Source organism: Acipenser ruthenus, chromosome 25 (genome assembly GCF_902713425.1).
Source record: "Acipenser ruthenus chromosome 25, fAciRut3.2 maternal haplotype, whole genome shotgun sequence".
Lineage (NCBI taxonomy): Eukaryota > Metazoa > Chordata > Actinopteri > Acipenseriformes > Acipenseridae > Acipenser > Acipenser ruthenus.
The window spans coordinates 6,297,991-6,363,714 of NC_081213.1; the positions used below are offsets into that span (position 1 = coordinate 6,297,991).

The 65,724-nt window shown below is 39.2% G+C and overlaps 1 protein-coding gene across 6 annotated transcripts; it reads left to right on the forward strand.

The window, feature by feature from the left end:
- Window positions 1–5,224: 5,224 nt before the first annotated feature.
- Window positions 5,225–59,840, forward strand: LOC117414015 (leucine zipper protein 1-like). 6 transcript variants are annotated; one of them, XM_059000465.1, is made up of 6 exons: window positions 5,226–5,393; window positions 5,682–5,809; window positions 19,821–19,904; window positions 38,762–42,011; window positions 51,654–51,878; window positions 52,388–59,840. In XM_059000465.1, the coding sequence occupies exons 4-5, from the start codon at window positions 39,051–39,053 to the stop codon at window positions 51,855–51,857; spliced, it is 3,165 nt and encodes a 1,054-aa protein (XP_058856448.1). In that variant the 5' UTR covers window positions 5,226–5,393; window positions 5,682–5,809; window positions 19,821–19,904; window positions 38,762–39,050; the 3' UTR covers window positions 51,858–51,878; window positions 52,388–59,840. The 6 variants fall into 6 exon arrangements, with proteins under 6 accessions (XP_058856452.1, XP_058856448.1, XP_058856447.1 ...); XM_059000464.1 differs by lacking the exon at window positions 5,682–5,809 and having other exon boundaries at window positions 5,226–5,652; XM_059000466.1 differs by lacking the exon at window positions 5,682–5,809.
- Window positions 59,841–65,724: the final 5,884 nt, after the last annotated feature.

Here is a 65,724-nt window from a genome sequence, read left to right on the forward strand (position 1 = left end):
ACAGTCAGATTAATTAGCTTAATATTGACATGAGAGTGCAAGAAAATCAAGCTGTACCATATATGGATTATACACTGGGGAGAAAAAAACAGTGTCATAGTGAAAATGTTGGATTCTGCAGTTTCGCATGAGACAACATCCCGTAGCACACACTGTTCCCCTTTTAAATGGATACTTTCTATCATCTACATGTTCTTACTATTTCACTTCTGACCTGTTTGATGATAGCCTATTATGTGTGTTCTGCAAGTGAAAATGCAACAGATTTCCTGAGAGAAAGGCATGGAAACAGAGGATGTTGTTCTACAACCTAGTGCACTACTAGATGTTTTGGAAGTTTCCAAAACTGCACATTTGAAACATGTATTGTGAATGGAGGTGCACAGCAGGAAGGGTTCATGGAATTATTTCGTTAGCTACAACCACTATAAACAAGAAATCAAATATTAGCACAATGTTACATATGTCAAATGAGACTTTAAACATTACAGGTTTTAGGGTCATATTTTCAAAGCATTTCCTCAATGCTTTGATTAACTCCTATGTTTTTTAAAGGAGAAAAAAACATCTTAATGAGAAACAGACAGTTTGAGAGTGCTTAAGAGAACTTGCATCAAATTACTCGATTGCTTAATTCTAGTTTTGTTAAATTAACGGGCGTTTTACCTCTTGCAAAAAATTAATTGAAGACTGAAGTAAACGCTTTGAAGATATATCCGTTAGAATCTTGCCCATGTTAGTGTCTCCACTGCAAAGTGTCCATCTGGTTTTGAAAGTACCCTGACAGTCATATGTAAAGCTCAATAAAACTATCATGAGCACGATTAAACAGTCACATATCTGAGTTCAAATCTGGTATTGAGTTATGACCCAGTGGACATTAGTCCCCAGTATCAACCTGCCACACAATTGGGTAAGGTTTTTAAGAGAGCTTGGAGGGAAAGCTTTTTGGAGATTTTGCAGGATGTATTTTGCTCTAAAACCCTAGAGAAAACAGACAGGTAGAATTTAAAGTTGGATAACTATTGTCCACACAATAACCAAGACATGTGGCAGGGTAATAACTGTCGGTTTTGAGCACCCTTTGACCCTCATTGGCAGTAAATGCATCTTTAATAACCCTCAGTCTACAGCAGATATGACTACATCCTGCTACACTGCAAGTTTACAGTTTGGATTGTTTCATAGGGAAATGAATACTACCAACAGCAGAGGCAGGTTCCTGTCTTTTGACTACTATTTAAAAAGCTGGCCAAGTGTGGAAACGTCAGTAAGCATTGACATTGTGAACAGAAAGTGATACAGTATCATGTGTTTGCCCATATTATTTTACAACCTTAAAATAAACAGATTATTGACATAGCAATCTCCAGTCAGCAAATTGCATTTCAGTGGTTAAAAAAAGTGAACGTGAATAATTCGTATTAGAAAATTCCAAGCAGTTTTCAAATATAGTGCACACACAGCAAAGTGTTACACAACTGTACATGCAAATAGAGCACCAGACATTATTAAATACGTGATTTATTATTTTAATTTTTTTAGTGGAGACTTGTTGACTATTATTACTTTATTTGACTGGCAAATAATCAGTCGTTCTGCCCCTCAAAAGGAGTTGTACTGTCAATCAAAAAAAAAAAAAAAAGATCTATATTGTTTAAACAGATTTGTTTTTTATTATTATTATTATTATTATTATTATTATTATTATTATTATTATTATTATTATTATTATATCATTTTGCAATTCAGAATAATATTTGCTATCCCTCAATTTGCATTTTAAATCTAGACCATTCAACTTTACTTTTACATTGAAACATTTCAAAATGTATAAGCATTATAAACTCCCTTGAGAAAATGTACATTGACTAGCAATAGCGGGATACACAAGGTATCCAGAGTCATGTTTATAAAACAAAACACAAAGTCATTTTCTGTATAATAGAAACTGTCAATCCCTGAGGGAGCCCAAATCTGCAGGACAACATTAACCCCGGTGTAGTGTTATTTTCAGGTATGCAGATAAAAAGTGCGCTTGCTGGTGCATACTAAACAACTTCGAAACAACGAATATTTCTCATATGCAATACATTGGGTCTTGTACATTTTCTTTACTTCTGCAACTTTGCAATGGACTTCTCATTTTGTCTTGTTCGTCGTGAGTTGTTTTTTCTTTTTAGAGAAATTGACTGTATACTATATATGTATAATTAATGGTTTGCAAAAATGTATAATCAATGGTAAATATACCTGTTTGACAATAGGAAAACATATTACATCACAATTGATTGCACCTGTACCAAAATCTCACAGCGTATCACTGTCTAACATTACACAGGTCAAGTTTTGGTACATGTACCACATTGTGACGATGCACCACTTTATAACACTACACCAGTACTGACTAATTCATTTTAGTAACTGAGAACTGAGTAACTGAGAACCAGGACTTCAAAACCTGAATGGTCTGCAATCCAAACCTGCAGCAGCTAGGGTTCATGTTATATTACCCTGCTGGCCTGCCTGCTTCCTTTCTGTCTGTCTGCCTGTGTGAAGACTTTAGAGCTGTCAGGAATTCCAAGGGAATTAAAAGGGTTCCAAAAGGCTGGTGAAGTTCTCTGGAGACTTTGCACTGTGCTGTCATTTTCTAAATCAAAACTCCTTTTTTGCCATTTAAAAACTAAAAACACAAACCGAAACGAGGCCCTTATTTCAAACAGACCACAATATTTTAACACATCTTTGTAGTGTCACTATATATTTATAACTTCAAATTGAACAGGTTTACCTTATTAAAAAAAAAAATAATAATAATAATTAAAGACTAGAGTGCACCACTGGATGGCCCTCCCTGTATTATAATACTATAATAAGAACAAGAAAATACTAAATAATCCAGGAGGGCTGGGATTACAATTCCAAGTGTCCAATTTTATGGTATTTACAGTAGCCCTGTATTTCAGTGTGTTTGGTTGATTGGTCAGGTCCTAAGTGTGGTTTTGAAAACTGGGAGGACCTATTGTTTAGTAACTACATGTAGGCTTTGAACACTAGTACCAAACATTGTGCCCATTGTAGTCTCTGCCGTTGACGTTCAGTTTATTGCAGATGTGTACGCTGACATCACAAGGAGTGGAGGCAGGTGAATAAATAGAACCTTCCAACTCCCCCCACACTCCCACCATTCCCACACCTACCTGGTAAAAAAAATCTCTACCTGCTTTTTCTTTAACCAATGCGATCACTACGCAACACTAAAACTAGGTGTGACAATTATTCCATTTTTTTTTTCAAAGGAAATGACTCATCGTGGATTGGTGTCTATAACGTAATGTTTACTTTTTCTTTTTGTTGTTGTAGATGCTCAGAGAATTAAGAGAAATTAGGAGGCCAAAAGTTTGGTCAAATAACTTTCAGTGGCTATTTATTAACATCGTACAAAAATGACCTAAAATGACATTGATGTCACTGAAGGAGTTTTACAATGGGGCAACATAAGCGCTTTAGCTATTTCTAGATCTTCAATAGTTTTATATGACTACAGTGCTATCTCTGTATTAGATTTCTGTATTGTTGGTGTTCTGATGGTGTGCTGTCGTATCTTTATTGCTGTGTCCTGGATTATATCCTTTTTGGCCTGTCCTGGTTAAATAAATGCTCAATAAACAAAGCAAAAATGGAATGTACTGTGTGTCCTGTGCAAGTTTCCAGTTCATCCTATTCTTGAATCAGAACACAAATACATTAGAACCTTTCTTTTTAAAATCCATACAGTAAAGTTTAACAAAATTCCACTCTGTCACCATGAGAAATCATAACTGAACTATTATGAGACCATGGCAACACAATGGATTTAGAACAAATATTGCCCATTGGTTCAGACATGGAAGCACACAAGCACTGCTATGGTACCGTCCTGGATCCGTGGTTCAAACCATCATAAAACCAACTGGATGAAACAACATGAAAATATTGCAGTCCCCGGTTCAAATCCCGGCTCAGCCACTGACTCATTGTGTGACCCTGAGCAAGTCACTTAACCTCCTTGTGCTCCGTCTTTCGGGTGAGACGTAGTTGTAAGTGACTCTGCAGCTGATGCATAGTTCACACACCCTAGTCTCTGTAAGTCGCCTTGGATAAAGGCGTCTGCTAAATAAACAAATAATAATAATGATAATAAACTGCTCTGTGGCAACCTGTGCCCTTAATACAGAATCATTGCCAATAAAGTTAATTGTATAAATGCATGGACTACTAGGTGAGGATCTAACATCTAAAACACAAGGAACATTCATAAAGATGGTAGATTTAGTCCTATTAAATTAGGGGGGGGGGGGGGGGGGGGGCTAGGAAGGGACGGATCTTGCTTTTTTAAGATCCTTAAATTCAGTAGCTTACTTTCCAAATGGATTGGATTGTGCCCAGCAGGATTAGGTCATATCATTTGGGATCAGATTAAGGATTTCATTTGTTGTGAAATGAGTGGTAGGGCAGTGTGGTACTGGAGAACTTCCACTAGCAGCCCAGAGAGTGCACCTCAATCCTGACCCTGCTATTGTGACACAAAATTATAATGCACAGCCACTCAACACGTGTTCATCACATTACCTTACTGCAAGAGTCTGAAACAACTTAAGGACCACAATATTGTGCCCCATGCCATCCTTATTGTTTAATAGCAGGACTGTGATATTGATACACGAGCACATACAGAGTCAATATGGAATTATTTTCTGTACATATGAATTGTCTAAAGAGGCTAGGGGTCTAAGTTGTGACAATTACAGCATGAAACAAAACAAAACAAAAACATTAACATGCTACGTCTATATTCAATTATTACTCAATGGTATTTTTGGAAATAAGTCACAAAAATAAACCTGTATTAAACAAAGTAAAAAAATAATAATAAAATGGATCGGTTTGTTCAGTAGAGAGGACGCGAATTAGCACGATGAAAGCAGCAATCCGCACCCCTCCCCCACTCTCTCCTGCACCGAGCAATTCCTCAGATCTGACTTGTTATTACAGCCGACAGAGCGAAAGAAAAGGTCTCTCCCTTTTCTCCTCTTTTCCAACCCTGTCAAGGAACTGCAACCCAAAAGCTTTCTCGGCAGCTCCTAGCTGTGTTTGCCCCGCCTGCAATTTCCATAACCTTAGCCATACCTTTTTTGGGCAACGAGGTGACGCAAACAACCGGTAAAGAATGGGCGGATATTTTGCCCGGAGTGTATTCTGAGCCTGGCTGCTCAGTAAGTCCGGCTACTTACGCACTTCCTAGCGAGGAGACTGTACTCCGGTTAGGGAAGCGGGTTCTGTCGGGTTTACAGGCGGTCTTTACCGCAAGGAGGCGGTCTTTTTGGACGAGGGCCGTCCTTTTTTTTGCAAGGGTGGGTGGATGTTTTGGCAAACCCACCTTTCTCATTGTTTAGGACACTTTGGAATGTGATGGTTTGATCCTGCAGTGTGGGGAGGGGGAACAGAGAGAGAGAGAGAGAGAGAGCGAGAGTGGGGAAAACCTCCAGTGTTTGTGCTATTGGCGTGCTGAACTTGTAAAAGGACTTTTTAAAGTGCGATCCTGTCTCTTTTGGGTCATACACACTGAGCTGATTGTTTGAGAGGGATATTGCGTCTTTCCCATATGGCAAGGTAAGAAGGCATGGGCTTATTTCTTTCAGAGTTGCTTGGCTGGGACACTGAAAACGAAGCTGCTGTGTGCGAGTGCTTTGACACGAACTGGCTATCGAAACTCCAACGAGTTTTTGTTTTCAGCCAAAGAAAGCCTCAACACTGCTGCTGAGACCAGGTGTGTGTGGTGCAGACTGCTGAAGCAGCTGTTAAAGATATTTCGGGATACCATACCGGGGGGCCGTTAATTAAAATAATGTTTATTTTATGCGATATAACTTTTTAAAAACTCAACCGTGTGCTTTGTTTGAAAGGCGATTTCTTATGGAGCCGCATTCTACAGCAATGTATGTATATTATATATAGAATAGGACTTGTTCTGACTGCTTGGCACAGTTTAACGACTTGTCAACCGTTGTCCGTTTCGCTTTTGTGTTTCTGTGTTGAAGGGTTGCTTAATGAACTTGGATTAAAAGCGCACAGCGGAAATGTTAGCATTTTAGATCCTTCAGTAATTCAACAACGCGCACTGCTGCGGCGAAACTAAATGAACTTACGACGTGCTTGCTTGGGAGTTTAGTTCTCCGGAAAGGAAGTGCTCTTGAACAGAACAATGTACCCACCGTGCAAGAAATGCTATAGTCTAGACTAGAGTGTTCCCAAATCAAAGGGGGGAACACGAACAGTGGAGTGGAACCACGGAGGTTTGAAGTTGTCATAATAAACTCTTTTAAGACTGCAGCGTTGGTAACTCCGCGTTAGTTACTGAAGCTGTTTAACAGATGTTGCCGTTTTGTGAAGTTGACTTTCTCGTTGGATACAGTTATACAACCCACACAGTGTATTAAGTTACAGCATGTATGACGCAGAAGTAAAAACAAACACAATACAACGCAGATCTGCTGCATAGCTCGCATCTCATTACGTTTGGTATTTTGCTTGCATTAGTCAAGTCAGAAAAGTGAAGTATTAAAACTAGGAATGATTCAATGTGAAGCCAGTGTCTGTCTATGTAATATATTGTACTCTGTTTCCAATGGCAAACTGAATTCCTTAATAAAATACAACTTGTGGGTTTACAATTGATAGTTTTAAAAGCTACGATATACAGAAGGCTCCAAAATATGCAATATGAAATGGTTATGTATACCATATACTTAGTGTTACATTTTTAAAATGCTCGAACATCTGCAAAGCTCCACTGTGTAATGTTAAGCGCCACCAACATTGATTGCAATGCCTCTTAAAATTGAATTTGCAGTATCTCCACTTTACAGCCCCCTGCGACAGTAATCCATACTGCACACTTAGATTTGAAAGCACTAACTGTGCGCTTTCGTCGTTCATCAGCACACAGCTTGGTGCAGAACCTTTAAATTTGCAGATTGCTTCCATTTTGTTGTGGTATGGTTATGGACAGTGGAGGCTTTGAGATCTTCGGTCACTGTAAAGAGCTGACGTTTGAGGTTATCAGTCCAGTACAACGGAGTGATCTGATTGCAGTAGTTATCTTAGGCATCTCTCTTATGTACCACAAGTCAGCCTGTCTGATGTCCCTGGAGAATTGCATAGAGGTGCAGAGGTGGACAAGGGATCCTGTTTTTCCATGTGAAAGTCTGCAAATAAGTAAGTGCACAGCCACTGCAGCATAAAAAATAAAATAAAAAGGTGGGGCTGAAATTGTGTTGCCTGCCTCAACCTGTCCTATATTGAAGTTGGCAGTGCTTTCCAGTAAACTGGAGTTTGACACAATTTAGGGGAGGTGGGTGAATTCTGAAGACTAGGAACCCATTCACACTTGCCAATTTAACATGGATATAAAGAAAATGTTCACTTGAGGAGCCTAGAGGGGAAACATGGAAGAAAGAAGGGTTATGCTTAGCAGTTCTGGCAGACCTATAGAACATGAGAGGTAATGCATTGAATTGCTTGTGCGTGCTGCATAGCATGGCCTCTAACCCTGCTGGCCATTGAACAGATTGAGACCTCCTTTTTTTGTTGTTTTGGCAAACGGAAAACCTAGACGGAGGTAGTGGGTTGCAAATTCACATCAATGAAAGGTGGACAGCTGGGTTATATTTGTAGGGGTCTGGTTTAATTGGGGGAGTGATGTGTCGGGTGCAGGCTGCCGTTTCTCCAGTTCAGAGTTGCTTTTGCCTGTATTGCTTTGATGTTGCTGTTTTAACTCGGTCTGTGCCGTACCAGAGACGTTGCCTCAGCAGTCCTCCTTACCTCGCTGTGTGCTTGTAAAGTAGTGTGCAGTGCAGAATGGATACTGTTACACACATGTGCTGGTGGTGCTCTTCATTTTCTCTGCTTATTTTCCAGTATTCACTATTTCATTTACAGCAGTTTGCGGTGATGCAGTACGGACAGTAGCTGACAGGTGTGCAGTTCTACAGTCACCCTGTTATTTCATTATCCTTTATAGTTTACAGTTGTAATGTGTACTGCAAGTCAAGCTTTGCAATGAAACAAGCGATTCAATATTCAAAACTTACACACAGATGTGACTTGAATAGAAACTGAAATAGTATTTTAATGACAGACTTTCCCCACCACAGCTGTAAGATCAAATTAAAAAAATAAGCCATCCATAACATGAATGGGTAGATCACCATGGCCTACATCAAGCATATGCACATGCTAAGATTGATGCCATGACAGACAAGCAGATGCCTCTATAGGCTTTACCCCCGGAGTCCAATACTCTTTTTAAATTGTGTTCAAGAATGACCAATCAGAATTTACTTACAAATGGTATAAGCAGTCCTTTAGATCAATAGTTCCAACCTTGGTGTTTGTATTTTTCACAACAGCATTTTGAAACGAATTGTTGTGTGTGTATGTATAAGTACATGTAGAAAGTAAAGTATTTATATAACTTACCTAACTTAATGAATCTTCGCTACCGTCAAGCAATATCATTTTGTGCATTGAAAGCTGCTGATGGCAAAGTTCCCGTTTTCTTTTGTTTAAAAAAAAAAAAAAAAAAAAAAAGCTACTATCTGGGACATCCAGATTAGAAAGATGTGCATTTATGTAATTTTGACAAGACAAATGTGCCTTCATAATGGTGTAACAGATATTTAGTATTTTGTTTTGCATGAGAGAGCTGTTTCAGTTAATGGCAGCTTTGGAGGTGATCCTTGGTATTGCATCAAAGGGAGCTGTAATATATATATTAATTTATAAACACACCTGTAATAAAAGAAAACAGATGAAGGAGGAAAAATGCAGACTACATACATAATTTATAATGGGGTTGAAGCTGTTTGTTGTGTTGCTTAGTAATACATATTGTAGGTGCACAACGTGTGATTGTGTAGAAATGGCTGTAAGCGAGAACTGCTTAACCAAATTTTGGGAGGAGTTTGCTGACCAACTGGAGTTTACTCACGGTCCCCAGGCTGGGAACCACTGGTCTAGATGTGTGTACAAACATCATTAGTTTGACACAGGGCACCTCCATACCCCACGTTTCTGATACTCAGCAACTTGTGTTTTGCAAGTTTTATCACTGTTGGATAAGCTGGAGGGAATAATAATAGCATGTTTGATTGGTGCACAGTCGACCTTGGAAAATGTACTGCTCATACACTGCATAGCCACATGCTTATATTTCCTTGTTTCTGGGGACAGTCTGAATCAATTTGACGAAAACTGTCCACATGTACCTAAACTTACCTAAAAGTGAACTTCATGTTTGAATGATTGACATTGAACTCCAGACCTTGACACTGGCCCTGACCTAAGTCTCTGGGCTATTGGCCACAGTCTTGGCCTTGACTTGGAAGATCTCCGTGTGGAATCAAACACTTCAAATTGGCCTACTTCCCATCTGCTATTGGGACGGAACACAGTTTTAAATCAGTGGAGTTTGTTTCCATTAGCAGCAGACCAATATCAAAAGAGTCAGCCCGGACTGTCAGATATTTGTCTTTCCAAGTCTTGTTCATTTAGGGAGATGATCTAATGAGCCTCCAGTGCACGTGCTGCTTGAGGCAGGTTCAGTAGCAAACCCTGTACGGCAGAAAAAGCAGGCAGAATAGAAGACTGTTGAAGGAACATTGAAATTGGTGATCCAGATCATTTTTCATCCAATTGACTCCTTCAGTCAATTCCAGTCCGATGTAGTACTTTGTTTCAACTCCTTCCTTAATGACTTCATTGACCCTGCTGAGTGAAAGAGGCAAGGATGCCTATTCCTGACCTAGACAGATAATGGTATTTATTTAAAGGACTTCTACAAAAAAAAAAAAAAATAATAATGAATTGACATAGAGCCATTGACGCAAGGGGTTGTGTAACCCTTCATGGCCCACTTGATCTGAAATGACCAAACTGAAAATATACCAACAAAGTGATTTATAGCTTAGGCTATCTTTGACCTTTTGTGCAATGATAATTTGCAGATTGGATTGGAGACTGCAGATTGAGCTAGCACCAGCAGAGTTTTATATTGTAGCTCCACAAAGCTGTTTCATGATGTAGATGGAATGTGGAATTCAATGCTTTCCTCTTATACCCCCGGAGGCGTGTACACAAATCAACCTTTTTTTAACAAGCTATCGGTGCTCCAAGTACCGTAGCGACCATTTTGATCACCATGGCATCATTTTAACCCTCGGCATCTTTACACATATCAAGATTCTTGCTGAAACTACTTCTTAGGCACATTACCGTTCACAGAGTGAAGAGATTCTAATTTAAAGTCTATAAAAAGTATTTCTTGTTTGCGGTTTTTGAGTTACATTTACATGGTGTGATTCGTTTGCTTGTATGTGTTTAATATTAGAAAGTGCATTGCTAGCGTTGTGCCAGTGCTGTGATTGAAAGGATCTTGAGCTGGTAATTATAATCTAAGGGTGAGGCTTGTTAGTTCACACTTTAATAGGTGAATAGAAATTCTGAGCCAAAATGTTCTCATGGTAAGAAATCATTACGTTCATTAAAATTGCCTTTAGGGGGAAAGTATGTGCTTGGTTAAATATGAGGAATTTTGGACTTAAAATTATCTGAATGATGTATGGAGGCAAAATACTTATTCCTTGTTTTAATTGACTCAAAGTATGTACTGTATGCATATCAACTAAGATATTTTTCAGAACTTTCTACTATTTTTTAGCAAACTACATATATGTAAATCTGTGTTCATTACTGCTTTTTATGTACATATTTTTTACCATTGAAAACATATTTTTGGGGTGCAGAACACTGCTAGACATGGGTACAAATGAACTCTTATCAATTAGGGGATTTCTTTTAATTCTCATATAAATTCTTGCCACTTGTTGTAAAGTATTACCTTGCAGTCCCTGCTAAACATATTTAAGAAGATGCTCTGTTAGTTGCAGTTCAAAACTGCTGAGAGGGCTTAAATCTCCTTAACTGAATATCACAAACCAGGCTGGACTTCGCCAATACTGTGGGGGCTGATGGTGTCCAGGTCTTGTGAGAAATACAATTTGGCAAGTAGCCAAGTAGACAGCAGTCAGCTAATCGCTTCCTTGGTCCCTGCAGGAGATGGGATGGGAGCAACCAAGGAAGCAAAGCAGGGAGACGATGTTGACCTTGATATAGTTTATTACATCCCAACCTTCTCTCTCTCTCTCTCTCTCGGTCTCTCTCTCGGTCTCTCTCTCTCTCTCTCTCGGTCTCTCTCTCTCTCTCTCTCTCTCTCTCTCTCTCTCTCTCTCTCTCTCTCTCTCTGTCTCTCTCTCTCTCTCTGTGTTTTTTTTTTCTTTTTTTACAGGGGTATAGCTGTTTATTCACAGTGTTTCCAAATCCAAAGTGAAATATCAAAAAGGTTTTGGTCTGTACCAGGAGCAATCAGTCCTTAAGATCCGAAGCCTACCATTAGTGTTTTTGTATGCAGCATTCGTTTGTATGAGACTACATGTGTACAGCTTTTCTGCATATCTGAAAGACTTTCAGTATTGAATAAATCATCTTGCACAGAGCATGTACTGTATAAACACTACAGCTGATCTCTGTATTTCACATGCATGTCTTTGAAAATACTGCAGTTAAATGATTAGGAAAAACTGTAATGACCGTTTTCACAGACCCTGATTAGCTCTAATTCTAGACTGCATTGCCTAAGATGACATTAGTTACAGTACAGGAAGTGCAAGAGCTAATCGGGGTGTGATACCAGCTGTAAGCATTTTACACTTGTAAAGCATTTAGACCATTTCTTTACAGTTCCCGGGGGAATAAAAGATTCCTGCTATACAGTATGCTGATGCCAAAAAAACGGATTGTATGCATTTGGCCAATATGACCATAGGCTGATCTCAAACAACATATTTTGATTGAATGGCACAGTCCTAAATTTATCTTGGCTTATTTTGATATTCAGTTCAAATTGAATCTGAATTTTTATTCTGCTTTATTACTTGCCTGAACTTTCATTAATGCCAGCAAAGTATTTGGCTGCTACTGAGTGTTTTAGAAAAAAGCTGCATCCATCTTTCACATGGAACTACTAGCTTGCTTGCTTCCATCGGTCTGTGCCTTTTTTTTTTTTTTTATTAATGATGGGGTTTGTGCAGTGAAAAAACAATGCAGAATGCCTTTGGTTAACCCATTTGTTTGCTTTCAAAAGTTGGACAGCGTTAGTTTTTAAGCCTGTTGACAGCAGGGGTAGCATAGTTACAGTGTTTGCTGTTCAAGCTCTCATCTTTTGAAGCAAGAAAACAGGTTAGTTTACCTTTGAGCTCAAGCAGCAACAGCAGCTCTCATGTGGTGGAATACAGGTGAAAGGGTGCAGAGAAATGGATTAGCAGATACGGTACATCCTGTTCTGATGTATATGGCACGTTTCTGACCAATTTAAGCGGTGTGACAGCCGTGTGCAACTATTCAGCAACAATCCTCATGATAAAGTAAAATGATCTGTCTGACTTTAGAAAGGACAGGATAGCTGTGTACAACCTTCTTGACTCAACATTTGATAATGAAAACAAAGTTCAATCCCTCATATATATATTTTTTACTTAAAGAGCAAGTAGCTTCAAGATTTAGTTTTGTGAAAAAGGAATACTGCTTTGTACTAGAAGGTGCAAAATCTAAAATAAAAAGGAAACCTACATTACCTTGTTTTTCTGTGCACTAGATGGTGCTGACTAATATAAAGACACTTTGGCAGATCTATGTCTGTGGCAGGCAAATAATATTGAAGAGCAGCTCTTGAACTCCCAGTCAAACACCTTAACGCTGTCTTAGCATGTAATAGACTTTCAAGTGTCCTGTTCTGTCTACTCCTCCAGGGCCTTGTTGTTTTTCCAGTTTGTTTACTACATCCTTAACAGTAGCTTCACAAGCTTGCTTTGTGACCACATCTGCAAACTAAACTGACGTGTCCCTGCTGTACCGGCAGCTACTGTCTGATAATTCCACTGTTGTCCTCGGCAGCAAAACAGAAAATTAAACAAAAGAAAAAAAAAGACACTCCCCTCTTCCATTCTTGGGATTAGCATTATCTACTAAGCGGATTATTTTTGAGTTCAAAGCAAAGCACACATTAGTGAACCTAATTTATGTGGATGATACTTGAAAGTGAACATGCTGTACTATTAAAACCCATTAGTTGAAATTCTGGTCTTTTGGAGTCTTTTTTTAAGCTTGTAAACAAATGAACTGATAAACGGGGCCTTCAGTGTGTTTCTCCATTTGTACAAAGCAAAAAGCTGCCGTTAAAAACTATTCAGTAATGTTCTCGCTTTCAATAAATCCTGTTCTATTTTAGTCAGCGCAAAAGAAATGAATAATTTGACTTGTCCTGTCGAGTCCCACAGTGGTGTTGAAAGCTAAGCTAATCGCCCTAAAGTTCATGCCAAGAATGTTTCGCATAGCTGAACATTTTACTGTGCCTCTAGGTAATGACCAATTTGAACTCCTAACTCGGTTTACTTATCTTCAGTTTTGACTTACTTAAAAAATGATGGCAAATTGCAAAAATGGTTCTGCGTTAAATGTAACCTCCTCCCACCAGGGGCTGCCCTTTTAGGGCTAGTGGTTGTCTTAGCTTTGGTGTCGGAAGGTCTCGCAGTACATTGCTTTAGAACGTAATGGTTCAGATGGGAGCATTCAAAATGGTGAGGGAATCCCTGTAGTTAAGCTTGAGAGGAAGGAGGTATTTCATCTGAACAATTCCCCTGCAGCCATTGCTTCCCATGCTACGTTAACAGCAGCGCTGGGAGAAGTAAGGAGGGAGGAGTTGATGCCCCAACTTTATGGCTTGCATTGAAGAATGTCCGTATGGAATCATCTTGTTCTGTCCTGGAGCCAGGCTGGGAGCAGATGCTCGCTAGAGGATGCACTGTTGAAAATAAGTAAAACATTTTAAAGAGCTACTTTCAAAATCTTCCTTTTGAAAATGCATTTCTTTTCATCTAGTCAGTGTATTATCCAAACCTGTTGTGCAAATGCTGTTCTCAGAAGAAAAAAATGATCTGTTTTTTTTTTGTTTTTTTAAATGTAATTTTATATCTTTTTTTTTAAATTCTGATTTGATTCATACAGAGACAAGGAAAAAGTGCTTACTCCCTAGATTGTGCACACAGACAAACCCTGGAAGGGGTTTGTTTTTGTTTATTGAGTTAGGAGCTGGGAGTAATTGGAGGTCTCAAAGCCACACAGACATCTTTGTGGTTCTATCAAATTGTTTACTTTTCCTTTCAACCAAAGGGCAGTTTGCCTGGATTGACCATATTTAACTGAAATGCTCCTTTGTTTAAAAACCCAAGTGGCTGAGTACTGTTTGAAGACCACCTGCACTTGTTTAAAATATTTAAAATGAATAATAATAAATTGCATAGGTGACTGAAAATTTTGACTAATCCAGTTATTCACCAGTTTTGTCCAGTCGACAAAGTAGAAGATGATGAATGCAGATCTGTTTTCCTGAATTATGGCAAAGCTGAGGTTCGTTTTTAAAGCCCCAGTGAGCCATGAGGGAACTCCTATGCTACTGTTCTGGAATGTGTTAGTTTGGTTGGCCTCTATTCTATATCTCCATTCAGATCTCTCTTGAATTTCACAGCAGCAGTATTTCAGTCCAGACTTTCCTTCCTGTATTCCCACACCTCTCTTGAACCACCAACAATGGCACTTTGGTGATTCTATTGTCAAAGTCAAAGGTGTTGTGCCCCATGCAGTTTTAAAGAAGCGTTTTGCCTTGCAAGCCCATATCTCTTTTGGCAAGTCCATTAAAATGGTATTCGTGTAACAAAAGCCAGTTAGATCCCCTTCACATTTCTGTGAGTGATGAAGGTCTTTTATATCACGTCAAAGCTACAATCTGTAGAAGAAGCATGCTCTCAGACAGGTGTATGTGAAAACAGCCGTGTAAACCGGACTGGGATCAATTCCTTTTTAAAATCAATTTCCACTTTCATTTTAATCAATTCCAATTGTTTTCTTGGTGAAATGTAATAAGAGAAATGCCAATTGTATCAGTTTTTAGCTTACGGAATTTATACAACAACCCTTCTATGTAAGTGTGGAAAGATTTATATTGGGTTCCTAAAATGCTGTGACCCCAAGCCACAAGCTCACAGTGCTGATGGAGCAAAAAACAAAAAAAAGGGTCTGGGAATGTTTGTCATTCTTCTGCATTCCATTGTGTATGGGAATTGCCATACTGGCCATATTTTTAGAATTAGCTCCTTCTGATTCTTATCAACCCTCCCTCAGTCCCTCTGGCCTTTTAAAACAAGGAAGTTTCTCCTGTGATTCCAGGGTATTTTTGGAAGTTAATGAAAAGAGAGAAATCTGAACCGCTTGCCCTTATAAGGCAAGTCTGGAGGCAGCCATGTGGAAATGCATGTGTTATGAACACTCTAAAGTTTCTGCGTCTCTTGAAAAGGATTCTTCGCATATTTTTTGTCCGTCCTGTCTGGCTGAAGGTACATTCTTGACTGTGGAAACCGGAGGGGGTGTATCTTGGTGGGTCTGATGTATACAGTGTCTGCTGGAAAGTCCTCAGGTTCTTTTACAGGATAGTGTCAAGTTTACAAAGGAGGGTTTTACTGAGGCTTGTGTTAATGGGGTCAGACTTGACTAAATTTCTGTAAAGATCTGTAATTGTATTTTGTTCATGTTTACTTGAACTGCATTACTTAACTAAGCAAGACGGAATATAAATATAACTTATAATTCAAAAACAAAGATGTATACTTATAAAAATGATAATAAAGTAGTAATTTCAGTGTTAAGTATGGTGTTTAGCTTTACCAGATGTGATAACTATTAAACTATAATATGGGGTATCTGAGATGTAGTATTCCTACTGTATATGGGCAGCAGTGTGGAGTAGTGGTTAGGGCTTTGGGCTCTTGACCGGAGGGTTGTGGGTTCAATCCCTGGTAGGGGACACTGCTGCTGTACCCTTGAGCAAGGTACTTTACCTAGATTGCTCCAGTAAAAGCCCAACTGTATAAATGGGTAATTGTATGTAAAAAATAATGTGATATCTTGTAACAATTGTAAGTCGCCCTGGATAAGGGCGTCTGCTAAGAAATAAATAATAATAATAATAATAATAATAATAATAATATGTGCATATAGTAAATAATGTGGTGGAGGATATGCCTATCTTACTGTATATTACAGTTAAAACTTGACTACAGTGAGATCTAATTGCTCATGCCTGTACTAGCAGCCCTAACAGCCGATTTGATTCCTTGATGAAGGTCCAATACACACTGTTCTGTATGTTACAATTTTGTCAGTCTACGTTGAAGCTGCATTAGTTTCTCAATGAAACAAAAGTTTGTTCTTGTGGTTTAGGGTTGTAAATTGGAACTTGCTATTAATGTGCAGTAAGCCTGCATCTGAGGCGGGTTTAACATATGTTTATGGATGAAATCAAATTGAATATTGTGCTTTTATAGGGCGTGATCAAAGGTGGGGAAAAAGACAGACCTTGCACAATTAAGCAAGAGAGAGGGTGTGAAATGTCGTTACGTTTTTACACGACTCTCCTGGTTCAGGTTATTTAGCTGTACAGCAGTATCAAATTCTTCTACTAATCCTTTTAGCTTGTGTGTTTATCATCGCCTTCAGGAATGGCTTCTTGTTGTCTTGCATTGTAAGCCTCAGAAGTTGACAGGTGGTGTGCCGTGATGGGCTTTTCTGTACAGAATATTTCAATCTTTTGTAACCACACATATTTTTTCATTTTGATTTGTTCTTATTGACTGAACATTCACCCTTGCAGGAAGAAGGAAGTCAAACTTTAGGGCGTTAAGATCACACACAGAAATAAAACCTAGTTATTATTATTATTATTATTATTATTATTATTATTATTATTGTTATTATTAATAATAATGAGTCATTTAGCGACTTACAGAGACTAGGGTGTGAACTGTGCATCAACAGAGTCACTTACAATAGGACCTCAGTTGTATGCAAGAATATATAGACAGAATGTTACTTCATAAAGAGCCAATGATATAAGAAGTATAGTTGCTTAAACTAAACCCTTATTGAAGGGGCGAGGTGGCAGAATGTGTTACAGTAACACCATTGTTGATAGTATTGACTCCTAACCACTCATTTCATTTGTAAATGGGGTTAAGGGTTTAGCAACTAATGCTTTAAAATCCATTTGCTACCTTTTTAACTAGCTTCTGTTTCCATTTGTTATGGATTTTTTCGTTATGTAGTTTGGCTTTCCATTTCAGTTTTTTAAACTTTACACTAAAGATACACTAGTACATTAACTCATTTGTATGATATTTAACAGGATTATTAAGCATGGCAACACTGAAGTGAGTTAGGGGGAGCTACATTATTCATACTGATTATAAATCCCAGTCCTCATTCAAGAACCGTTTGTTGGACTGCAGGAAGTTGAGGTAAGCCAAAGTCCTGTGTTAGGATCCACAACTCTATCGCAATACATGAAGCTGAGAGTGTTTCAAACAATCACATTGCAGCCTTCCTGTGCTTTACATTAACAGCACCCTGAAAACCTCCTGTTAACCGGCAATACTGTAACTGCACTCGGGTGACTTTACTGCCAATTGGTTTAAATGATTTCGCTACTTTACAAATGCATACGGGTAATTTTGGCTAAGAAGTACTTCACAACCTAAACCTACAATTCAGTTCTAGGCACCGACTACAAATTGTACTTTGTGAAATGTGGAGGTACTGGAAGACTGTTGTTACTACAGGGTTATTTGCAGTGCCTTTTTGTCACTTATTACACCGCTCGTCTTCTATTTTGAAGTTTTCCAGATAGCAGTCAGTTGTATCAGTCTGTAGCAGCAGACCCTGCTAGCAGAGTAGGGGTGGTTTTTACACCCGTTGCAGTTCCCGCGGGGGTGAGGACCGGAACTCCAAAACAACACAACACTCTAATAAATCTTGTTCGCTGAAAAAACAGCAAATTTCAATTGGCTAAACACAATGCACCAATGTGTGTGCAGTAAAATGACTGTTGACTGAATATTTATTTTGATTTCATGTTCATGCCATTCTATTATATTCAGCAGTGCAGCACCAATGATTGGAATTAATAAATAATAATAAAAAAAAAAGTTTCTGGTCCAACAAACAGTTATAGTTGATGATTACCTAGACATTGATTATTTCCAATTCTCTTTTTTTTTTTTTTTTTTTAAATAATTTAGTCATTGCCGATTAGTTTTTTTATTATTTTCTCCCCAATTTGAAATGCCCAATTATTTTTAGGCTCAGCTCACCGCTACCACCCCTGCGCTGACTCGGGAGGGGCGAAGATGAACACACGCTGTCCTCCGAAGCGTGTGCCGTCAGCCGCCCGCTTCTTTACGCTCTGCAGACTCACCGTACAGCCGCCTCATAACTACAGCGTCGAAGGACAATGCAGCTCTGGGCAACTTACAGGCAAGCCCGCAGGCGCCCGGCCAGACTACAGGGGTCGCTGGTGCGCGGTGAGCCGAGGACACCCTGGCCGACCTAACCCTCCCTCCCCCCGGACGACGCTCGGCCAATTGAGCGCCGCCCCCTGGGAGCTCCCGTCCACGGTCAGCTGTGGAATAGCCTGGACTCGAACCGGCGACGTCCAGGCTATAGAGCGCATCCTGTACTCTAGCGAGTGCTCCATTTCTCATTTTTTACATACAAGTTGAATTAAACAAACGCAAAAGGTTTGCAAAGCGCTAGAGAATGTTTATTACTTGTGGCAGCAGGAGCATGATTTTATATAAACATGATTTCACTTTTGATTACATGCTGGCTTGTTAAGGGAACCCCATGAACAAAATCCGCAACATTTACTGGAACAGTCAGCAATAATATATCCTTGATTTATCAAACTATCTGATGTAATTAAATGTAGATCCATGAGTTCTGAGTCCTGCAGGGATTTAGGTTTTCTCTGTGTTTTAAGAAGGGTTATTTAAATTGTCTGTGGCTTTCTACATGTTGTATAAATTGTAACATGATTAGTTAATTCCTTATGTGCTTAAAGTAATGGTACTATACCTAACAAAATGGCCTGTTCTGCACTTCCAGACTCTTAATTGGTCTTAAGTTTTGAAAGAAGCATTTTCTAGTTAACACAGTGTTTTGTTTTAAAAGACTGTATCTGGTGCTACACAGGGTTATACACCCTTGGTCATTTCACCTGGAGAGTGAAATTGTCCCCCACCTTTTCTTCTGGCTGCATGGAACTCAAGTCTTCAGCTAGGTGGGGTCCCATTACCTTTGTCACAAAGTGAATGAAAAGCGTTCTGGCAGGAAAATGTGCTGGATCGAAGGGATAGTGAAAAATAAATAAATCAGTCCACAGCACCATAAGGTACCAGCACTGTGAGAATATTTGTATGCTAATGAAATGACGTTTTAGAATCTGTGGTTTTTGCCCGTAGCTTTACCAGATGTAGGTACAAATGTGGTTATACAAAGCATGGGTTTGTACTTGGGAACAGGTAAATAAACATGGTTACTCAAGTTCAGTGGCAGCTCTGCTCTTGTCACGCATGTGAGCTCCTTAACCCTGGGCAGTGGAAACGCAGCTTTTCCCAGACAGGTGACTCAAAGAATCAGCCAGCCTATTGAAGTGATGCTATTTGGAACAGATCGAAATAGGAATCCGAAAGTAGCTGTAAAATGCTAAATGCGTTTGTTATTGTTATTTTTTTTTTTTTTAATGTAATAAATATTTTCTTTTCTTTTGTCACATACAGGCCCCAGGACTGACCATATTAAAAATGAAGATTCAAATCTTTGCATCTGTGAATTTTCAAATTATGCAGCAGTAACTCCTACAGGTTAGTAAGAGATATCTGTATTATGTATTTAAAAACAATCCATATTATTATAAGTAATATATCAACAAAGACAAGTTCATTACTGGAGATGGGTTTTGTTAGTCAAATATTTTGCTTAAATACTTTTTTTTAAAATTTTGTACACATGGTTAGTTGAATTAACCCAGTTCAATTAAAACAATCTCTGAAGGAGACTTTAAAAATCAGAATGGTTCTTCTGGAGCATTCATATACGCTTTCAAACAAACCGGACCGCTCGGTTCAGAATGGGCCCCATCTTGTATTGGGCGCATGTGTAGAAGTTAAAATTACAGTCGCTCGCACTCAGCCACTAATAAAATAGAAGTCTCACTACCCGTCATTATCTGGCCATCTGGAAGTCTCTAGTCTGATTTATTGCTGTTTTTTTATGACCTCTTGTAGCTCTTAAACTGAGTTCCATGGGGCTGTTATTAGGGGTTCAATCTGTATAACTGGATTAAAGAAGCAGCACGCCACCTTTTTTATTAAGCTCAAACTAAAAATGACTACCCCACTGAAATATGTGGCTCAGTATTGTTGTGTTTTATATGTTGAAAGAAATGTAAATGTGTGTATATATAATAAACTCTCCCCTTTAAACCTGGAGGGAATCTGAAGACGCTCAAAGTATATATATTGATAAGATTGTTGTGCTACTCTAAGCATGTAACGATTTGAGGACCTGGAAGAAGCACCCAAGTAATATTGTAATTTGGAACACAGTGCACATTACAGCATGGGAGTTCTGGTAACTTATTTGACTATTCTCTGCCAATAAAGTTCTGGAACTAAAAAACAAATTACATTTTGCTGCAAGCGTAACTTTAAGGTAAATACAAAAGTAAAGCATTTCTACTTACAAAAGTAAGTAAATCAAAAGTGAAAAGCAGTACTGTTTCTGTGAGAGTGTCAGATTGAACTGTACTACCCAATAAGATACAACAATAGGAATACAGTCCTGTCTACTTATTTGGTTACGACTTCACAAAACTTCAGTACATGTCAGGAAATGTCAGGAAACCAAACTATACATTAACAGAACGTAAAGCAACAGGACCCAGTTTGGTAAACAGAAGCACTCTGCTAAGGCTTTGCGGTCTGTTGTACCACACAAGACATGGTGACTGGTACATACTTTATATAATCAAGTCATTTTGAGAAAATCTAATTAATATTACTATCAATAGAGTGAGAAGCCAACACATATAGTACAAAACATAAATGTTTGTGAATTGAAAACTAGATTTTTCTTGCAGTGTCTTGCAGTGATTTGTATCTCCTCTGCTGCTTTTGAAACTGTTTAAATGTGTTCATCCAGTGAGTCTCCCTTGGTGACATTTAGCTATAGAGAGAGACTGTGTTACAATCCTCTTATCGTCTATTAAATACATGAGCCAGAATGTTCAGACTAAACTACAGGATCCCACTCAGAAAGATGCATCAGGATAATTGATAAGTAAGAACACGCTGTCAGCTAGCCAGGGCTGGTCTGGTATAGTCAGTCTGGAGCTGTTTGAGCTGAAAGACTATTTGAAGTTGCTGGCAGGTGTACAGTTGTGCCCTTGAGTAGTGCCTTTGGGTTTAAATGGAAGCCTCACCTGGCTTGCATGCCGGCTGTGTCCCGCTCCGAGTCAGATGGTGCTCTTAGCTGCTCCTCTTGGACAGCAGTATTGTTTTATTTTTAGGGGTGATTCGGAATCCAGACTGCCACGATCACACATTTAATAGTTTTGGATTCATCCAACTGTAGACCAACCAAAAGCAATAATGATGATATTCATCAAAACTCTTTACTTTGTGGTTTATCAAGTCCTACGGACCCCTCCATTGAAGATTTTTATTTTTTATACAGTCATGAACCCCCATGGCCCTGCATCAGTGCCAACAGTCCCAGTAAGGCTCCCCCCATCCTGATTGGTCCCCAGGATCAGTCAACTGAATGACACACTACAATATTGAGCTAGAGTCAGTAATAAATGTGAATATCAAAGACGCTGCTGCAGTATCCATTTTGTATGACTGGGTGTTTTTAAAAATATGGATGGAACCATTACTCCCCCCAGTAATTCTTCTGGGTGGGAAATGGAAGTAAATGATACAGTAAGTCTTAGTTGGGAGCCTTGGTTGCAACTTCTCTTGTAAAATCTGAATCCTTCCCCACCCTATTGCATTGTCACCATGGCTAATCAGAGCACAGGAAGAGCATCGTGCTAGGCTGGGAGCACTGGTTAGCTCTTCCCCAGCGCTGTGCTGCAGAGGAGAGGGTGTTAATCACAGGCTAGGTGGAAGTGACTCACTGAGCAGCAGCACAGTCAAGTGACTTTGTGCCTTATTGGTTCGGCTATCCCGTTTCAAGGTTTAATGTATTGGTTATTTTACTTAATTCTCCCACAGAGCTTATCAGATTTAGCATTTCAGTGTTGAAAACTTGGTAAAGACTGAGAGGGGGTGGGGGGAGCTATACAGGACAGGCTGAAAATAGAATTGTTCTCAAGAATAATAAATACATCGGACAATTTAGTAACTGTTTACCCTGTTGCTTTTTAGTGGGCTGTCAGTGTTCGAAGAGTGCGTTTCCCACGGTCATAGCGGCATTGCTCTGCTAGTTTTCCTTTCACAAAATAATCCAAATGTAAACATGCATTATGTAATTGTGGTAATTGAGAGGTGTCATTGTTAGCACTGTAGCGTGCTTAATACATTTCATTAGTTCTTTTAATGTTTAACCTGAAATGTCACATGCCCAGTTTTACAGCTGGGCACACAAATTTGGGATAATTTCCTCAGGTTGACTCCTAACAATCTCCTCAGAGGCTCTAGATACTTCCTGTACTTTTTTTACTGTCCCTCACATACACCCCCTAGCCACTTTTATTAGGACCTGTTTCCCCGATTTGGAATGGCATCGCCCTGGTGTAGGGCATGTTCCCCTGGTATAGCCTGGGTCCCTTGATTACTCTCAAAGGCAGGAAATGACATTTACTTAAGCAGCATTGCCTCTTTATTTTATTTTTATTTTTATTTTATTGCTTGTGTCTTAACAAAACCAACACGCCTTGTTGGATCGTTTGGTGTTAATGAAGAGCTTATGATTTCAGGCTGGTTTCACACACTCCAAATAGATTGGTGCTAATCCAGTTAGTGAGACTAGCTGTTGGGTTTGACTGTGCTTGTACGGGAGTCACGCTAACATATGGGGCGAGGCGTATTGCCACCTTCCATTGCAACCCACATGAGAGTCAGAAATAAGCATTTTAATTGTTTTGTATTTGGAATGCAGAATGTTTTAAGCAATTACCGGCTCGCCTAAGAAACTATTTGAATGAATGTAGCGCATGTGGCATTATAGGTGTGACACTATTTAGATAAGTACCAGTACGGCATGTAATCATAGCAACGTCATCCTGTATTTATTAAAAACAGGTCTGGCAGGGTCATCTAATATGACAGGTAAAATATTAAGTGCTGCCCTATTTGTAAGATATCATGCAGAATTCCTTGTGCTAAAACTGCGCCGCACCAGATTCCTTTAGATTATGTCCTCTCTGTTGAGTTTGCCTGCTTGAATGACTGGAACTGCCTTCCATGTAGAATATTCTGGATTCCTGTGCTGACTCATCTGTTCTGTTGCTTTCTCCGAGAGTTCTCTGCTGATTTGCTTTACTGTCTTTGAAATACCAAGCTGGCTGGATACTTAGGACAGGTATTTTTTTCTTTGCTTATTGTAACTATTTGAAGTCTGATATTACACATATTTCTAATAGAAAAACAATGTTAGAGGTGGCAAGGTGTTGTGTTTGTTTGTGTATATATATTTATTTATAAACCAAAGCGAAATGATTGAGACATTTCATCTGGGAATGCTTTATAAAATACCTACAGTAGCCCCAAAGGAGAGCCCAGTTTTCACACTACCAATACAAGTATAACCATGTAAAGTAAAAATAATGCACTATCATTGCGTTGATAACTTAACTGTTATAGGAGGCTGTGTGGTCCAGTGGTTAAAGAAAAGGGCTTGGAACCAGGAGGTCCCCGGTTCAAATCCCACTTCAGCCACTGACTCATTGTGTGACCCTGAGCAAGTCACTTAACCTCCTTGTGCTCCGTCTTTCGGGTGGGACGTAATTGTAAGTGACTCTGCAGCTGATGCATAGTTCACACACCCTAGTCTCTGTAAGTCGCCTTGGATAAAGGCGTCTGCTAAATAAACAAATAATAATAATAATAATGTTGGCTCATCTTCGTGATGTGGTCTGTATATGTTTTCAAAGGGTGGTGGTTGTACTATAGTTGAAATCTGCTTTCTGTGCAGTTTGAGAGGGATCTGTTTAATTCTCAGATGTCTGAAGTATAAGTCATGTTTTCATAGGTGTGCGAATAAAACATTGCATATCAGTCTGAGCTGTTTTTACTGTAAAATTTGTGTTGTAATGATCAGAATATATCAGTAATTTCTGGTTCATTATTGATTATCAATTGTAAACTATTTCTTATTTCCAACAGTAATAGTTTAGAAATAATAATAATAATAATAATAATAATAATAATAATAATAATAATAATAATAATTAAAAAAAAAAAAAAAAACACCAAAATGATTAAAATGTTGATTTATGTTGACTTAACCAAAGAGCAGTACAGAACTATTTAACCAGTAACATTCACACTGAAGAACTGCTAAAATATTTCATATATTTTTGCAGATCAATCATAGGGGTCTGGATTATAAATGTTTAAATTCACCAATTCATCAATTCAGTATTCATTACAAACCTGAGCTTGCAATTTGGTTTGTCCAATTATGTACATTACTCAAAAACTACACCTCTACTCTGGGCAACCAGAAACGCTACTCTTTACAAAAAGCCACATACTGTATGTTATACTTTTCTAAATCCGATAGATGCTAATTAGGCAAATAAAAAACAAAGGGTTCTGGTGAAAAGGTAGCCCTCCTGAAAATGAAGCCAAATATTTGAGTCTGTACCTGTACACTGCTTGAGCCTGATACTGTAGTTCAGATCTGTATTTACATATAAATACCGCCCTGTAATCGGGAGACCGAGAGATCAGGTTGAGGTATTTAAAATATTCTCATCTCTGAGGATATCATTCAGTCCCCTCAGAGTTCCTCTTTCACGGCAGGATGATTGCATTGATATCGAGGCAGGTTCTGTGATTCAGATTCACACTGACAGTTCAGTTTAATTAGACAGCAGCTCCTGTGGGGAGTGGAAATCCTCAAGTAAATTTAAGATGGTGTTCAACGACTTTTGTCGTAATGTGTTTCGAGCGTGCATGTACAATTTCTAAAACATTTATGTACTCAGAAAGCCTGTTAACCACATTAGAAATAACGATGTAATCAAAACAAGATATTGATGGATTTACTGTGGTGCCACTCTTCCAGTGCTTCACGCAGACAGATATCCTTGCGTTTCAACCAGCACAGTAAGAGCATTGCTTTGTGAAGATAGTTTCATTAAGGCAGTCTTGAGTTAGCAAGGATCACAATTCTTCAAGTCCCAAGGTACTGTGGAAGTAATACGTGTCTCAGAACACGTACAGAAAACAAATACTTAAAAATTAAAAAAAATATGTAGCTGCTACAGTACTGTATTATGTTATTCAAAGTTTTAGAATTGCCTATTTGTTATTTATTTTATTGGATACTACTATTGTGGTATTGGCTCCCTTGTATTTTGAGCTAGTTATTGTGTGTGTGTGTGTGTGTGTTTACATGTGCTTTTTAAATCTGTGCTTATGATAGTTATCTAATACTGCAGAACTCCTTCAATATTAGAGGTTGAACAATATTATATTATCGTGATATTATTGAGAACTACGATCGAGGGAGAAAGTCACAATTAATGGGAGTTCAAATTAAAAACCAATGAGAATTTCATCATCGACCCCAATTAGATTTTGGAGTAGTGTGGCAGTTTGCAGCTCTCTTTATGGAAAACCTGAAATACCATAACTACGGTACTGGCAGCTTTTCAATCTGTCACCCTTGACGTGATGTAGGCTACCTCCCACACATCCCTTCTGAGAGCATCTGACACACAGCTTTTTCTCACATACCTTATTATTATTATTTGTTTATTTAGCAGACGCCTTTATCCAAGGCGACTTACAGAGACTCGGGTGTGTGAACTATGCATCAGCTGCAGAGTCACTTACAATTACATCTCACCTGAAAGACAGAGCACAAGGAGGTTAAGTGACTTGCTCAGGGTCACACAATGAGTCAGTGGCTGAGGTAGAATTTGAACCGGGACCTCCTGGTTGCAAGCCCTTTTCTTTAACCACTGGACCACACAGCCTCCTATATTATACCTTAACCTTATCTCACGCAAGCATGTGAGAGGAGGTGCTTTCCCATGTAAAAATCATTGGGAATGTGTGTTTGTTTTTTTTTTTTGTTTTTTTGATACGTCACTGAATCCACCAATTGTAATTTCAAGCTCCAAACTTTAGAGAGTCTATCAAAATGGAAGAGCCATACTTCTCTTCAACCCAAAGCCTTTACAGATTCTCTGTCTGTGCTGTACATAGTGCTGCTTTGAGGACAGATCTATGTGACCTGCATTACTATGACATCTGTCAGGAGAGTAAAAGTTATGCAGTATCTACACACATTCTCAGCAGTTTTAAACAGCAAGCCAATACGCTTTTTAGTAAGCCAGCTCCTTTTATTAATTGATTATTTGTTACACCGTGTATTTCACTGATTTGTAACCTTTTGATGTTGTAGTTTCAGAAACAAGTTGACTTTGAACCTTTTTATAAAAAAATGCCTCCGGTGTCTTGGCTGAAATCTGCTTGAACATAAAAATGCTGCAATAGTAGGCCTTTCTCTCCATAAATAACAGATTCTAGTTCTTTTCAGCTGTCCTTGGAGCTAATTGATGTGCTGAGGTGAGGCTGACTGTGTTCAGGAGAGCTTGTGTGAGCTTGTTGTTTGGCACTGAATCGCAGTTATCTTCAGGAATTTGTACCTCAGATTTGAGGAAAGCTCTCGAAAGCTCTCAACGCTCTGACTTGTAATCTACCTTTAATTCCCTCTTTTAATAGCAGCGGAAAATACAGAGTGGGTGACTGTAACATTACCTAGTCCTCTAAATGTACACCTTGATGTGTTTGTTTGATATTAGGCATGTGGGTTGCATGGAATTCACAGGTGTTGTATACTTTTGGTAGTGTTCTCTTTATATGTATTGTCCTATAAATTGATTTCCCTTGTCTTTAGTGCCAAAAAACAAACATTCCATGCTGCAGTCATGCTGCAGTGCTGTTTTGTAGTTCTATCGAGCATTCTGCAGTGCTGCTGTGGGAACATAGCTAGTAAAGACTACACCTCCCAAAATGCAGTTCTGCTGCAGTGATTGTCTAGTGCCAGTTGTTGGTGGTGGGGATGAGGGCAATGCTAAAATGAGACTTTGTGCCTACCTACTGGGGGTGTTAAGAGAAATACCAGACAAACAGGGAAAGAGTGGCTGCAGATTTTCTGAGCCGAGTTTACAAGGTTTTGCTTCTGACAAAATCAAAACATCTCCACAAATGATTTTTTTTATAAATACTGGCCCTGATAGGATCTTATTATCTCTCTATCTTTACATTGGCTGCCAAACTTGGCTGGATTTCCCTAGAGTTGTTCAAACTTGAAAGACGTGGTTTGAATTCAGTTTCAGAGGGCTTTTATTGGTATTATTTTTCAGCAGCTGCATATGACTGGTATGAATTTTTGCATGTGACTTGCCTGAACCAAGTTTAAACACACCAGCATCCCTGAAGGCAAAGACATCGGAAGGCTCCTGGGAGTGAGTTTTATTGCTGGTCGAGTGTTGGATTGTGCATTTGCTTAAAGCTGTTAAGCTGTCAATTGTTATTGAACGGCTGAGGTTGTAAATAGGCTTTATTAATCACAGGCAGACCCAATGATTACCCTTCAACTCTGGCGAGTTTAGAGCTGGGAGTCTGGGAAGAATTCAGATGAGCCATTTCATCCTTGAACCTCACTGCGTAGCTGCCTGTCTACAAAAGGGGTGTTTTCATACAGTACAGTAGAGTGGGGCCTTTACACAAATACTTAAACAGACTTATTTATGTATTTATGTATTTAACGGTATTTGTAAAAAGAGAAAAAGCAAAACCTCTTTTAAAAACAAACCAAAAAATAGGAATGTTTCTTGGATATCTGAGCTAATTCATCAAAAAAAAAGTTTTTTCCTGTTCACTTCCCCTGCTGTTCTTTTCTGAGGAAGCAATCAGCTATCAACATCTTGACCTGTAAACACAACTGTATATTTCCTTAGATTTTAGTTTCCAAATCGCTTCTTTAAAAAAAAAAAAAAGCTAACTTAACTAAATGACTGTTTATCATATCTCTTGAGGAACATTGGAAGAAATGACCCACCAAATGCAGAACAGATGATCAATTATGACTTATTACTATAGTAAAAACTAGTGTAGTACAAAGTGAGTTGGGCGGAGGAATGTTCTGAAAGCTGAGTAGAATTTGCTCTGAGGTCCTGTGGCTTAAGAAGGGCGAGACCCTCCTGAAAGGGAGCCGAAGGAAAAAACCAGGAAAACGATTTTTGATGTCACTTCCTGTGTAAACTGTATGTCTGTTTGAAGCCAAGGTAAACAACAGGCTGCTGGTAGCCTCACTGGAATAAAGACAAGGTACCATTCTAATTGCAGCATTAAATAAGGTATCTGGAAGAACTGTGCTGAAACTCGCAGACCTCTTTCCCATGCCCCTTTCCTACTATGGCCATTTTGGGTCAGCATTGCTTGCTACTTATTCAGTGAAATAGCCGATGTTATAATTGTCCAGCATCAGCAGGGCTTGAGAAGGGTGCTGCACTGCAAGCTCTTAGCAAATGCCATTGCTGCTAACAGGGAGAGCAATGCCACTCCTGAACATTTTTAAAACCAGCTTGCATACCTCATGACCTCAATATGTCTTATTCTGCACAATGCACAGCAGTGGGAAATCATTTATAAATTGAGAGCTCCTGAATGCAGCGCTTCAAATCAGTAAGGGGTGCCGATGGCTTATACTAAGCTCGTTTTAGACTCCGGTGAAGCAGGCATATCCATTAAATTTGTGGAAGTGAATCGTTCCGTGAACCAGCTAGTCCCGCAATCGCCTACGTAGGTAGTGATAAAAAAGCAAGGAGTGTCTCCCTCTTAGAGGTAATGGCCAAGGCTTTTAACCCACTTGAGAAGTGATGATTTATTAAAAGGCCTGACTATCAATTTAAAGCAGACTCTATTTAATCCATCAGAATTTACTACAGCATGACATAATTGGGTACTATATATATATTTTAGCTTGTGAGTCAGCCAATACTATTACTAATAATTTAATGCGTGATGATCTATGGATGAGACATATTCATATTCTTTGTGTATTTCCTGTACACTGTGACTCATCAAAGCCGTCGCACAATAAAAGCCAATGGCTCAGGAACTTGCTGTTGCCAGGGCTGGACAGATTCACTTTACACTAAAAAAAGCAGGAATACAGTTACACGACCAACCCCCCCCCCCCCCCCCCCCCCCCGAACCCCAAAGTAAACATCCCAAGGAACACCGTCTTCTATTTCATCTGACCCACAACAAAGGGCAAGTGAGAGAACTGCACATCACTTAGGGATCATCAAAAAATTATAATATTCATTTTAATATGGGGATACTTGCAAGGATGTTGCAGGCCAACTGGCTGCGCTAGAGTAACAGTCACAACAGCCACTGTACCGGATATTGTTCAGGCCACTGAAAAACTAACCCACATAGAACTTGTTCTACTTATCAATTCCATAATATCCCAATACTATTGGCTGGAATGAATGTTTCATGGGTATCGAAGCTATTTACTAACATTACCTCATTGAGCCGAACTTTGCAGAATGACTAACTGCAGTTGGGGATTAGTATTTCATTTTAATACTTTCTTGCCTGAGGTTTTCTTTCTGGGTATTCTTTAGCACTGCTGTTTGTCATCGGTTTGTGTGTGTGTGATACAGAGTACAGCATCGTGAGCCCAGTGCCAAGTTATTCGGTGTGTGTGTGTGCAGTCCTGCGCATTGCTGTTTGCTGTAGTAATGGATTGGCCACTGAGTTGCTGAGAGATTTACAAGAGGCAGAAGCTGCTGCGTCAGCACATGGAGCAGAGAAACTGTGAAAGGAGGCAACAGAGAGGAGGTGCTGATAGAATAAAAAGCAAAACAAAAACAGTAGGAAATGTTCTCAGACAAAAACAGCTAGACCCCTATAATGATATTTATTGATGCAGCAGGGCCTGTGTTATGTAAACCTATACAGACCTGAAACACTTAGTTGAGCTGAGTTGGTAATACTGGTATTTCATTAGAAAAAAAAAGAAAAAAAAGACTTGAATTACCTGTAAAACTTGTATGCGCATGTGTTTTTTTTTTTATTCATTAAACTAGTTAATGAATAGCTTTATTATAAATTTGTTTTTGAAGCCTTTAACTTTGGAGTAAAGAACATTTACGAACGAGAGTATCCCAGCGATTCACCATTAACAGCATGGCTAGGTAACCCATTCATTTTTGTTGGACCAACTCAAACCCAGTTATTGATGATTTCTCTTCTTGTCTGTTAGGTAGAAATGTATTTAAATATTGTGTGGGATTCAGCAATGTGCTGCGTGTTTAGCACCTTATTGTCTTCTGATACTTGGATAGTACACAGCCAACCTATACTTATAGAAAGATAGATGTGGTGGTAATAAATAGAACACATGATGTTGCAAGTGGATGGTAAATGTAGGAAAGGGATATGAAATTGCCTGCTGTGAATGAAGAAGGTACTGTAAGCATAGTGCAGTGGGAACTGTAGAGAAGTCAGGTGCTTCCTGCGGCAGCGCTTTTTATTAACTTGGTTCGTTTTTTGCAACCAATGCATTTTTAAAAGCTGCCGCGTTACTAAAAGGCAAAGCTAGCTTAACAGAGAAGCAAGCAGCTGTTTTGAAACCTTTTTGCTGCTTTTTCATCCTCCTCCTGTAGGTAACTTCTCATGCATTACTCATGAAAATCTGCTGCAGCACCCACACTGCTAATGAATCGAACCTTTCATATTTTCACCGTTGAGCAAAATATAACAGCGTCCTTCACTTTCACCTGTGACCTAAGATGTGCGAGTGTCATGGGGAGCATCGGGATATTGCATTCATACTCTGTACACAGCTGTATTCTGTGATTCTCTCTGTCATATTGTGGAAGTTATTATAACAAGCCACAGTGTTGCAGCCTCTGCACTTCTCTCAATGCAGTTTCATTACAGGTGATGTACAGTAGAAGTTAACCACATCGTTTCAGCCTCTGGACTCACAGTCTGTATTAGTAGTGCTTTCTCAGTTTTGTTCAGTTCAGTTCAGTAGAGGGCTAATTGCTAAGTGACAGATGGGTGCTGTAGTTGAAAGCGTGTTCCTCTTCGGTTTCATCACTTGTTATGGGCAGGCAAAGGGAAGTGGAGGATGAAGTGTAGCTTGCAGTGCCTACACTGTCGCTTTGCATATCTTTATTTACAAATTAATAAAATATTTACACAGGCAGAAACCTTTGAGACATTTCAAAATGTCACTAAACCCGGATTTAGGTCACTGCGCTTTCAGTACATAAAGCAAAGAGCAACATGTATCTAAAACACTTTTGTACTAAGTATAGGCATGTTAAAGCTTAACCCCCAAAACCATGCAACATTACAGTACTTACGGGATCAGTGCAAGGGGCAGGGAAATTACACAGGTAAGCTTCATTGTGTTTTTGGTTAAGAATTTGCTTAACAGTGCTAGAGGTTTTATTATAAAGCTGTTATTACACCTGGTAGGATGTTAACTTGAAGCAGTGGCTTGGGTTAACTATACAATTTTAGGATTGTATAAACTTCAAGTCACCTCTTTCCTGTCTTTGCTACGTAACCTGCCATGCTTCCAGATATAGTCTTGGCATACATTATCAGTAGACAAGTGCCAGACTCCAATTGGTATTAAACTTGGACTACCTATTTGATGAATGCTAATCAGGGTATAGGAGAATAGCTGTTATTCAGACTGCATGCAAATGATATTTTTGATACGGTATGCCATGCCAGCAGTAATACTGCAAACCAGTGTGCTGGGAAGGAAAGGTGGCTCAGTCCATTGATCTTGGCCTGTGATTTAATAGTTTTATATTGAATATAATGGCCTAACTCGCAGCATTACAGGCTAGCAGAGGGCCTTTGAAGGGAGAAAGCTGTGCTGTGCTCCCGAGAGATGGGATATGACCTTGCAAGAGGAAATCTGCAGCACTGAAATGAGATGAGATGGGATTCGCATACTGAAGCGGGCTTGGAGGGGAGGGGAGGGGGGCTGCACAAATTGAAGGGGAACCGCTGCAGCACCTCTGCCGTTTATTACAGTCTGGTGCTTTACAGACAAATCTATGTGCTGTATTTGCAGTACTGTACAGTCTATACAGAAATAGGTCAGCTGAAGTTTCACGCATCTACAATATAGCTTAGAAGCTTATAGAAATAACCACAATCTTACTTGTGATTCGCTTGCAGAAGGCAATGCTGCAAATCCATCGATTGCTGACTTGTTTTTCCATATTTTATGATATAAACATCATCACTTTTTGCACAGACATTTTCCTTTGATTTTTTTTTTTTGCATATATGCATACTGAGTGTACGATACATCTGCAAGCCTGGCACAATTTCACTTGGGAATAAACTCACCAAACACTGTGTTACACCTACTGTACTGCTCTGATTTCTCTGAGTAATGAAGAATCCCCTGAAAGAGAGTTTATTCTTTTAAATTCAACTCCTAAATAGTTAGATTTTAAATGTTCCCTTTTGAGATACTGGCTTCATATTCGGTACATAACTGTATTCTTTGTTTACAACACCAATATGTGTACATTTTTGTTTTGTTTGCCTCCAAATTTGTTAGAGTTGGGCAGAATATGAAATAAGTAAAAATGGCCTGTTCTCTCTTTTATTTTTATTTGTTTTTTTAAACACTAAAGCAGAAGAGCTGTTTCTCTCACACACATGAATATTTGTTTATTTACTTATTTTAATTGTATTGTGAAGGTTTGTGCTTGGTTTTATTTGCCAGTAAAAGAAGCATTAGTTTGGTTCAGTTCACCAGACCTTTTATAGACCTGAGACTGCTAACAATTTAAAACTACGTCTCCAATCATGCTAATTTTATGTCCCACCAGCAGATTGCTTTTTTTGTTTTTAGCTTAATCAGCAAATTGTTCAATACTGTTTTTTTTTTTGGTTTGTTTTGTTTGTTTGTTTTACCCTGTTCAGGACTGCAAGCCTAACTGAGCGTTCACTTGAAATTGATTGCCGATGCCTCTAATTTGAATAGTAAATAGCTTGGCTAACCCAAACACTTTGCTCTGCAAATGGCTTACGGGTACAGTCAGTGCTTTGTTAATCTTGTATCCTCTCAGAAGGGGCTTGTGGCATCATTTAACTAATTTCTTGGAAGTACAGAAGCACATCCATATCTGGGGTTAAATATTGACCAGTGATTTACCTTTTTTTTATGTATTCATAATGTTGTGGTGTGCCATTTTATTAGAGTTGTAGGAAGGCTGTCTTCTGGATATCAGATTTTATCCACCGGATTACACAAGAAGGTTTATTTACAAGAAGTTTCTTGAATGGACAGCAGATGGTTAGAAGATCAGTCCTGTATACAAAGTGCTATCAGAATTTATCTAGCTGTAGAAAAATCTGTCCTTTTGCAGATGATTCATAGCCCTGTCCAGCTGCAGTGTCCCTTACTGTTTTAAAGAGATTTTCAAGAAGGTATTTGGATGTCTGGGTTTCATTTTTTTTTTTTCCTGAGCTAAACCAGCTGTAATGTAAAGCATCCTACTGCAAAAAAAAATAAACTAAAGAATGTTTCAATGAGGCGTAGCAACAAAAAACATTTAAATAAAATAATTGGGACAAGAGGTACTGCTTGTGTACGTTGACATTCAGTGTAGTTTTTAGAACAACGTGTGTTGTTGTTGTTTTTCTTCTTCTAATGGAAACGGAGGCCCTAGTTTCAGCTTTTGAATCTTTACGGTAAATCCTGATTCCTTTCTCTCCTACCCTGATCTCTGCTGGCTCCTCAAGAGACACAGCATCCACTTCCTGCAATTGCAAAGGGGAGTTCATTACTTAACCTTTCCCCCTCCTCCCGCTCTGATTGCAGTCGTTTAGATAAAGATGGCTCGCACACGCTTTTCCAAGAGCAGGAAGGGAGCCATGAAAGTGGGTCAGGGAAAGCACTGGCAGGACCTACACTTGAATGGAGTTGCCAGTCCAGGGTTGAAGAAAGTTAATTCAAAGACGTGCAGTAGTTGCTATTTTCAACATGAAATTTCAACTGAAACCACTTCCATCTGAGAAACCTGAAACCCTTTCATTTGAAATGTACTTTTCCTGACCTTGCTTGCTTGCTGCAGACTGTAGAGCCTATCGTGCGTTGTTACTGTACATTTCATAGACCCACTCTTATCATGTTTGATTAGCATTGTCAAGTAGAACATGTTTGTATTTATCTCTAATCATCTTGTTTACCAAAGCAATTTAAGCAAACAGACATTTAACATTAAACAAATATGCATGCTACCTTGTGTGGTGAGACCTGCATGGTTTGCAAGTGAGTCAATCGAAAGTTTGATTAAAGTCAGATAAACAGTTGCCGATACTGTTCTTCATTATCCTGGTTGGTTACAAGCAGCTTTTGTTAAGTAGATCACTGTGACTTAATTTAATATACTCTCAAGAACCGATACTGCCCATGCCAAGTTCCAGCACAACTGGTGGACTCGTTTTTTTGATGCATATAAACGGTATATAATGTTTACAGTGCGTGTCTATACTAATGGTGCAGGTTACTTTATACTGTTGCAATAGCGGTACGTCACCCATCGATTCTTATCTATGATGCTGTTTAATTTGAGCAGCACGAAGCAGATGAATACTGCTGGGCATCAACCGAGCAATTCGCTTTTCAGACGATACAAAAGAGTAAAACCTGAACAACGCACATTCTGGCTATCAAGAAAAAGCCACAAAAAAAGACCCACACAAATCATTATTTAAATATATCTGCATTGCTTGATCAATGCCAGTACCAAAATAAGCCTTCAGATATACCCCAAGTAACTTTATGCAAGTTTATTTTGGGTTATATGTGAATACTTTTATTTTATAAATGTTTGTAACTAGATGGATTGGGTGTACGCATTGATTTCAATTTGATTCAATTAAACAAGAATTGACATGTTAGGGTTATAAACGGTCAAGTTGTATCAAGTCAAAAAATGAAGACGCTGTGAATATCCTTGTCTGACTTGTTAAAAGCTGCTTTGTTTGGGTGACAGCCAAAATATTTCCACACCCTGTCCACGCTTAACGATTTTCAAGTTGCACGTTGTTTTTTTTTTATCCAATTTGAGGTTTCAGCAAAGGTAGGCTTTAAAAAGTTTTAAACATATACATGATGAAGAGAATAAGATTGTATGTGGATTTTGTTTTTGGAGGCTGCAAAGTTGAATCCGGTTCCACGTCTCTCTCGCTTCTCATCTGCGTGTCTGTTTTGTGAAAGGTATATTTTTTTTATTGCATGATGTTACAGGTTTTGTGAAGAGTGCAGGAGATTTTTTTTTCAATTAGTGTGTTTGTTAGGCTAAAGTAATGACAGCAGAGAATACCTCAATCTCTTTACACTTGTAAGTGTTACTGACACGGTGGCACGACGAGGGGAACACGATGATGCTGAATCAAGAAACATCAACCACAGCAGCCTCCAGCCAAGCCTGGGAGTGAAATTGTAAGCAATGCCAGTCAAGGGGATTATGATTTATTTACTGAGGTGCCACTTTCAGATCTGATACCAGCTTTGCAGTATAGTAACAGAGAACATGCATGGAAACTGCTATAAGCCCACTTTATGAAAGTTGCTGTGGTAGACACCAGGAACACGTGATGTGCCTGATGTCCACCTGCTATTGCAAGCAACTTTAAAAAGTACTTGAATACAGTTTTTATTTCCAAGCTGGTTTAATTGGGACTTGCTGTGGTCCTAGTTAGCAGTTTACTAGGACATTTTCTCCAGGCAGTTTTGATGTAAGAAGTGATCTAGCGAGTGTGTACATAATAATAATAATAATAATTATTATTATTATTATTATTATTATTATTATTATTATTATTATTATTATTATTATTATTATTGACAAGCAAGAACATACATCTGAAAAGTAATGCTGTAGATGAAAGTAGCACTCTGAGCTGGTTTCAAGCCTGTTCTGCACCATTGACTTCCATTGGAAATGATGCTTTTCTTAAGGTTTCCTGAGCTGTTGTCATGGTGGTTAAACAATACATGTGTTATAATAATTGGATTGTTTCATAAAAAACAGCATGTTTTGTACCTTCAGCGTTCCTACTGAAGTACTTGATGTTCTAGTCTTCAGTTTACAAGGAAAGTGACTCACAGGATTCAGGGGTATGACACAAATTCTGACTTGAGATCAAAAAACAAAACTCCCAGTGATGTGGACAACTGGGATGACAAAGAGTACCCAATAGTAGTCAAGTTTGGGCTATGAGATACCAAGGTTTCAAATTTCCCTGGCAAATCCTTTTAAACTGTTTTAGTATTATGCAAAACAATGCTTGCTTACAGCCAAGCAGAATCTGCAACACATGTTGAATATATATTCAGATTTTAATTAATATTATTATTATTATTATTATTATTATTATTATTTATTTCTTAGCAGACGCCCTTATCCAGGGCGACTTACAATCGTAAGCAAAAACATTTCAAGCGTTACAATACAAGTAATACAATAAGAGCAAGAAATACAATAACTTTTGTTCAAGTAAATACACTATATATGTATTTTTAACAGCAAACTAACAGGCATAGAATCAGATGTGTTGAGGTATCAAACTTTTCAAGCAATATTATCGGTACCTACTGTAGTTGGAGCAAGAACCTGTCAGCTTATTAGAATCCCAGCCTGTCAAACTTCAAACGTGTTTCTCTGTGGAGACCCAGGAGACTTGGGTGATAGCTTCTTTTAAAATTAGAGCACAATGGAGGTTAACTACAGCACAGAGAAGCTGAATTATTAAAGCTCTCATGCATCAATTCAGCAGTATCATGTTTTTTATGAAAGGTTTATTATCATTCAGTAGTGATGAAACTGCTGATTTTTAATAACTGCGGTTTTATTGTAAAATTAAAACCACAGTATGTATTAATAACAACCACAAATAAATATACTACATAAAATAATGCAATAGCAACCACTGGTTAAGAAGGAGTCGTTTCCATGCAGACAGCCTTGGGCTTGTGTTTACTAATGCTGTTGCTCGATTTGATATAATTCATGCAACACTTTGAAATAAAAAGTAAAAATCTATTAAATAATCAACAATAATATCAACGTTGACAGTTCCTTCTCTGTGCTGTTTTAAAGCACGGATGTTATGAGCTCAGCGGTAACTGGTTTGGCAAATGTATAAAATTATAGTTGAAGACGGCAAAGGGTGTTTTTGGTATTGAATTTACTTAATGGATGGCCAGTAATATGAAATGAGCTGTGTTGGAACTAAATCATGGCATCATTTGTAACCTCCAATTCAATTGTGATCCAAGGTCACCCATGGCTGTAAATATAACTATATTCTATAATTATAATAGGTGTATAATTGCATGGTTGAAGGTATTTCTAGCACAATTTGTGCAGTTTTTGTGCAATAAATGAACATATGTCCATGCTGTATAATAAGTAGAAATTGTAATAACAAAGGACATACAGAAATGCGTTGCTGCAGTGGAAGCAGCTGTCTGTGCGCTGGGGAGTGAAAGGCTGGAAGTCTGCATTTCAGAAGTGCTGTAATCAGCACTTTGTCAAACAGGAAATCCATGACCAGAGGGTGGGAGGAGGGGTTGGAAGGGTGGGAGAGGCGAAGCGACACAGGGAAGGTGGTTTCCAGAGGTTGTCTTTTGCACTTAAACCACATGGTAATTAAATCCCGGCCCACTGTAATAATCTGACCACAGTAGTAAAGTCAGAAACCGTGTGCAAGAGTGAGCGAGCAGCCCCCTTCCCCCATTCTGATAGGAGCTTCTGTTAGCTAAAACCAGAGAGCTGTGTGCAATTTGCAAACCTTGCATATGTATTGCAGTGTAAATTAAGGGTATATATGTAACAGTTTACATTATTTTCATGATCTAAAGGGGTGCAGTTGCTTGTATATACTGCATTCATGTTGCTTCTGTTTCAACCAGATGTGATTTTATTTATTGACCCTTTAACGTAACTGGAGGCATCCGAATTTTAAGTTTCCGTTATAGGGCGTCTCCTTCATCGGTTGTTCACTGCTAGTATCATATCAGCGATGTTCATGACTGCACTGTACAGTAAAAGAACAGTTTTAAAGTGAACCATGTACTGTGCAAGGTTCAACCACAATAGCCTAGCAAGGTTAATATATTTGAATTATAGTACAGTATATTTTTGATGAATCCCAAATTTAGATAGCCAAAGGTCAATGCTGTTAGTTTTAAATGAAAAAATAACAATGGATACATGTATAAGAAAAAAAGAAATTGCAACATAGTTATTTTCAATAACGGTATTTTGCATTGGGTATAATATTATTCATAAAGCCGAGATTACAATACATTTGACTGGCTTTTAGCTTAATAAAATACTATTAAAGATACAAAAATAGTGAGAAGGATCTCTTAATGTTTTTTTCTTCTGTCGTTTCAGGTCTGTATATTCATCTTGACAGCGAACCCTAAGGATGAAAAGGCCAAATTAAAAAAATAACACAGAAGACTGGATTACAACGACCTGTTACCTTGGTTTGTGTATCAAATATCCGTGTGAAAAAAGGATAAAAAGGGGAACAAAATAAAGGACAAAGATACAATTCAGAAAAAAGACTTCTCATTAGTGCAACAAGAAAACCTATTGTAAAAAAAAAAAAAAAAAAAGTGCCCAAACGCACTACCACGCAAATGTGGTCGTCTGGGAAGACTGTCCAGTAAAAGCAGCCATGGCTGACGTTACAAGCTATAAGGATACTACGAGCCGCCATCTGCGGCACAAACTGCAGAGCCTCGGTCGCCGTCTGGATGAGCTTGAGGAAGCTACCAAGAACCTGCAGAAAGCCGAAGATGAACTTCTGGACCTCCAGGACAAGGTCATCCAGGTGGAAGGCAGCAACTCCAGTCTGCTCAACGATGTGGACGCTATGCGTAAACGTGTCCTGAAAATAGAGGGCAAGGATGAGGAAGTCAGGAAGGCAGAGGAACTCTGCAGGCTCTTCAATGAGAAGATGGAGGCAGAGGAAAATATGACTAAAGAGCTGAAGACCGAAACCGAAAGGCTTCAGAGAAGGATGGCCGAAATGGAGAAGCTGGAAGAAGCCTTCACCAAGAGTAAGTCAGATTGCACCCAGCTCTGTCTGAGCTTGAATGAGGAGAAGAACCTGACCAAGAAGCTTGCCTCTGAGCTGGAGACGTTTAAAGCACGGCTGAAAGAGATTGAGTCTTCCGAGAGCAGGCTGGACAAGGCCGAGCAGAGCTTGATGGGCGAGCTGGAAAAGCTAAAGTCGTTTGCATTGAGTTTCGTCAATGAGAGGAAGAGCTTTCTGGAGAAGCAGAAGCAGGACGAGCAGCTGATACAGGAGCTGACCCAGAAACTGGAACAAAACAATAGGATCAACGTGGCAGACCAAAGCAGGAATGCATCCAATCTCCTCCATCACTCCTCAGAGATTGGGGATCTCCGGATAGAAGATGATCTTTCCCCGGGCTTGACAACCAAGGTTGGTATGAGGAAGAAGAGTCTTGACTACTTGAAGCTGTCGGATGACGTGGGTCTGCGAAACAAATCTGAGAACATAAAGAACAGTAGTGAGGGCCAGGAGGACAACAAGGTGAAGGATCTCAACCAGGAGATTGAAAGACTCAAAAACCGCCTGAAGCAGCTCGAATTGGTTGAGGAGGAACTCAAAAACACAGAGGCCAAGAACAGAGAGCTTCAGGAGAAATTCCAGATGGAGAAAAACCACAGCAAAGCCCTGAGCGATCAGATGGAACAGTTGAAGGTGCTGCTTAGCGGTGCTAAAATCCTTGAGAATGGCAAAGCAGAGAATGAGGAAATTAATGTCCGGGGAGGCTTCCGGCAGGAAAAGCCCAAGTACAGGAGCGGGGCAACAGATCAGTCGGTCTCCAAGTACAAAACCCGAGAACTCTCTCCTCAGCAGAGAAGGGAAAGGATAAGGAACAGAGACTACAGTCAACCAGAGGAGAGCTCTCCTAAATCTGTCCGCAGGGCTCTTAGTCCTAGTTTGAAGAGCAGAAGGGCTGGGAAAGCTGGCACAACAGCATCGATTGAGGCCGGGGTCAAGGAAAGGGGAAGGGGAGTGGAAGAAAAAGCTGTGACTTCCAGCTACATGTCCACAAGCACATCCCAGAATGAGGTGAAGAAAACAAAGGAGCTGCCTTCAGTTCTCAGTCGCTACCCTCCGGCTGCTAATGTCCAGAGTGTCCAAAAGCCTTGGAAAGCATCTTCTAAAACCAATGAGAGTGATGGCAAAAACCGGGCAGAGAGGTTGTACTCTGGAAGCGACCTTGAATCCGTTAAAACTGATACACTTTTGGAGAAGCCAAATAAATCTGCCAGTGCACTACTCTCTGAAAAGCAGAATACAAAGGCATGTTCTCTGGATCAGCCAGTGGAGAGACTGGCGTCAACCCCTGTTTCCAAGTCCAACGGGTCAGTCCTGTCTTACCGTTCTCATTCAGCTGCTTTACTACTGCAGGATAATAGGTCTGAGAGCCCATCTTCGGCCTCTGAGACTGAATCCACAGGATCCAGGCGCTTGTCCTCCCTGGGTGAGTTCGATCCAGCCCCTGAGGTGACTGCGTTAAGTGGTAGGTCGTCTGTGTCCTCGAAGTATACTCGCTATGCCAGACTGCAGGATTCTGTTTCAGAAGGATCATCCACTCGAAGTTCCTTTGAGGAAGAAACAGCCAGAGCCACGGCCACTGAAGGCATGTCTTCGGAAGCAACACACACCCCGACAGGGATTGAGATCCGTAGAGTGTGTAGCCCAAGGGAGTCGCTGAGATCCAAAGCAGTCATCAAGCCAGCCATTGTGGAGATTGACTGTAAGGAGGTTATGAGTGGTACTGGGGTGGAGCCATTGATTCCAGAAAACAAATCCAGAACCTCCACCAAATCAGTGAGCAAGATGTCTAGTAGCATTACCATATACCCCTCCGAGCCAACATTTACTCGGTCCAGCTGCAGCAGTAGCAATAGCAGCGATCCACCGAAGGAAAGGCATACCTCTACCAGCAATATAGTGATAACTCCAAGGGAGTCCCCGAATACTGTATCCATACCCTACGAGATCTCTATCCCCAAGAGTGAATTCACTCTAAAATCCTCAGAGGAGGCCGAGGATGAACTTCCAGCAGAGGACAAGATAGAAGCTCAGGTCTCCAGGAGCTCGTTCACCATCAAGGCCCTGGAACCGATGGAGAATAACAATAATGAGACGTCCTTTGAGAGCGGCAGCAGCAGCGGCAGCAGCGGCAGCAGCAGCAGCAGCTGGAGGAGCCACCAGTCTACCAGGGAGGAGAACACTCCAGATGTGAAGAACGTGACTGTGAGGAGCACCTGGAGGACCAAGCAAGGGGCATTCTCCGCTGATGAGGGCAAGGGACCCAAGAGTGATGCCGGCGACGAGGACTCTGACTCCTCCAGTACGTGGAGGGCTTATCGGGCCACCACCGTCCTGGACGGGGAGGAGACCAGCCACACCTCTAAGCCCAGCCCTGCTGAGCTGTACATGCGGAGGATAAACAGCACTGTGGGTCCCTGGGAACCACCAGAACCGGTGAGAAGGAGCAAAACCGAGAGCCTCCTGAGGAAGAGCTACACCCAAGCCCATGAGCCAATAACCGCGCAGGAGCTGTCCTATAGGAACCGCCCAAAGTCACCGGTAAGTCAATGGCATCACCTTTGAATGAAACCCAGTTATATCCAACAGCCACAGTTCATTGTTCATTTGAATTCTGCTTTTCAGTGCAACTTGCTTTTTCACTATGGTTGCATACTTTAAACAATATTGTTGTATTTTAGGTGGAATAGATATGGTGATGCAAGATGACAAGGACTTTCCCAATTATTTACTGGAAGTCTAGATGCTGCTCCAGAAGATTTTATAAGCATCAGAATGTATTTCGTAATAAATCATGAGTCTTATGATAGAAGATAAGCTTAGCAGTCCTGTCTCATGAGAAGACACTTGCACAAAGTCTTATATTTGGGTCACATCTATTGATTTATTTTTATTTCCTGTCCTGGTACAAGGAAGTGTGTCGCTTCAAAATATGAAAACGTTAACAGCCTCCCTCTGCACTGTTCTCTACTTCCTCGTGACAGTGTGACCTAAATAAGGGAATTCTTTACACAAACTACAGTGATTGTAGTAGAAATGGTGCGAAGGAAAGGTAGGACTATGTAGTCGGTACACACACTAGCCTACCCCCTTTTTATATACACTGCTCAATATACATTTCCAGTAGAATCCTAGAGAACAGCACCATCTCGGGTAACACTGCTTCTCCTCACAGGGATGATAGCCTTTTCTGTGCAGATCTGTCGCCAGTTCTTTTCTACCGCGTTTCTCAGCTAGGCAAGGCCCCAGGAACACACATCCAGAGTGTTTTGTCTGGCTGCTGTTGACATTCTCTAAAGGCTGGGAGGTTCAGCAAGAGGATGCGTCTCGACTTGCAGCCCACTTGGTGCGTTACCGCCACTCTCCTCTGAATCGGGTATTGCTCGCTGGCTTGTCAGCATTAACACAAGCTTGTATTTTACAGAGTGCAGTAAGGGAAAGCACAAATCAGACTAAGGTAATAGCTACAATAAGGAAACACAGTGCTTTTTGTGTGTCTTGTATATGTTGTTCTATGCCGGTGTTCAAGGAGGGAAGTCTAGTTGTAACCCTATATAGAATGTCAGTAAATTTAATACAGTTGTCAGGAAGTCACATTCCGCACACAACGTAAATTTTTTTACGGTAATAATTCCTTACTGACAGACCGAGGTCTCATTTCCATTGAGTTCCCAGGGAAAAATACACATTGCCATAGTTCGAAACAACATACAGCAGAAAAAAACAACAACAAATACATTTCAGTGATACTGTAAGATAAATATATAATAAACTAAATACAAGGCAGCTGTGCTGTAATGATAAGACATGACCTTATTTAACTTAGAAAGCTCAAACAATTTTCTTTAAGTATACTTTTGTTATTAAACATTTTTACTGTTAAATTAGATTTCTATTCCTGTTAAATGCTTAGCTTGAGTTGCTTAACCTAAAGGGAATGTGGAAAGACTTATGCTTGTTATGTTGTGTCCTGACTCGTCCAACCTTTTAATGGCTACCAACAGCAGTTTTCTAAGGGAAAACTGTTACTAGGGGGAAAAAAGCTCAATTCAACAGTAGATGCGTATGTTCAACAACTAATATCCATGGCCTACTTCAAAATTCAAAGCAGGCATTTATATAGGTCACAAACAGAGATTTGGGATGTCTGTCAAAACTGGGATTTAATGAGACAACACATTAGCTACTATTGTAGGTAAAACCTGAAATAGCCCAGTTACTTTACAGTAACTATCACAGTCTAAACTGGTATGTAGTTGTTGCATATCTTAGAGAGCACTGTAAGGTTCTGTATTTTTACTAGTGCTGAATCTCAGACAAAGTGCTCAGGGTGGAAATTCATGAACGAAGTTCCTGCTCAAGCAAGCACACACCACCAAAGTAAAATAAGAGTTTACTTTTAACTGCAGTAGAAATTCCATCTTTTATGTAAAATTAAAACCGTTTTTACACAGGTTTCACTTTCACATTTATAATTGAAACAAGTCCTCTTTTTAAATTGCTCAACTACTGGATTTCACTAGGCTATATAAAGTAAGCTCACGTTTTGCAGCAATAGCGAAAGACTTTGCTGGGAACAGCAGTTTTTACAAAGCTGATTCCAAGAAATCAGCGTAAGCAAAACAAAAAAAAAAAATGCAAAAAAGAATCTGCAATGCGCTAGCCTACCCAGTAATTGCTATGATGTACAACGGAAGTCATACTTAAGCATGTTTTATTTAAAATGTTGTTAATCTGTCTCTAACTGGTAGCTGCTAATTGTACAATTTAGTAGCAGTCACCTATTCTAGTTTTTTTTTAATACCATGACCCTGCACTACAGGCAGTACTGTATTTTCAGGTACTTTGCTCGATATTAATTAATTACTCATGCAGTATTACAAATGAAATCATGCTAAATCAACTGAAGTTTTCAGGAGAGTCATACAGCATTTGAAAAAAGCCGCCCCCCTACCCCCCCCCCCCCCCCCCCCCTTTGTTTTTTTTTTTTTTTTTTTTTTTTTTTTAAAAGGTACAGCGTGCATTTGTGGGTTACCTCTGTAACTCTATGCAACCATTTCAATGTTTTTTTCAGTATAAGATGCTAGGACTTTTGGTTATCTTTCTATGTAGTTGCTTGGTGTGTATACATTTGGTAAGTAACAAGTAACATTGATACCAGTCACGACATGGCTTGTTTTTGTGTCGTATACGACCTGTGTAACTTCAGGTCTGCAGCCTGGGGGGGATCCTGGGGTTTGAGGCTCCTGCGTGAAACCTAGGAGTCAGCATTCCACATAGCACTGTGGAGACGGTAAGCATGCAGCCTCAAACACACACTTTCGACACAGACACACTTACAGTCATATAACTATTACTGTACCTTCTGATTTATTGTATGAATAACAAGGTCCAACTGTATTAACACACCTTTTTATTTTGTCTGTTGTCATACAAAGAGGCAAAAGATTAATTCTGTTTTAGGTGGTTGAGGTACGTGACCAATTGTGACTAACTGTTGACTTTGCTGTTGATAAGGTGTCGAAAATGTTTTCTTCAAGATATTGATGTCAACCATAACGATATTGAGGATTCAGCACAGCAGAAACAAAATATGATACAGGGTTTGTTTGAGGCATACAGCAGGCGAGGGCGGCACTTTGATTGGATGAAGGATCCTCAGCAGCCTATAATTTAATATTTATCATACTAAAGATTCATAACTGTAGCAAAGCAGTGATGTCACCGTTTTATGTGTATTCCTGAGCGCTGGCGCAGGATCAACAGCAACACAGCCAATCGCTTTCTGTTGGTGCCCAAGGGGGTAAAGGACATGACCCCAAGGGATGCATGAGGAGTCCGTGGTTCAGCTGGGATTTGTCAGGATCTCTTGGCACTCTGCCCTCCACTCTAACCACTAGACCACAAGGCCTGCCAAGCCTGCAGTTACATGTACTTTAGTGGCTGTGATTTAGATAGAGGAGCCAGGAGAGCCCTGGGTTTGAGTCCCAGTTCAGTCACTCGCCCACTGGTTGACCTCGGGTCAAGTTGTTTGGCCCTCTTGTCTAAGCCTGTGCCTGTAAACAAGGCCTTCTTGTCTAAGCCTGTGCCTGTAAAAGAGGAGACGTGGTCTAGGGCTTTTTCATTGGAAATTTGTGCCCTTTTAGAATTTGATTGTAGTGTCCTCCTAGCTTGTATGATGGAAATTTTAGAATGACTTTCAAATAAGAAGAAATCTGACCCATACAGGGTTTTCATAATTTGAGATAATAAAACCTTACAGAACCCAGGTAAATATATTGATTTATTTTATTCATTTACTACATTTTCACTCGCTAGGTTCTGTCCCTTGAAATGTAACTCACCCTGCAGTTCATTCAGTTTAACACATAACATTCACACACAGTTCAGTTTCTTACCTACAGACATACAATTTAAGTAAAGTGGATGTTTCCCAGACCAAGTGAATCCATGACATTTTCCCTGCTTGATTACATTTCTTGTATTGGGCAGTATTTGTCTTTAGTATCCAAAAACATAAAGGAAGTCAAGTATCCAAATCATAGACATTTTTTCTTTAAAAAGAAAAAAAAAGCCATATTCAGCCAGTTAAGCTGATCATTTCATTGAAAAATGTGCTAATAATCTGCAATGACGTGCTCTCTGTTCACATGCAACAAAATTAGGCCAGAGCTCATTTCTAGTCAAGATAAAGTACCCGTGAGCCACAGACCCACATCATAGCTTAAGTGAAAGCACATGATCTCTACCTTAAGATAAGACCTGTTGCACAACTCTGTTTTGCTGCAGTTTACATGGAAACTCTGCTAAAAATGGGCATTATCCACTAGTAGACTCCAGCACTTTTTTATTTTGTTTTCTATTTGTTTTGGTCATATCTTCCCTTGGTAGTCAGCCGGTGGCTTACAAGATCAGCAACAATTATTTAGTTACAAAATTAAACTTGAATTGCAAACAAACTTGTGTTCCTTTTCAACCACTAATCTCCTAATCTTCAGAAAAGACTCTTAAATGGTGAATTTCTAAAGTGAGGCAGTTTAAAAAAAATAAATAACCACTAGGGGTGTGAAAATCTGCCACCACAACAGCCTTCTCTTCAAAGTAGAGGGAATTTAAGATACAAGAAACAAGAGTTTTGCTGCCAGCCTACACACCAGCAACAACCAAAAAAAAAACCTTTCCCCCTGTTGGAATAGAAGCGTCTCATGTTCATCAGGTGCATTGCTCTGCATGTGGGGACTCTGTGAGGCTCTCCCTCATAGCACAGTATGGACAGCATTCAGGTAGTGAACACCTCACTGGCCTGTGCTGTGTGAAGAATAAAAAGTCCAGCCGGGACTAAGCTTTTTCCTTGCCACTGGGAAGAGTCTGACACAGGCTGTTGGTATTGTGTGTTTGACTCATACTGGGTGTCTGGCCTCTCTTCCTGCAGGAATAAACAACAAAATATCCAAAGAACAAGATGCAGTCAGACCAGGGGGGTACGTTTCCAGCTTTCCTGGTTAAAACAGTAATGCTGTTTTTAAAGCCTCTGTGCACTTTTTGCCAGCGATGTAACAGTTCACAATATACAGTACAGCATTAGATTTGCTAAGGCGAAGATGGAGGGTTGCTGCACTGCAGATGTGGCATTTGTGTTCTAGGATTAACTTAGAGACACACTGTGAATTACGTGCTGTGAGGTGAAATCCATACCTGGCATTCATGAAACTAAAAGTTATTGTAGATTCAAAGCATGGAAATTAGTAATGTGTTCATTTTTGTAGTGCTGTGCAAAAAAAGGAAGCAATTTAGTCAGTTTGCTTTCTGAACTTTCTGATACACCAAGCCTTCTACAACCATTTGGAACCAGTTAAGCTAGCCAAACCAGTCACACTGTACACTGATAATTGCCATTGGGGTTTTCATTTAAATGATGTTGCATGCAAGAAACCCATTACACAATTTTGTTTCTATCTTACTGTAGCATTCTGGTGTAATTTGTACTTATTTCCATTTGGTACTCTCTTTAAAGGGGTCAAACATTGAGAGACTGTGCCACAATTTGTCCAGAGGGGGTTGACGTTTATAGGTGGTGTGCTTTTCGTTCACTTCCATTTCCTACTTTATTCCTGTTAACACACATTCAGATTATGAGATCTTTGCCAGCAATTCCATTTCTGCATTAAAAAAATGATAGCTGAACAGAGGTTGGTGTTTCCAGTAGTCAAGACCACTTACTGTGGTTGTAAAATATGAGTTTGTCTCCAGCAGGAGGCAGTCTTCAGTGACGCATGACATGGAGGGACAGTGAGCCACTCTGACCCACAGGCAGCTAGTTTCACATCGGCATATAGGAATACAGCAGACTAATAGGACATTGTATTACAGTGGCATGGTCTTTCCAAGCCAGTATATTCTTAATATTAAAATGCAATTATCATTCTTTGAAGTGACCCTGGAATAGTGTGAAAGCAAACATGGCAGCAAATATGTGGAGGAGGGAGAGGGTGTCTCAATTCCTGTCCCCCTTTCCATCCCCTGTATTTGATAACTGTTAATTGCATGTCAATATGTTAAAAAGATAACCAAATGTCTATTGATGATGATGATAATAAAGACAGTTTGCACTCATTTGTTGTAATAGTAGGTTGGATATCACTATTCTCGTCACTTCCATTTTCATTACACTGTAGGGCTCACATCTGGTACTGTAGGTTAAAGAAAGCTCTGTTGAATGACTTAATTTATAGGTTATTTTACAATGCTTTCGTGAATACAAAAGCCATGCATGAAATGCGAGCTGGTTATCATATCTACCTAGGGACCATGGACATTTCTCCCATTCATAGCACAGGCAATCTGATTCCTTTTAATGAAGCCAGTCAGCCAACATTTACTTTTTTTTTTTTTTTGATTAGCAGCTTTTAATTTTCCAGTATTTCCAGACCAACAAACCCACAAATTTGATACAATGTTTCATTTGATTTAGTTATAGGCAACCATGGAGATTTGTGAAAATGGTAAGGGGCTTTTTTTGGCCAGTAAGCTTTATTTTCTGTTCAAAGTGAAGAAAATGGACAGTGGGATTACTATGCTAACAAAGGGTAGGGGGTTGATGTTTACTCTCAAAGAAGATATCTCCACTTGAAACATCTACATGTTTACATTTCTGTATCAGTCACCATTGAACTGGTAAAGAAACGTGGGAACAGATTTGCTTCACCTTGTTAGGGTATGACAACCAGACTGAAAGAAAAGGTGTTAGGTCTTTACCAGATTTTCAGCCGCAGGTTATGAAGCGTCTCTGTTTTGCATTGCATACTTAACCAAGTCTCCTTTCTGTTTTTTAACTGTAACAATCTAAGTGGCTTCCAGCTCCCCTGTGTTCACTCCTAAATTACCAAGCCTTCCGCTTGGCAGTGACTCTGTTAACAATTCTGCCTTGACCGCTACCCTCCATGGAAACTCACTGTAGCATCTCACTTGAGCTCATAAAACAGTCCTAATTGTTTTTAAAGAAAATACCTGGAGTTACCTTAACCCATACAGAGCGTAAGGTACATATGTGGTAATGTACTAACCTTTGAAGTCCACTTTTAATATAGCTGTTCCTGCATGTGGAAAAATAGTACAGTGTTGTTAATACATCTAACTGGAGTCAGGGATTGCAATTTCTTTTACTACTGTTGCCTAAAAGCCACTTGAATATTATTTAATACTCTAATATACAGCTATGGCCAAAAGTTTTGCATCACCAAGAATTATAGGATTGAGGCTGTGAGCATGATTGAAGCCGTAATAATAGTACAGTATTTCACGTTCGATTTCGAAATGTCACATTTTTCTATTTTTGTCATTTTCTTTGCCAGATTTTCAGCTGCAGGTTATAAAGCAAATAGATCATTTTAAATACTTAGTAATTCAATACGTCAATGTAACATTATTCAACACATTCGACTATGAAGCAAAATTAGTTAATTTGGCCACAGCTGAATATCTGAATATTCATTTCGTAGTTGTGTTTTTTTTCTTCTCAGGTTCACTGGACCATGTATGGCAATGCCCTGCCTAGTAAGCGCTCTAGACCTAAGCTGATCATTTCTCACTACTTGTAGGTCCCCCCTCAACTGGAGGGCCAGCAGGCCGCAGTGGAAATGCAGCCAAGAGCTCTCAGACACTGTCTGGCGACTCAGCAGCACAGCTTTGCACAGTGGTGATTCAGGGAGCTCTGTAATAACAACCAGCCAGACGCTTTTACAGGGGCGTACAGCAGCCATCCTAAGCTGCAGTTCTGCTTTATGAAGTCTTCACTGCTTCTGACTTGAGCTTGCTTCCCTGCAAAAACACCCCTGCTAGTATTTTATTGATTTATTTTTTTTGATTGTCATAAAAACAAAGTATGTAGAGGGCTGACAAAGTTGCTTGGGTTGTATACACACATGCTGTGGCTTATCTAGTGGAAGTAGAGTCTTGTGCACATTAACACATAAATGACCCATGTGTACAGTGGCTCATTAAGGACTGTGTCTCAGGATTTCGCATTTAAAACCGTTCATCTTATGATCTTGACAAAACCAATATGAAATCCTGAGAATGATCTCAGCACAACCTGTTTGAAATATGCCACCGAGTTACGTGTGGTGAGCCGAGCATGTGAAAAGTGAATGTTGTTTTCCCGGTGAATGTTTCCCCACACCTTTCACTGCTATTCTAGTCCACAGTACATTCCTTACACAACATCCTGTGCAATGTGAATGCTTGCTTTATTGAACTATAAATAAGACAACTTTTTGGCTTTGTGGTTGCGAACACAGGAATGCACCTGCAGTCGTATACAAATCAACAGAAACTGGATTTAGCAGCCTTTTGAAATTGGACAGCCTTAATGGACAGAGGGCCAAGTTCAAACACAACAGCTCAGCCGCTTCCGAGAACAGCAGCAAATAAGAGCATGGATTTTACTTCAGCTGTGATCAAAACTGACTGACTGCCAGGCTGCTGGATAGTCATGTCCAGCGACAAGGGTGTGTAGATGGGGACTTTAGCCTCCAAGTCATGGCCAAAAATATTATAATGGAAGTTGATTTTCACCTGGAGTGGAACTACATGTGTAAACTTTTGTAGGCTCGCTTGTGCAATTGATATAGTTTTAAAGGTCATTTTTACTATTTATCACATCTCAAAACACTAAACATACTGAAGACTTGTTTAAAGGTGGGTCTCGCATTGAAAAACTAGCAAAATTGCACAAATGTGCCTCCATACAGCAGGATTCGATACACCTGGTAAAAATAACAATGTGGCTATAGGCTGGTTAATTCCTGCAAATATACCCTATTAAATATGAAGCAATGTTTGTAATATACATTTCATGACTTGTAGGTGAAATGTCCATCTTCTAGAGTCTTATATTATTGGAGTACGAGTGTATGCATTCTGTTCCGGTGGCATTCGTGTGTGTTTGTTTATACAGGTTTCTAGTTTGTGAGTGTACTGCACAAGTGTAAACTTGCCCATGTCTTGTTAAATGCGTTTTGTATTCCTCATCGTGCAGCTGTTTACTGAAGCTTGAGGACCGCATCAACTTCCTTCTATGTTATTTACTGTGCTTATTTAGGTGTGTGATTCACATTGAAGTGTGCCTTGTATGGAAACGCGTCATATAATACACCAAACTGAATACAGTGTAACAGATCGGATTTTAAAAAGGGGGTACATCCGGATCTGTACAGGAATTTATTTATTTGTCCTTTTCTATTTTAATTTTAACTTTTACAGCTAGTTTTACAGACCCGATTTAGAAATAGAATTAAAAGAATATTGCTAATCGGGGTCTATGAGCTAGCTGTGAATTACTATAAAATATGGGAAGCGAGATGTCTCGGTCAAGCACGGTGCCAGCAGTATCCATGGGAGCTGCTAGTACACCTGACCTGAAAGACCTGTCTGCCATTCAGTCATGGGCCTCTCTCTACATGAGACTGAATTGTGCAGTGGTTTGTGATGTGGACTGTTGCGGCTAAATTTAGACCAAACTTATTTCATTGGCTCCTTAGCTAGATTCTATCCCAGATCTCCAAGCAGTGCTCTCCAGCTAGCACCCTACAGCCATTATTTGAAAGCTGTGCTGTATAAGAAGGAGCTATGCGCTAGAGACTGCTGTTTTTAGCCATTATGTGAAGTGTGATTCCCTGTTTGCAGGCAAGAGAGGACAGCACAGACCTATTGGCCACCTCCCGAAGAAGGCAGTCTCCATCGGACCTGGGCTCTGTGAGCAAGAGGCAGTTCTCCAATCACGAGCTGTGTCCGAGCCAAGGGGGGATATCCAGCCGGCCCCTGAGCAGCCGGTCTGAGGGGAGGGGCTCCACGGGACGAACCTGGAACCACCGGCAAGCCGACAACTAAACCAGCCGCCCCTGTTCACCGGTAAGAAACGCTTCCAACTGCTAAACTGCTTTTAATGATTAAACACTGGAGGATCCAAATACTGCTGCCATAAAACTGCTTAACCTGCCATAAAAGTGGTTAATCTTGCAAATATTATCATTGTATTTAGTGATGGTAATAAGGGGTTCGATTAATCCTCCCTGGAGGAATCCTCCGGATTCATACAGAATTTAAAGGGTAGCGGGATTTATAACCAACACTGTTCAAATCAGTTAAGAGTTAATAATAGTTCTAAGATTAACTGTGATTTACCAACGCTACCTGCTCTTACAGCGTAGGTAGAAATGAAGAAATATGTTTTAATTTTTATTATTGGAGTTGTAGTAGCGACTTGATTTCACTGGAGGGAGTATAAATAAACTGGGAGTGTAAACCAAGCCTGCATTCTAATGATACAGAGCTAAACTATTGAATGGTGTAATAAATAGCTTTCTTGTTGTTACCAGAATATAATTGTTTGTTTTAACTATGTTTTGTTTTCATTTCAGGGTTTTCCCCCCATTCCAGGTGCCCTTGGGGAAGACATCTCCATCATACATCGTTCTTTTGAGTAGCACCTCTCGCCTTTCTGAAAGAAAATATTCCTGAGATACTGTTGTCATATTGTTTTTGCCCATTCCACAGGAAATGGCACTTGTATATTTTTCTAGGAACTATTCTCCATGGATGTAGTTTTACCAGCTGATAGATACATACAACCTGCATACATATGTATTGTATATCTAAATATATAAATGTGTGTGTTTATTTTCTTGACTAGGGAGACCTTTGCATATCCATCACTCAGGAGAAACTCTCACAATAGGACTCATTACAGTCGGAACTGGCAATAAGGCACCTGTTGCTGATTCACACTTTGGGCTTTTATTTTGAACTGCAAGGACAAAAGGCACGTTATCAGGGGAGGAATACATTCATTTAAATGGTGTACTACTTAAATAATGCGCGATTACTGCGTTATTGAAAATCTCATTCACAATCATGTTCTCGGCACAGGTTCGCTTGTGCATAAGGAGTAAGACTAGGGTAGCTAATTATGCATCGTTATAATTGTTGAATTCCTCATAGAAAATGTGCTTTTGCAACTGCCTTAAAATAGGGCTCTTTTGTACTTAAAGGCAGAGGTTACTGACCAGATGTGGGAGTCAGAATTGACCAAACGCAGGGAGCGAATTACTTCTTTTTTTAAAGAATTTTTATTTTTTATTTTTTTTTATTTCTTGTAATTGTTTGAATGATTGCAAAGTTTCACAAGTCTCTTTGTTTGTGTTCTGTAACTAAAAAAAGACTTTGTATAGATATACTACAATAGACGAAGGACTTTTCTATAATAAAATGCACTGGCATATCCGATACAGGAACTCCAACACTGAAGTACAGGAATGCACAGTTTAAACACCACTAAATGTAATGTATAGCAAGCATAACACACACACACACTGTTATAAAATAGAAAACAAGCAAAATAGGACCTTTTTGCAAAGAGATGTGTTTTAAGCATTGCTGTGTAATGCATATTGAAAAGACCAACCATTTAAAGTCAACAGTAATGCAACTGAATTATTCTTCATATGAATATTAGTACTGATTTGTTACAGTGGATTTATTAAAATGGATTTATCTAAATGCATTATTACATTCAAATAATTCCATTAGACCATTTAAAGTGAATTGTTTTTAAATGTATTTGTGCAATATATAATGTGTCTTCCTTTGTGGAGACTTAAAGAGTCTTGGCTTTGTGAGCTGTAGAACAACGTTATACACTTGCTTCACTAGCAATGTTTGAATAGTAGCCACAGTAGAATCTCAGAATTCCCAGTCAGTGTGTGCTGAAGATTGCTAATGCAGTTCTACATTCTTAGCTTAGTTCTGGTTGGTGGAAATTGGGATCAATTGCAGTTAGAAAGGGTTGGTGTTCCAGAAGGTTAAGCACCTAATAAAACAAAATACAATATTGAAACAATTTTAAACAAATTGTTTAAATAAACTTTATATAAATTGGAAGCACTGAAAAGGATTTTAACTAAAACCTTTTTGACAGTTTGCCAATGTTAAATTATGCTAATCAAGCAATTAGTGTCAATTTAATGACCAGTGAAACTATCCTCACCTCACTATTACATTGATAACTGATGATTTCCAACTCCTGTCTCACAGTAGAGGAATGGTGGACCTGGATGGAACCCCCTGCAGTGTTACAAAAACACATTAGATATTTTGAAATTAAATGTAGGCATTATTCTGATGTACAAGCAACACCTCTGGGGACTCCTGATATCATACTATTGGCTTTACTAACTGGTTGAAGAAGGTTAATACTCTTTTGCTTTCAAATAATGAATCACATTCTTCCACTGAAAATCTTTAGGGTGTGATGTTGCCATGAGCATGTACGTTTTGTCAAGCCTGTGTCTTCTGTAATTCGCTCCTTGCTGTCCTTTGCCACAGCATTTTGCTTTGCTTATCCAAGTACAGTAAATGGCTTCTTGAAACTCAATAAAGAAATCAACATTCTGAAAGTCCCTTGAAATCTAGGGAATGGTTCAGCCATGATTTGAGATGATCTGTGATTAAAATGTAGCTTTGTGGTCAGAGGTCTTTCTGAATTAATGTACTGTAGACTGTTAGCAATCTGAGTTCAAATGGAGGTCATTGCACCGCCATGGATTCCCATACTCTGGCTTTCCTGTGTTTCCTGGGACTCCACATTGTCAGCAATGCTTAGCTGACGTGATTCCTTGCAATCCTGTATTCTCCTGATGGGGTTGCCACTGTCAAAACCTGCGTTTCTGCAAACCTAACAAACTACAAAAAACCCTCTTCCATCTCCTGGTCCTCTTTGGCAGTTGTTTTGCACAGTGCGCAGACCCACAAGGACCACCAAATGGAGTGTTTGCAGTGCGAACTCCCTGAACTGTGTGTGGTTATTTTTAAATTAATTTTATTTAACAGTCTGTGTAGATACCTTTGGGCATTGCAGGAGGATATTTCACACAACACTGTGCCATACAATTTAAAGAACGTCAATGCAAATCTTTATTATCCAGATCTTGTATTTAATTTTTGTCCTTTCTGCATGGACCCTTAAGGAGCTAGCACACTGGTTTGTTTCTCCTTAATAAAGAGGTTCAGCTGTAGTGTCTTCACCCTTGGGTTGTTATTTGAATTCCTCTCACAAGACATCTGCGGAAAGTCAGTCAGACTCCAGCTCTAAAGCTGATGATATTATTCCTGTAAACTCTACTGTTCAAGTGACAAACTCCCATCTGTGTTGCATCATTCTCCATAAACAAAGACCACCATGTATGTTATCGAAAGCCAATGTCTAGACTTTCATTCGTGGTGACCTGACCATGGATTCCACTTGGGTGTTAACACTTTTTCGACGGTTGCAAGTATCTTTAATGTTAAGACCTGTGGAAAAATCTGCTTAGATTTTTAGTACCGCCCAGTTGCCATGTTCAGAGTAATAACCTTACATCAAGAATGTCTTGTAAATGGACACTAGTTTAATTGTGAACTACCCTACTACTACAGGGCGATGGCTGGACAGAGGAGCTGGGAACCAAAAACTAGCCAAAATACAAGGGAGCTACATATGGCAAAACCCTAAGGAGGATAAATCAGAAAGCGATTGCTGGCGGGTATTATTTAATAATCCCCTGTTTCTCATCCATTCATTTCAGTTACAGTTTAAAGAAAAGCGTTTAATTTGCCATACTTCTGATAGTAGGAGTGTGTGCAATCCCCCCAGCTGTATAATAATTCTAACCAGAAGGCCTCTGTGTTTGTCTGTTAAAGACCAGGAGCCACCCTGGACATGCCTCAAGCTTTGCCTTGCAGACTTGTCAAAGCTGATTTGTATCCATATGAATTGTTAATTATGAAAACGCTGGTTTTCCCCACCGTTTAAAAAAAAAAAAAAAAAATTCCTTCTCGTAAATAAACTGTAATTGTATCCTATCGGGATTTCAGCTTCTGCTTTCAGTATTTATATTCTTCCACTAAAATGAGGTTTGGGGTATGGCTGTCTTACAGTCCTGTGAGAGGTGGCTGGTTCTGTACTAAATTATATCGGTCCTCTTGTCTTCATTTTAACCAGTGTGCACGGGAATGAGAAAAATGTTCTGCAACTTTTCTTAAATGAAATTCCAGTAAATCTTACCTAATATTCATGAACTAGCTTCTCATGGAGATGTAGAGTGTGCAAGAGCAATGGTCATGGATTGCTATGAAAAAACCATTAGAAAGTAACATACCACAATGTCATCTTCTTTCATATAGGAACATGTGAGAGCTGTGAAGTGTTATTTGGTTTGATTTACTGGAATTATGGTGATGGCTCTAGACACCCCCAGTTTCTTTGGATGCAAATCATATTGGTATACACAGCCTTGTGATCTCCAATCTTTTTCCATAACCCAGCTCTAGGAATTTCTAATTAGGAGCAATTCACTTTCTTCACTTTGATGATAATAAAAGAAAAACACAAGGTGGATTGACTCTTTTGAAACCCCAGCTTCTCAAAGCATGGCTTTAAATCCACAGTATTCATTTCTACAATGGTAAGCCTACTGTATTTTATTCCTACTAAGTCAAGTACTGCTGTTTCGCTGCTTTAGCTTACAGAGTTGGCAAGCATTGCTGATATATGGCCCCTGGGTGCAGAAAGGTTGCAGGTCACGGCTGTAGCTAATCATGGATTTCCCCTGAAATGTTGGATATAAATACCAGGAAGCAAGACTCTTTGGCAGCTTTCGCTCCCTCATATTCTATATCTGTTAGTTTATACAGTCCACTGGGAGGCTGCTACACTGTGACGTAAAAATAGACCCTACTGCACTGTATATGTCACTGTTCTACAATGTCACCCAACTGCCCTGTAAAAATTCTGTGTGTGGCTAAATCGTTTCTGGCTGTATATTGAGATAAATGTAGCCTGTAGTTATGTGTCTCATTGAGGTCTTTAAACAGAGTCTTCATTGGGCACCACCATCCTCCTCATTCTAGGTGCAATACGATAATGATGCATTATGGTGGCTGCAAAATAATTTAAGCACTGTGTAACTTGGGATTTCCAATGAGATTTTGTCAATTAAAATAAGAACTAAAGGAACTTTCCCCCTAATTTATAACACGACCTTGACACACGTAACCAGCTGCTTTGTATGATAGAAAATCAACAACGATGAACTACTGTTATAACGAAATATGATGGCTCATGACTTTATACCTACAATATTCTGTCCTTCAGAACTTCTTGACGAATGACAAGTAGCGGTATTGATTCTTTCATTTTGAACTAATTAACCTCTAGCGTGATGAACAATGGTGCCTTTTACATTTAAAATGAAATATTCAGTGATCTAGCGGCCTTTTGTTGGCTTTGATGGAGTGAGGATAAACATGGTGCCAATTGCAAGAAAAAATCGATTGGCAGCACAGATTGGGTAGTTCAGTGGGTCCACTGAAGGGAGGGACACTTGGCCTCTCGTGTGAAACGACAGTTGGTGATAGCTCTTGGACGTGACCTTGGAGCGATCCACTGTAATAAGCAGGAATCTGACAACCGAATAGAGGAATACCAGTCCCAAGCAGGCTGGCAGATGGTGCTGCACCACTAATAACGTGTTCAATGGAAATGCACTGCATGCTTTCAGAAACTTAAAAAAGCACAGAAGTACATGTCAGTAGTTGAATCTAGTAGCTCCACACAGCGGTTTTCAAACTCCTCTTTCTCCACGAATTCATGAGCGTTTGAGGGACATTTTGCCACTGTTTGGTTTACAGGCAAGGGATGTTCCAACAAACTCCCACAGACCTGTCAAGCAATACTGGAGGCACAGTATCAAGACCTACTGATTGGACTGCAGTAGCAATACAGCCCTGTTTTTTATGAGCCTACATCAGCCTACCTTACATTCCTATATGAGCACTTCACAAACCCATTTTGGGTGGTTCAGTTCAGGATGGCTGCGAACGACACTGGCGTTGAAAGGGCATGGCATAGTTTGACAAGATGCTTGACTGCTGGTTGAAAAACCGTTGAAAATATCATGTATTGGCTTGGCAGCCCTTGGAAAGGACAGGATACATGATCAGGTAAGAGAAGTCCTGTTCAAACTGAACTATAGGTCTTTATAAGCGGTCATTAGAAAATGAATCATGTTTTTGATTACTGCAGTTGGTATTCAGTATGTGTGGGGCATTTATTACAATTTACATTCTATATGAGATTAGGTAACTGAGTATTCCACATTGTCCTAATATATTTATTATTATTATATTTCTATTCAATATAATTCAGGATACCTTGCCTGTTGGTAGGGACTGGTGTGTCTTTCCTTGACATTAGGTAATTATTGTATTAAACTAAGAATGTTTCTGGCCAGTTTCACAGACTCCAGTTGACAGTAATCTCAGACATTAGTCAGGGACCGAGAAGAATATGGATTGCCAAGAATGTGTAAATAGTCTGTGATCACTAGCTAACCCAGTATTATAGCCCTTGATTAATAAGACATTGGACGTTATAAATCAAATAATCCTCTTGTTACTGGGAATGCTCAGCCATGCCCTTTTGATGCTCAGTGCTGATGCCACAGCCTCCACTACCTGTCTTAAGCAATGTCCAGGTGGTACCTTCAAGACCCCAGCACTAAATCATCTGCAGATTCCTTTCCCGTTCACTATAAAGCATTAATATGGCCTTTTCTTTTCTTCTTGTGCTAACATTTTTGAAACGCCAACATTCTGTATTGGGACCTTAAGGAAAGTGGATCCCAAGACCCTGCAACAGGTGGCAGGATGTATTTTAGGAAGAACCCCCCCCCCCCCCCCCCCCCCAATGGTCTTAACACAAAATGGTGGTAATCTGGGTCTAGTAGTGTATTGTTAGACTTGTGTCTCTCAACAAGAACCAAGTTTGTGCCAAAAGCATTCCATTTTGTAATCAGTTTACAGTAACAGACGGAGAAGTACCCAGTGTTTACTCACACCTGTTATTTCAGTTGCTTAAAGCTTTTTCTGCTGGGAATGAAAGGGTTTGCAATAGACATCCTGTAGGTACAGTAGTATTTAAAAATGTTTCACTGATATCATCTTTATGTTGCAAGCATTTTTTTTTAATGAAGCCTCTGGTTAGACCAGTATAATTCAGCATGGATTGCTGTGTCCCTGGTCAGTTTGAACATATTGCTTATGTTGTATTGACTACCACTTTACCATGGTCAAGTGGACAACCATTTCTACATGTAACCTGGACCACACTGTTCTGTTAGCATTAATATTAAACTGGCTAAGGCTTTTCCACTAACTACCCCATGTAGCAATATTGAGTACCCAGGAAATTGCCATAAACTTTCTTATTGTTGTCTATGACACCCTAATCCAGGGTGAGCTGTGATGATTGATCATAACCACGATTTACTGTGGCTAGACAGAGAAAAATAAACAGGCTATTTAAAAAAAAAAAAAAATGCCAGCAACAGGCGATTTATTTTCATCATTTTTTAGAATTTCTTTTTCAAATGTTGTTTTGTTTTTTTTTTTTAACCTGTATATTTGTGTTGGTTTGAAAATCACTCCTGGGGAGGTGCGCCGCATTTCTTTACAAACACTCCACCCTAAAAGGCGTGACTTCTTTGAGTTTATTTTTATTTTATTTTTTTTAGTGATATGCATTACAAAAGATGATATTTGAAATCTGCCACAAGAAAATACTATATATTTATCGATGATAAAATTCAAATTGTTTCAAGGAAATACTGATTTAAAATAATAATTTTTCCCTTTTTTTTGTTCTATATTTAGTGTGCATATATAATTGTGAACAGTCAAATGTTGCCAAAGAGGGTGCAATATTTATTTTTAAATAAAAAAAAAACAAACAGAAAATATTACTAAAACTATGGAATATTATTTTTAAATATGGATATACGGACCACAGTATATATAAAAGAGAGCACAGCTTTCAGAAATAAAAATAATAATAAAAACATATTTTTTTCACCTTTCAGCAGCCTTTTTTGTGCCACAGTTGTTAGGATGTACACTGAACAGAACGAGACACTCATATTCATTTTAGAGTGATTATTCGTGCATGTTTACCTTCGCATGTAGATCTCCTGATTATCAAAAAGCTGCCAACTGTACAGCGAAATGTATTCAATAAAAATAATTGTTTGTAAACACTGTCTTTGTGTGTGTGTGTGTGTGTGTGTGTGTTTTTAAAAAAGGTAGGCGAGCCAGCTCACATTACATTTCATAGAAATGCATACACTTGTATGGTCTCAATGCCCTTCTCTGTTAATTTACACCATCAATTTATTGCCCTTTACATGAAATTCTTTCTAATTTCCAAGAGCAGTGAGAATTAACCCAACATCCTAATCCTTCATACTTATTAAATCTGAAGTCGGATTCTATTCTTCTTTTAATGGTGCCATAATATGTGTTCGTGAACTGTTTCTGCACTGATGGAAATTTTGGAAATATTTAATAAAGGATATCCTGTAAATAACTCCCACTACAACTACAGAATTAAGAAAGAGCATAAATACATTTCCCATGCTAATAACCCCTAATTCAAAAAACCATTCACCGTTGCTTTGTAATACATAATATTTGCCTTCTTCACAAGGACAGACTGGAAAAGGAGGATGGGGATGGGTTCACATAGCTGTTAGGTCAAACAAATAATGTCACCATAGTCTAGGCATGCAGTAGCGACCTTGAAATCTGCTGACTATAACATGCATCACTTAAACTGAGAGGTAAACCAAGCAGGGATTTAGAGGGCTTCATTTGTATTATTAAAGTGACTGTAGCAAACAAAATTATTCCATAACTCATACAGGTTGTGTACTTCATTCGTTATGTGCGTCTCAAATGTCTGAAAGAAATCAGCTGCAGTAAACTTGTATTTTATTATAAAACATAATCTATGGTACTACAGTTTGCTAAATAAATCTCTGTTTGCAAGCTATGCTTTCAGTTAGTGTTGCACTTGCTTGGTCATTTCACCAGGAGAGAGAAATTGTCCCCACCCCTTCAATGGCTTCTTTTCTGTCATTAACCAATCAGCTGCTTCCCCTATTGACTGCTGCTTTGAAATAACCCAGAAAGCGCAAGAGCAAAAAGATAACCTGAGAATAAGGGATAGAAACTGAGAGCTTCCTTTAACCTACAGCAGTACCAGATATGTTTTAAAATGGACATACAGGTGTGCTATAATGTGCTTCTTTCAAAACTCTACATTTGAGGCTAATTTAGCAAGTAGAAGGTAACAGGTAAGAATTATGAAATTATTTTGTTAGATACAATTACTTACCTCAACAATCTTTAAGGAATACTGCAGGGCAATGTTATCAATACTTCGAATGTGTCATGTTTGAATCTTGTAACAGTCTGCTGTACAGGTGTTCTTAACAGTTGGGTGTGGTTCTAACGTTAATAATATTGTAGCAGTAATACTACCAGTAAAATATTTACTTTGTAATTATCGAGACATCTTTTAAAAGACATTGCAAGTCATCAACCACCTTTTTAGTTTGGCATTAGTTACTGTTAGAACAAGGGTGAGTATTTACACATTTCAAATTATGGTCTGGGATTTGAAGCTCTTCAATTATATACTAGGCCAAAATATCCCCTTCTTCCCCCAAACCAAGATAACCAAAATGATTTGTGTGTGTTTGTATTGAACACCGCTTGTAGCACAACAAGCAGCTGATTTCTTCACCCCCGTCACCAGGATATGTGTGTTGTGTTTGTATTGTGGAGTCTGAGGTTTCCCACACAGGCTGTTTTGCAGGCCCTGTTTACCATTCACAGCAGACCACCTGATTCCTGTTGTGCTTGGGTTCAGCCGCGCCTGCATACCTCAGGGGGTGTCCCTCCTCCCTCAATGTCTAGACTTTCAGCATTCAAGCAGCTCCACGGGGGAAGGCATGTGGATGGGGTGGAACAGGACTGTTACAGGTAAAAGAAAAATAAATAGAAAGTGCAGCCACCCTCATTGTGAAGATGGGGCGGTAGGGGGTGGAATGTATTGTAATATGTCTCAACTTCAATATGGAACTGTCATGTTTTATAACAGCTAACGCGATTTGCAGTAATCACAGTCTTCTCATTTAACAACCCGTGGCCGCAAACACTCCTCAAGACCCGTGCGATTTCAGCGGTCCACACACATCACAGAAACCTTCAAGACGACAATCTTGTTTCTGCACAAACTGTTAATCTGGCCAGTCGAGATCACAGAAAAGACTGCATGGGTATCAAATTGGGGTGGAGTAAACCAAAAAAATGCATTACAGCATCATAACAGAGGCGGTTTGGGGAATGCAGAGTAGGATGAAGGTATGGAACAATGCTTTTAAATCACAAAGGATGACATTTAAAGAGCATTGCGGAGCTAGTTGTAACAACAGTGAATTGGGTTGTTAGGATGCAGTACGTATCTAGGTGTTGCTGTTCATTTAGAGTCTTTTAATACTTGTTTTAGACTTTGTTTCTCGTTTCAGGTTTCCGTGACGGTGTAGTAACTGAGGGTTTAACCCTTTAAACACCAAGCAGTAGATTCAATCAATAAAATACTGCACCTCTGTGAGCTTGTTTCATGATGTTGTTTAATCAGACAGGAGTCCCCTTGGTGATCCATATCTAAGTAGCAGTTACAGGGGAGCTTCTTATTGTTTAAAGGGGCTGTCTCCTGCATTACGTTAGGCTAAAAACTTTAAAAACAGAAGAAATATTATAGGTCATGTTGCTACAACTCTTAAAGCTACAAAATAATGCTGTATGTAAAGCTAAAAAGCCAAAAGTGACTTCAAGTGTTGTAATATAAACTCACAAACAAAAATACCAAATGCACGTAACCAGATAATATTAAACAGGTAAGAAATTCAACCTTTACTATAAAGTACCTCTTTAAGGACTGCACCTTTAGGATTTCCTTTGCAAGTGCAGTTCACCTAATATGGTAAGGAATGTTCCTTGCAGGTGAGAGATCAGTTTGAGGAGCATTCCTGACAGCTCCAGCCTGCGTCTGCCAGTCTACACTGCAGTCCTGTTCTGTGTGGACCATGGCCACCACCTGAACATTATCACATTGTAACAGTTCTAAAAAAACAATTCAAGAACTCAGCCATTTAAAGGGTATTGATGTAAAGCCTTATGTTGAAGTGTGGTGTTATTTGCTATGTTTAACCCTAATTAGAAACTATTCTGAAAAGAAAATGGACAATGGTTTTGTGTCTTAATCTTTTTTATTTTTTTATCTGTTTAAGTCAGACAGAAAGCAGAGTCCTTATATTTTTTGAAGCTACTTATAAACCACCTACTGGACATGCAATAAATTACAGCTCCACTTGCTCTTTCCAACTGCCAACATTTATTATAGTCCATATATCATACCTGTAATAATCTGCATTAAACAGGACACACTAAGCAGTAAAACAAAGGTTGTAATTTAATGATTAAAATCAAATTAATTAAAGCTCCAGTACCCCACAATCATGCTGAATTCTATACTAAAATATGAACTGCTAAATTTTTCCGAAATGTACCCTGTATTGCACATTGCTGGCAATGTCCAAGTCTTAGTGCCCTTCTGTCACGCTGTAATTTAAATATGTTCATATGAGTAACAGCAGGAGTTAAATAATGTCATCTGCAAGCACGTCTGTAGCTTAGAGAAGCAAAACAAAATACAAGCAAAGGATAAACTGGGATCTCCTATTTTTCAAAATACTACAGGAAACACCTACTTAACTATATACACTCTGAATATTTCTGAGATGATGAGGGCACTCCGTATGTGCGTACACTAGTAAGCTGTATATTGTATTTCAGCATTCCTGGTTGCCTGTGTCACAGGAGAGTAGGAGACACAGCGATTGGAAGTTGCAAAGGTTGTTGGGAGATGGATTTGTGTGCTGACAAGCCCAGAAAAAAACTGGAAGCCAACTCACACAGCAGCCCTGCATACCTCTACAGACCCGAATCATATATTTAAACATAAAAAAAATAAATAAAAAAAAAAAATGGAGAAAATAAATGTGTTCAGTTCAGGTAAAGTTAGATTTATAGAACAATGATAAGCACTCAATATTTAAACAACAAAACGAAGAACGATTGCAAGCACCATACAATACAAATAGAAGAATAACATTTTAAATGTGTTCCCTGTTATTCTCTACTGTTGTCCCTTAAATAGTATGATTCTCCATAAATAGTATGATTTGTATCCTGTTGGCACCAATGCAATGGTCTGAACCAAGCTTCAAAGCGTTCTCTATATAATTCCATTTAAAACATAAAGTTAAGCACTATAATACAAATACAGTATTTATAACCAATGGCTACACTTTAATCCCCTTATTTAATACACTCAGTCATTATGCCTTCTCCAGGTGTGCTCAGTTCAAGAGACCCTAAACTAAGCTGTCTGTTCAGACAGTTTTCTAAAGCGTGATCATCTGCTATAAACTAAAGCCTCCAAAACAAAGCACCCAGACACCTGGCTCTTTGGTATTAAAATAGAACTACCGCTAACAAAGCACTGCATCACTTTGATCCCTGGCCTCATCAGGGTTTATATAAGCCCTGTCAATGGCCTCCTGCTCCGTATGATTTTAAAGCTGGTATTACTATCCAGTCATATTTTTTTTATTTTTAAGTCCATGTTGAAAATATCAGCTCTATAGTGCAGTGTTCCCTGTAAAATGTTATCAGAATACAAAACACCATTCTGCTATTTTAAGCAACAAGAAGCCTCAAAAGAAAGGGAATTATGCCTACAAGTGACAGCCAAAAAATTAAATATTTATAATGGAAGTTGCTTCACCTTCAATGGAACTGCTGCAGGGTATATTTGCAGAAAGCAACTCCTATTTTTTTCCATATGTATCAGAAAGTATGTAAGCCTCCTTGTGATATTTTGCTCATTTTAGCTCCATATGAGATATACCATATGGCCATTAAAGGTGCAACAACTACACAGTACTTATTTCATTTTTGATAGCCACTTGTAGGCACCTTTCCTGTCTTATACACCTTTGTCATTTGAGTTCTGCAGCTGGAATTACCTTTAAACAGACTGGATATATCCAACAAGGTCTGGATTCTGAGGGTACCTCGGGATATTAAATGCAGTACACATTTCACCTAAGGATCATTTCGGACGAACATATTACATAATTGAGGGACACTGCAGCTTTAAATGGTTGCTCTTGCTTTATTGCCTTTTGATCTTAACGCAAGCATGGTGTTGACTTTCAATAGCATCACATCCCCTTAAAATAATCAACTGTACTTTGAGACAGTACTAACAAGACAAGTGTTGAGTGAAGTGGACTAACACACTTCAGTAACAGCCAGTACAGGAGAACTGTGCCCAGTCCACCACAGTGTGTGCTTTCTAAAGCTCCATTCTAATTAAATGGAATACCCAAGGTTTATTTAATAATTTCCTGATCTTATCCAGATTTTGACTTATTTTGAAATACATTTATCCACATATTTAAAAACTAAACCATAAGACAACATTAAATACTAAAAAGTTATACATTTAGACAACTGCTACAAGGACACTCCTTTTCAAAACGTTTCTCTCATGGCACTAGTTTCTTATTTTATTGTCTATTGGCCACTCCTAATGATTAACTGAGCCTGGCCTTCAGACAGTATTTCCACCTTCTCCATGGTAACTTTTGGCAGAACTACAAATGTTCTGGTAACTCTCTAGATGAAATGTATTCCTAGAAATATTGAAGCATTGCCAGAAAGTAACTTGAAATTGACTAACAGATCAAAATGA

Coding starts and splice junctions, on each gene's coding strand:
- LOC117414015 (XM_059000464.1), top strand. CDS start 39,051: ATGGCTGACGTTACAAGCTATAAGGATACTACGAGCCGCCATCTGCGG. Junction 42,012..51,653: donor GGAACCGCCCAAAGTCACCG/GTAAGTCAATGG, acceptor CCCTGTTTGCAG/GCAAGAGAGGACAGCACAGA.